We start from the raw sequence: 71,346 nt of genomic DNA, 5'->3' as shown, positions 1-71,346 counted from the left end.
TGTTCCAGGCATGTCTGTAAGGTTATATCTGGAGTAATGTGACCTGTTCTGGTCTCAAATATAAGAGAGAGATAGAGCTACTGGAGAACCTCCAGCAAAGGTCCATGGAGATGGTTAAGAGACTGAAATGCCTGTCATGTGAGGAGCAGCTGAGAGAGCTGAGACTTTTCAGTCTGGAGAAGGGAAGGCTCTTGGGGGGATCTTATCAATGTGTGTAAATAGCTATGGCTGTAGTAAAGAACCAGACTCTCCATAGTGCCCAGTGATAGGACAAGAGGCAATGGGCATACACTGAAACACACAAAATAACATCTGTACACCAGAAAACACTTTTCTTACTGTGAGGGTGGTCAAACACAGGGACAGTCTTCAGAGAGAGGTTGTGGAGTCTCGGTCTGTGGAGGTTTTCAGAATGTAGCTGGACACAGTCTTTGGCAAGCTGCTGAAACTGACCCTGTTTTGGGCAGGGGAAGGTCTCTTCCAGCTGGAATGATTCTTTGATTCTGTCATCAGTGCTGAGCAGAGGAGGGATCAGCTCCCTGGACATGCTGGCAACATCCCTCCTTACGTGTCCCAAGATACTGTTGGCCCTCTGTGCTGCAAGGCCACATTGCTGGCTCATGGTCAACTTGTTACTGACTGAATTACCCACAGCCTTCTCTGCAGCGCTGCTTTCTGGCTGGTCAGTCGGCATGGTGTTCTGTGCGAAGTGATTATTTCTCCCCTGGAGCAGGAGTTTGCATTTCACCTTAGCTGAACTTGAAGAGATTCTTCTCACCCCATTTCTGGAAGTCATTTGAGGTCCCTCTTAATGGCAGCTCAGTCATCTGATACACCAACCACTGCTTCCTGTTTTGTATCCTCTGCAAATGTCCTCTCATTTCACTGCAGGAGATGGGAATGAAGCCACAATTTTGCATTCTCAAAACAGTTACAATGATGGAAGGCATTGAAAACAGATACTCATATTCGTTTGGGTATCAGCAGTAGAAAATGGTGTTTTACCATTTACACTTCATAACCTCCTGTGGATTCCCTTATTTTCACAAGTGACATTGTTTTTGTTTTGTTTGATTTTTTACAGAGTGGCTAAATCAACCAACAAAAATACTTCTGTACATCTGAGGGAGAGAGAATTATGCCAGTAAATTTGTATAATTTTATCATTTTATATCCCTAGAACTTCCCATTTAGGATCTAGAGTTCTCATATTCTAGAATTCAAATAAACTCATCTATGTGCAGCAAATAAGAAACCTTTCAAAGATTCTATCTTTTTGAATAATAGAAGTTCTTGATGGGTTTTAATGAAACAAAAGCTAAAAAACATTGAGGGAGAGGATTCCAAATTATAATTGGTTTTAAATGCAAAATTATTAAAAGGAGGGCATAAAATACTAAGTTTTGATTGTAAAGTCTAAGTGATCATGTGGTGTGGAATTCCTTCAGCCAGAGCTGGAAATTCTGTGTGGGAAGAGAAGCCTTGTTCCCTGCTTGCCTGTTACTTCAGAGCCTCACAAACTTGAACAAGAAAATTCCCAAAGTCTTAGTCCCCATCTTCTGTGACTGAGATTTTCTGGCTCCTGATTATTAAGTAAAACAGAATATTGTGACTTTGCTGTAATGCTGCATTTTATTCTTTGGTTGTTTTTAAACAGAAATTGAAGTCTAATTCTGCAAGTCTCACACCTGAAAGAAACAGTGTTGTTGTACAGGCACATGGGAAAAAGTAGGTGAAAAATGTTCGGGCTTGTTGGACATTGCTGAATTTTTACTTTTTATCAGTAAATAATACTGCTGCTGTTTAATCTGTGTTGACATTTCTTAAGAAAGACACTGACAAAAACAGTCTTTTTAAAGAAAAACAAAGATAAGCAGATAATTTCAAAGACAGGCTAATGTGTTTTCATGTGGTCAAAATAATTTATTATGACTTTATTAATTATTTGAGCTATTGAAAAACATCTTCCTTTGTCTTATGGACATATACATTTGTCAAATGTTACAATATGTAGACCCTTGTATATTGGGCATAGAGAGTGATTTTCATCGTTTTTCTTTGAACACTTTGAAAATGGAAATTTTAAAATTCTGTAGTTTACAAGTATTTGGATGCTTGGCCTATATTTAAAAAATATTTTTCATAAATACCATGCTGTTAAACTAGAATAAATGTTGTACTGCTTTCTCCAATCTGTTTTGCTATAATTTAATATTTTTTTAATTAATCCACGTAGATGCTGTCCAGTGTACCTGGGTGGAAGCCTTTCACCATCTGGGATAGGAACAAATATTTCAAAAAGGTAGGAAACCTGAAAAAAATATGTGCTATTTGCTTTATAATTTTTTTTATTCACAGCTGTGTTTCTGTGGTGGTACAAAATTCCAAGCTGGGCAGGACAGCTTTACAATCATCTAAAGAAGTGGCTGCTTGTAACTGCAGTTGAAATCAGCTGGTCCCTTTCAGTCCTCTGTTGTTGATCACTTGAGCTTTTGTTTGTTTGAAGTATAGAAAGATGCTTGCAAATGAGACATGAAACCAAAAATCAGTAACAAGTAGTTAAGGAAGTTGCTGCTGCATTATTATTTTTCCCTGCCTCTCTTCATCTTTCTATGTGATGTCAAGTACGTGACTTAAATCAGTGGGCTGGTTGACATCATGCCAGAACCTGAACTGAAAATGGTCAGAGTGCTTGGCAATTGCAGCTGAATTTAGCAGGAAAGGTACTTTGACAATTTATCCATAACGTCCTATTAGAACATTACTGCATTCCATGTGGCATTTTTGTAGTAAGTAATTGTGTACTCAACACACGGTGCTGTACCAGTAAGGAGTACTAAAGAGAATATATCAAGTGAATATCAGTTTATTTTATGTGTTCAGTGAGGATAGGAACCTGTAAAAATAATACATGAACTTATAATTAAATCACATACTGTAACTGTGAACAGGCCAGAGATGTAAAAGCATTTAGATTAGGTGACGTTGCTTTTAGTATTTCTGAGTGAGTGCTGTACTTTGACCCATATATGATGGATGAATATTGTATCAGTCAGCTTCTCTGATTGCTCTTCTTTGTCCAGAACGTGTGACCAGCTACGTTGTACTGCTTGTGACTTCCGTGTGTCACTTTTCAATGACTACGTCTGGGATCAGTCCTGTGATTATCTCTTTTTCAGGTGTGTCTGGGGTGGGTATTAGTGTTGTGCTACTGTGCTTTATGACTCAATAAGAATAGGAGAGATGAAAAGCCCTTAGCACTGCTGTGTCACCTGAAAAAAAGCATGCATGCAACCTGTTTGGGATCAGGTGGGACAGTCTGTGGGGAGGGGGAAGCAACATCACCCAAAATCTGTTTTCATCCGTTTCTATCTCTTCTCCCATTACTCTCCCTCTGCTTTTAAAAATAATTCAAGTTTAATGGATCAAAAGGCCAGTTTATTGCTGAAATAAGCAGGTAATACATGTGATGGGTTGGACTCTGTCAACCAGTGCAGGGTATCTATAATTTCAACAATGTGACTGCAGACTATTCAGCATGTGCTTTGCATCTCACCTTCAGTCATAGAGCCTGTGATGGTTTCAAGTCAGATGTTCTTTTTTCCACTATTAGGTGTGCTGTCATGTTCAGTGAAAACCAAATAACTTTATTTCTTAACAGATTTCTTTCTTGGAGCAAGGTTTGTTTAAATGGAGAGGTGGAGAATTAAAAACATCACATATATTGTGATGTTTTTAATTCTTTAAATAGTTTTTGAAGACTTAAAAGTAAGGAGTTCATATTTCCAGGTTCTCTAAAGCTAATGCCAAGACTTAGTGAAAGGTAGTGTAGTATTCATAATAGATATCAAATTTGGATTCCTCTTATTTTAGTATAGTCTCTGTGTGTGCCCATTAACTGATTGAAGAGGTGGATGTGTTCAGAGTATGTGCTTGGACAGTAATGTAACAGTCAGAGAAGAACATTAATGGACATACTTGTTCCTTATCCATTATTTTTCCTGTGTTATATTTTTATTCCTGTATTTTTCTTCCAGTCTCAAAATTTGTATTTCTTATTTCTTATTATTTTTCCCATTATTTAAAGTGGCTTTAAAGTCCTAAGATTTGTTTGGTAGTGGACAAGGTTGAAACAAAGTGGGATTCTTTTATTTACCCAAAGTCAAAATTATTTTGCTTCTCAGATCTTGAAATTAATAAATGAAACGAAAGAAAAAAAAAAACACATGAGCAGCATTAGTATCAGATACTTGTAACATTGATTAAAATTTGTAATCTTTAGCAAGATATTTAGCTGTTTATTTTGACAAGCCTGAATTTCAGAAAGCAAACTTTAAGGTTAAGCATTTTCCTTCCATCAATAGGTGTCTGATCTCTTTGTCTAAAAATCCTTCTCTTAATACTTGTTTTGGGTTTGTTTTTTTTATTTAATTGGGCTTGTTAATGTTGCTTTTGAGCAATTCAGTATACAGTGGCCAGGAGGAGGTCATAAGAGCAGAGATAGATAAAATGCTATATTTTCACTTTATTTTCTTTAATTACTTCTTTTTGTCATAGCATGTTGATTTTTCATTTGTTATGGTTAATGGCTGCACAGGAATTATTTCTGGTTTGATGTACAATCTACCCTCTTATGGCCATTTCATTTCAGTCACTTTAACAATCACCTTGAGTAGTAGTTACTGATGAAAAGTTTAATTCTGTTATTGTATCCATAATGCATAGCAATTTTTACAGTAGATTTGGTAAGATAAATACATTTTTTGGGCAATTTTTTAACACAGGAATTAGCTCTGCTTGGTTTTCTTCCCAGTTCTTTCTCTGGAGGCTGACTGGAAGTCTCTACAAACCTAACAGATAACATTGTTTACAAAATCATCAGTCCGTAGTTGATCTGAGAACACAGAAACTATACACTGAGACTGCTCTCGGGAAAGGATTGTGTTCGAAAGAGAATTCAAATATATCCCTAAATTCATCCATGACAGTGTTACTCAGAATTGTCCTTAAAATGTCTTCTGATTTGAAATGGTCTAATGAATATTTTTTCTTCAAAAAAAAAAACCAAAACAACCCAGCATGATCCTAAGATGAATTCACTTCTTTGGCAGGAACAACATGCCTGAGCTCAGTAAACTAAGAGCAAAGATGATAAAGAGGAAAGGAGCACGTGCATATGCTTGTCAGTGCAGCTGGAGATCCATTGATGAATTAACTGACCTCCAAACAGAGCAGCAGCTTCGGTGGGTTTGTGGTAAACATGGAGAATGAAGTCTTCTTGTGTGGGATACCTACTTGTGTGTAAATGGCTCTTAAAATCAATTTGTTTCCTACCCAGTTTTCCGAGAACAAATGGAAAATTGAATACTTAGATCTAGAAATAGATTAAAACACCCAGTTTTCAACCTGAAAACTTTTTTTTTTTTTTCCTTTTATTTAACTGTCTGCAAGCAGTGTGGACAGTTGGATTATTAGGAGAAATGACCAACTTTGAGGCTTTCTGGAAGCTAAATGAGGTTAAAGTTCACACTCAGCAGTGTTAAAGAAAAGAAGAAATAACAGACTTGGGCATGGGCAAAGCACCTTGAGACTGTTCCTCATGTAATAAGAGCCTTGTGTTCCCATGCCTGCAGAATTTTGGAGTCAAAATGGTGGGTTGGGAAACAGCCATGACACAGTGGCATATGAATTTCTGCACAGAAGTTAATCCTGCTGTGATGGTTTTACACTGATTGATATTTGGTGAAGAAGGAAGAAACCACCCACGGAAATCTGCTTTGTTCATAGTTGCTAATGAGCAAATGGATTTTTATCTCTTAAAAAATTACTATTGGATCAGCTCTCATCTTAAAGGTTTCACCACACCCTTTAAGTTAACTACCAAAACTTTACTTCCTTTTACCCAAAAGCAGCCAAAACTGCAGGTGTTGAAAATTTTCTTCCAGTTCCTACTGCTTTATTCAGAGCACTTTCTGCTGACTAAGGATTTCTACCACAGTGAATTTCTTTAAATTCTCTTCAGCCCTCACTGCACAAGAGATGAAGTTATTGTGCAATTATTAAATAATGCAATTTTAAAGAGATTCTGAACAGTATATTACTCTTTTGTTAATATTTTCGAGGGAAAAAGGCTCAGGCTTTTAAGTGTGAGAAAATATATATATCATCACTCATGTTCAAAATTATTTATTTTTTTTTCAGTTTCATTTAGCTTTCACTTCAGCTTCTCTTTAAAAAAAATTGCATTCAGAAAGTGTAACTGTCCTGTTTCCACACACTTCCTTCCCTCAGTAACATTTTACTTGGTGCATTGTCTTGCTTACACTTCACTACAGTTTATGAGCTTTTTCTTTTCATTATGTGTAAATAACATAGATTTGAGTTTTATGCAGGGGGAGAGGGAGGAAAGAATAACCAGTCCTGACATTTACAACACTGAAAAGTGTGACAATATGGGAACTCAGTGTTTTTGCTGTGCAGTATGTGTATCTGTACAAATAAATTCAGAATTACTTACTTTGGGCAATTCTAGCTATACAGAGCCATTTCCCTTTCTCTGAAGTTTTGCTCATGGTTCTAATCTGTACATTTGTTCCGTTTCTGAGATTCTCCAGAACAATTGTGCGCTCTTAAAGAGGTGATTCCTGTGTCTGTTGCCCTCTGAAAGAGCAGATTTCAGTAGTGATAAGAGGCATCACGCACTCTGCACCCTGCTTACCTTGTCCTTCTGCGAGTGCTTCTTTCAGAACCTGCAGAGACCCAGCAGTGTGCCTGGGAAGTCTGGCAGTGCTTCTTCAGTGCTCCAGGCTGCAGCCTCCAGTGCCCATGCAGCCTGGCTGTAGAGTCAGAGGTGAGTTGGCTTTGGAGAGGTACTACTTGGCACCATGGTATAGACATATTTAGGGTCATCTGTTGTTTCTAGTGAATTTAGTATTTCAGGCTGAAGTTTCAACTGCTAGAGTCCTAAACTGCAGGTTCAGGACCAGAGACCAGTTGACTAATGCTCCTAGAAGATCTCTGCTTGCCTTTCTGTCCTTTGTGAAGATGTAGCCCTGGTCTGGGCTGTACCCAGACCAGTAGTGACTGCTCCTGGGTGTTCTTCAGGTGTCAAGTGACTTTCATGCCTAGAGAGTTCCAGTGGTCAGAATAAGAGAAGAACTCAGCAGTAGGTAACAAGCTCTGGGGAAGAAGAAGTCTGCTTTCCATTCTTCTTGAAGAATACATTTCAAAAAGTGCTGAGTTGCCTTGGCTTTTCTGTTCCAAGGCTGTTTGGAACTCATGACCAAGTAGTTCCACAGGGTGTCTTTTGGCTAGAATGGTACTGCAACTTGTCCTGCAGTGTAGAAACAAGCTGGGCTTGCAGCCTGTGAGCAGGAAGTGGGGAAAATCCTAATTCCCATCTCAGTTCATGAGACTGAGTCTTATGTGACTTGGAAAGAGACCGTGTCTCCTGTACCCTGAACATTCCCCTGAAATAATCAGATTTATTCAAGGGTAGTTAACTTGTTCCTGGCCTTGGTCAGAGTGGTGGGATATTACAGCTTTTTGTCCGAGGGAAATTGTAAACAGGTATAGAAATAATGTTTCTTGTACAGGTTTTCAGAATTTATCATATTTCTAGATTTGAGAATAATTGCTATGACGTAAGATACAATTATTTTGTTGGAAGAAGAAGCAGTATTAAGAGTGGATTTCCTTTCCTTTTCTTTCTTCAGTTATATGTCACAAACCACTCCAAAGTCCTTGGATTAAAAGGAATGTAAAGAAAGATAAAACTAGAGCTTGAATGTTCATTTGATGAAGGTATTGTCAGATTGTACAAGGTTTTCAAGATAAAGCCCAGACCCCAAGTGACATTTCTGAGTCAGTTATATTAGATAGCAGGGATTATGTAGAGAATTCTGTTTAAGAATATGTAAAATTTTCTTTTTTAAGAATGCAATTCAGCTGTTGTCAAATGAAGTACTGAAGAACAGTGTTGCTAAGTATAAACATGACCATTGTTTTCCTCCAGTTTTTTGCTTTGGAATAGTAATACCATTTCCATTTGTGAAATGGGCAAGGTGAAAATTAAAGACTTTTAGTTTGATTACTGATATGCTTGAAAATTTTCTAGCCTGTCCCATTAATCTGCAGCAGAGCCATGAAAGAAACAAAAGCAATGAAGGATGACAAAATTCTATCAATTTTTTATATGCTGCTCTGACTTACCTTTCACTTGTTTTACCTGCAAATTATGGAAGGTGAAAATAGTTCAGAAGAGTCATTATTAAAAATCGACCTGCCATTAAAGTTAACTTACAGAAGCATAATAACATTACATATTGCAAGCTCTGCTCTGAGGAAAAAAAAAAAAAATTCTAAATACCTATTTTGGTTTTGTACTGAAGATATTCTGCAAATGCTGCCACTTGCTGAAAGACTGCCACTTCTCTTGTTTCCTGACATGTGAGTCTTTGGGTCATGTAACCAGCACATGTGGTAGTCACACAATATAAGAAGTGCTATGCTGGGACCTGTCTATGCAAATTTTTCTTCCTGCCAGGCTCTTTTTTCAGAAGACCTGGTGTTCTGTCTGTGGTCTGACACCTGATAACTGCAGGCAGGTGGAGGAAAGGAACATCAGGTGCTGATTGTTTGTGAGGGCCATATCTGATGCCTAGGGTTTGGCATGTATGCTTTGAGAAAGTTTTTCAAATGTCAGCACTTAATAAAACAAAAAGTTGGAACAAATCTGAATTGTGTGTTGTGTGAATTCTATTGTACTGTTCCTATCCAAGAGAAGCCTTATAAAAATGTTGTTTTCTGTCAGAAGGGTTATGACATGTCCTTAGTTCAAAAGCACTGTCCAGCTTATAAGAAGCAATAAGTAGTGTTGTGTGTTTTCTCACATCAGTGGGGATGCAAAAATTAAATAAGCTTTAACATTCCTTACCAGCTAACATGCACATGAGGACAGCACATAAAATTATAGAGAGCTCATAAAGTTGGATTCATTTGCCACATTTCTTGGATGTTTACCAAGGATAAAAGGTGGAGGCAGGTGCTGTGCAGTGTGGCTTGTAGCTAAACAGCTTGCAGAGTGGGATGCTGATTGCCTGGTGTATCAGTCAAGCATTTGCTGTGGCCCACATGCCCTGTAGAAAAACTGTAGAAAAATGTTCTTAGTACGAGGGAGGAGTTGCTCTGCATATGGGAGTTGGAACTGGTTTCTCCACCATCCAGAAATGTCGTGTGACTTATATTAGAGTAACAGACATGAATATGTCCTGTACCTCGTTCTGAATTCGCATTCTAGGCATCAGTGCTATTCAGGCAATAATTTCTCCACCTTAACTGGCAGTGTGGACATGGTGAGGATACTCAGAAACCAGGTGCTGCCTCAGGAATACTCCAGACTTATTTAGGACTTACAGTGTCACAGTGATGTTCATGTGTGCATCATTTGCTTTGATGACTTCTTTTTCTGTTGAGTGAGATGTGCTTTGAAAGTAAGCGATCGGGTTAATATGTGATTATACAATCCAGTCTGCAGAGGGCAGAGCAGAACCACTGAGAGTTACAGTCCAGGCTTCTGCTTCACTTACAGAACCTCATACTCCAATTTTTTTCTGTGATAGTGGTTTACATTCAACAGACCAAGGCTTCTTGCATTTCTCTCCTACGAAGGTCATTATAAGTGGGGTAGACTGATCTGTAGAAATTCCAATTGATTTTTGTATTAATTCATCCAAATGGTCTTCATGTGTTCCTTAACCAATACTGAAGTAGATCAAATTTTTAGCTGTCATGTAAAGAAGCATAAAAAACTCTCCGTGTGTCCATACGTAGGTATATTTGTCTGTGTTTATCCTCTAATAACATCAGTAGAAAACCTGAATTGCCTCACAATTTTTTTCACCCTGCCCAAATTAATTTTCCCTGAAAATGTTAAATAATTTTGGCAAGTAGAGGTTGCATATGTTAGGATCATCTTCCAGTGTTCAATACAAAACTTATATAGCACATCAGCCAGGGTGACAGCTCTTGAAATAGTAAAAGTCCAAAATTTAGAAATGCAAAAAGAGAAAAAGTTGTTCCTGTCTATGTAGGAAAGCAATATAGACCAGAAATGCTGCAGAGCAGTCTGAGATACAGCATGAGAATCATCCAAAGACCTAAATCCTGCAGCTCCTCATCCATGAGCCACGGCTTATGGTTAGTGGTTAGTGAAGTCTTGCTCTCTGAACTCTCGTCTGGTTCTTTGGAAATCCAGAATGTTTGAATGTACAAAGCAGATTTAAAGTGGATGGAAGTAAATATTTCCAATAACCAGTAAAGTTGTGTCTGTTTCTGCAGAAGTGACAAGGTGCTTTTAACTAGAAGCACAAACATATCTAAACCATGAAACTAAAGTTAACTTATTTTACTCATAAAATAGGGAGTATGATCTAAATTTAGCCTAGTTACTCCATAGGTGAGTGATCTCTGTAACACTTCATTCTTTACTAACTTGATTTCTTCTAGTAGGAGAAACAATTTAATTAAAAGTTTAATAGAGCAGAAAGGAACAAGCAGGACTGAGTAGCACACTGTGAGAGGTTTCATATATGTTTTGATAAAACATTTTTTCAGATAAGAAATAAGCCATTGGTTTTTGTTTGCTTCTAAACTAAAGACGCACCTAAGTGAAAGAAAAAAAATACCATGCTGCAGGGAGAACTTCAAATGTCCACCATTTTCCAAAACCAAGGACAAAACTTCACATGGGAGGTGTCCTTTCTAGGAGTCTTTTATTATTGCAATTCCACAGGCTGGCCCAGAAGATGGGGGTGAATCCATCCCCCCCATTCCCTTTTTCAGGGTTTCCTGTCATATTTTGAAACCTGTTTCCTGTTGATAGGTTTTAGAGATAATAATAGCTAACATAGATATTATATTTAGATATAAGAGCTAAGATATTCAGGGCTTGTAAACCCTCTTAGACACTGGTTTCTAACTGTTATTCAAATATAAGCAAAAGATATTGAAGTTTTTTAAGAGAGTTTAGTGAAACTGAAACTCTTTGCAGCTTCAAAACTTTTTGCTAAAGAACTGGGAGGCAGAAAGGAGGAAAGGCGTTTTCACAGCAGTCAGACCAGCACTTAATATTGTAGCTCCTTAGCACCTTAAATTCCTCTGCTTAGAAAATGTGATTGCCTGCAGAGGGGAAAAAAATGTTGACTCTTGAATGGTGATAGGGTATCCAAGTATCCATAGAATTTTTCAATCTCTATTTAAAGGGAAGCCATATGGCCTAAGACATTGCAGTAGATGTGCTAAGAGAGCATACATCTTTCAGCTAAGAGCTTTGGGATAGTCAGCAGTCTGAGTGTGCTCGGAATTCCGTGTGCTGACTGCCCTGATGTAAACAGCATTCACAGGAAGGGGGAAGCAGCTACCAGAGACAGGAAGGTTGAATTTAGCATCAAACTCCTTATCTAGGCAGAGCGGGCTGCTCAGGATGCTGACAAGAAAAAATGTATAAATTGCAACAGCAGCCTGTGATAGCTGCCTGGCCCTTCCTGGGAAGACCATTTTCATCAGTGTTATCAGAGTACAATCTTACACATGCAGATGGGTTTAGGAAGGGATTATATCTGGGGACCGCTTATCCAAAATAATGCTTCGTGTATTATAGTCTCATTCAGTCTGGGTTACTGGCACCTGCAGGAAGAGATTAATCTGCATGCTGAAGTAGGAGGATGTGAGTCTTTAAAAATAAAAACTTTGTCATAGTAAAAGTTATTATTAGTCTTACTAGCCATAAAAGAATATAAGCCTTTCCTGAATCTGAATATGCACAGCAATATCTGGTTTAATTTTTAGATTACAGATTTTGTATCAGTGCTGGCACAGCTCTGGTTTCACCTCTTCAGAGATAAAAGCTGTTGCTGCATTGTCTAATGTGCTTTAGATCAGTGAGATGTCTTGTTTACAAGTGGCAGATACATGGCTTCAAAACACTATTTGCAGTGTAATCAGTTGCTCATTAACATATGATGTCATTTTCCTTTTGATTTTTGTGTGTGTATATTTTGGGAAATCCATCTGCTCTGAGTCTACAGCACAGCAAAGCACCATTCCATCAATATCTGTTCCTCAGTGGCTGAAGTGACACAAAATGCTAGCTTTCTCCACACTGATTTTTCTATGAATGATGACTCTCATTTCTCATGTCTTCCCCAAAGTATACTGAGAAATTATTTTGGCTAAGATTGAGACCTGGAGGCAGTTTAAAGCAGTCTTTTAGTTGCATCTTCTCACATATGTCTGAAACATCTTTCCCTTTCCTTTTCCCTTTCTCTTTCCTTTTTCCTTTTCATTTTCCCCACCCTCTATGTTAAATTTATATTTAGTTCCATTCCAGTGAGGAAGGCTAGAAACAAACTACGAAAAAGGAGAGTGGTATAAAAGAGTCATAAAAGAGTCTACCCATGTCCTGAATAGCAATAAAGCAGTCTGTCCTGGGTCATTACAAAGATAGCATTCTGGATTTGAATGGCTGAAATAATTGGAGTCAAGAGGATAATGGAGTCCACCTGTTCTGCTCGCTGAACATGGGTACCACAAATCTCCTGAACACAGGAGGACAGGCTGACACAGCTGTCAGCAGTCTTAGCACCAGAGTATCCAGCCAGGTGCTCCACACCAGGGTTGCTAGGGTAAGCTAAAATCTTTAGTCATTCTAGTTTTGCAAAAGAGATTTTCCTCTGTGGTATATTGCAAATCCTCTCTAAAACCTGGAGAACATTACGTCTTTTTAAAGTATATGTTTGTAAACTGGATAATTTCCAGGTGCCAAATCATGTGGCAGACCTTGCAATAACAGCTCTCTACTCCAGGGTCTCAACCAGTGCTGGGCATTTGGTTACCTTGGATATTTTCAGGATCCATCATAAGGCAAATGACACCTTTAGAAAGGGGAAAAACAAACAGCCTAATGGGCATCTCTTGGCAGAGAGCACCTCATCAGGTTTGTCCCAACACATTCTCACGTCATTGTTCAATAGGCTAACAAGCCATAAAAGAATAAAGCAGGTACTTTCCTTTTCTGTCAGATGTTGCGAAATACTCATATTTCCTGTCTTGCTATTTCAAGGACTAAGGGCTGAAAATGAGAGTTCATTAACTTGTCTGGAATTAAATATTTTCCTGTTTCTACAGCCCTGCTGAAATGATGATAGTACCATATCTCTCATACCGTGAGACATAACTATCCCTCCAGGAAGCTCAGGCTGAACCTGGGTTTGGGTTGCCACCAGAAATGCTCCTCCAATTTGCAGGGGAGCTGGCTACAGTACACATCAAAGAAAGTGACACCACGTTTTCCATGCCAGCTGCCCAGTGAGTCCCAGGAGGAGTGGAAGGAACATCCTTCTCTCCCTGCAGACTGATGGGTTGGGCTGTGTTTTAGCCAAGAACAGAAATACGTGGGAGAACATAGGAGAAATGCAATAAGATAACATCACAGTTGGCTTTAGGCACTTAGTGGTATTTTTGACAGTCTTACTTTAACTGAGCTTTATTCACACTTCAAACATTTTAAAATAAAACATTGCTTCCCTCACTTTTTTTCTACTCCTGTTGGCTGTTGTTTTCTCTATGGACTTGAGACTATGCTTATTCATCTTCCAGAAAAATCCTTATCTCTGTCTGAATGGCCTGGGAAAAGCTCAGGGCATGCTTGCAATGCAAACGTTGAGGAAGTAAATTTAGTTTCTCAATAAATCTAGCCAATATTCAACTGTCACATTTGACAGCCATCTTTCTAAATTTTGATGGAGACTGAGCTCTTCTCTGGGGCATGCAGTCTAGAGTTGTGGGTCTTTGGGCCTTGGGCCCCAGGAGGTCACAGGCCACATCTAATAGGTTCAAGAAGAGTAACTTAAGAAAAGCAATTCTGTTGTCAGCAACCTTAAATTTTCTGTGCTGGTAACTGTACTGCTGGAGAAAAAATAAAAAGTGTGGGTTTGCAGATTGGAAGAAAGGTCTGAGAGCACAGCCACAAGTGGGACAGCCACAGCTGTTGAGTTTTTCAAAATACAGAGGCAAATTCTTCTTGAAATGCAAACGTTTTCAAGAAAATCTTTCCACTGTTTAGCATATACTGATTCATCACTTGTGTGTAAACTATAGACCATTAGCATATTTGTGTGTACAAACATCATTACATAAATTGCTGCCATCCAAGTAGGCTGAGTGAGCACTGAGGAGCCTGCTCACTGGAAAAGCACACCTGAGGGCTCCCCTCATTATACTAATTTTACTCTAGAGGAGGTTTTAATATATGGCACCAACCCATCCTGCTAACCAAGGAGATCCATTTTTCTTCCATGCACCCTAAATGCAAAGGAAGGGGATCCCAGCAGGAGCTCCACAGTGGTTGCTGCCAAAAAGAGTAGCAGTGAATTAGAAAGGGGAAGGAGATGGAGAATGCTTCCTATGAGATGAAGGCACTTCCACACCTCCTCTCCTAAATCCCACACTGCTAGTAGGGATTTTGGGCTCTGCCATGAAAGAAGGCGTCTGTGAAGCCACAAGTGCAGTGTGCTTGAGGAAGGCTTGCCAGCAGCCAGAAAGCAGAGGAAGATGAGATGGAGGAGGCAGGCTGCACTTTTTTTAGAAATCTGGGGAGTTCAGACAATGAGTTTGCACATGCATCACTTAATTTTTAAAATCTCTCCATAAAGTGCTAGTCATTTAAAAAAATTCACCTCTTAGCAAGGAAAGCAAAAAAAGTAAGAGAATTAGCTACAGCCACAGGCTTATGACAGATTTTTGCACCTCACAGTCTTGAGAAATTGTCTTCCTTTGATTCATAAAATAAATCAACATGATACAAACAGCATCAGAAACTTAATAGTTTTAAGAGGAGTTGATGGTAAACTAGGGTATGCCAGCCCTGAAATGCCTCCAGACTGTGGTTGTGTAATGGGGATAAGTACAGTACTTCTTTGGAGCATTAACCTGAATTAAAGGATGAAACAACTGGGCAGGGATCAGGCACACCCCTGGTCACTGCTGAGGCCTGGACAGAAGGATTAGAGAAATTGCAAGATGGTCTTTTAAATAGGGAAATTCCCACTGGGGAACACAGCACTTTCCTTAGAAGAACCATACTGGCTCTCAGGGCAGGCAGGGCTGTGGAGGACAGCATTCAAGAAGGGATTCAGCACCCACTCTCTCCACGACATCCACAGCCAGTGCTTGAAGGGCACAGCTCCAGACTGGCCCTGCTCACCCCACGGGTTGCAGTGGCTCTCCACAGAGCTAAGCATCACTTTCCAGGGAAGGCAGATGGATGAAGTATTAGGGACTGATGCAAAACCAGTTTATTGTATCTACTATGCAGCTGCGTCAGGAGTTACGCACCTAAATCCCTCCACATCACAGCAAGGGAATGCTCCCCATGCAATGCTGCTTGTCAACAGCAATCCTTTCGACTCACTCCTCAAAATACAGCACACAGCAGTTGCTGCTGTGCCATGGAAAAAAATGTGGTGTGTTCCCAAGTCACGTAGAGCCTGATCTTCAGCTGGGGTCAGGCCATGTAAACCAGGGAGATGCCTGCCACAGCTGGTTCATCCCACTGGAGGCATTCCTTGGCTCATCCCACTGGAGGCATTCCTTGGCTCATCCCACTGGAGGCATTCCTTGGCTCATCCCACTGGAGGCATTCCTTCCTGTGAGAGCACAGGCAAGGCCACACATCAGCAGGAGGATCCACATCAAATATACAGCCCTTCAACTAGATTATTCCAGATTTTCCTTGGGGATCTTGAGTCTGGATTTAGGCTATAGCACGTACCCAAATGCCATTTGTTTGAACTAAATACATTGGTTTGTTTCAGTTTGAGAGATACCTCAAAGGAACCTACATCTCTATGTGCTTCATAACCTGAGAGTAGATTTTGAGATGCTGCTGCCTGCACAGGGCCTGTAATGCACTCTGCCCTTGCAGAGCTGCCTTGTATATGGCACACAGGACAACCTTAACCTTCCCATCTCCATGATAACACACTAGATAGGTTTTCTGCAGGGGAAGCCCACTGGGCTAGTATTAGCCTTCAGTGAAGGGAACACAGGTCCCTTTGTGTGTTATATACTCAAAAGAGGAATGATGCTCAAAGGTCTTGCCCACTAGATGAAGATTTTGAGGCTCCCAAGTGTTGGCACACTCTTTTTCCTTTACTGCACTGCCAGCTTTCCCCTGCTGCTCACATTAATGCAGCTCCATGGTTTTGTTGCCGTGATTTTCACACTTATAACAACTTGATGGGATAAGCCAGGTTGGCACACACATATTCCTTCAGTCATGACCAATGCTTGCTTCTGGGGGATTCTTCTCTCAAAACCAGCTCCCAGAATTGTAACAGAATAAGATCTGAGTCAAATTGCGTACCAGAAAAAGTCTTCCTTTGCCACTGAGTAAAGGCAACGTGAAGATGTTTGGCTGGTGTGATCCCCTCATGATCATGTGTCTGAGCACTAAAACATGCTATAACTAGGCAAGGCAAGCTGGCTCTAGGGCAGCTTCCCACTAAGACTGGTTTAGCATGTGCAGGAGAGCAAGCTGACAGTGCCTTTGCTTGATTTAGACTGTGGTGGTTTACATCAAACCAGCTGAGATGATTTTGCATTGTCCCTTTCAGCACTGTCTAGAGTTAGAAAGAACAGTCAGCCAGACTTTGATACTCTCCTAAGAAAACTAGTTTAAGAGTCATACCTCAGGAGCTTATCTAAATGTAGGATTGCATTAATTCAACAGGAACAATTAAACTAATTGAAGCTTTTGTGAAACACTGTGCACTTGCATTTTAACCAAGTGTCTTTCATACCTGCCTCCACCACTGCTTGTTTCAGTGGTTTTTGGTGCGTGCTTCCTCCACATTCATACACGTCACAAAAAACAGCTGAGAAAAGCAGATTGGCAACAGGTTTGAATTCCCCTTGGATAAGCACTGGAAAGTGTCTGGGAAAAGGACAAATTTTAAAAGATAAAAACACTACTGGCTTCTTTAGTGAGCTAAATAAGCATATAGCTAAAGCCTGGGGATGGAACCCACCTTTCTCTCAGACGATGCCTTGGGAGTGACCTGACTGACTGTCCTGCAGCATGGAGCAGAGCTGCTATGGCAGGGCCCTCAGGCGTGTAGCTGCAAAGTGGGATCCCATCCCACCAATTATTTTCTCCATGCCACAGGCTTCAAAAATAAATTTAAAAAAAATAAAAAATAAAAAAATAAAATCACAGCCCCTCACCACCTCGCCTCTGCCAAATCCAGGTGCTCAGGTCTGCTGTGATTTCCAGAGTATCACTGTCCAGCTGCAAACCTGGGTGACCAACCCCCAGCACACACAAGGCACCCATGGCACTGCCCTTCCCACTGTCCCCTGTCAACAGATGTGGTCCTACACAGGGATGTCCCCACATGGCTGAGGTTTGGCTTTACAAAAAACCCTCAGCCTTGCTGGCAGGTGGGAGTTGAAGCCAGCAGGCTCCTTAGGGAAAATTCTGCCTGTGTGATTTCTAGTTCAGTACTTCCCACAGCTAAAATACAAAGCATTGAGGCTGAAGAGTTTAAAATCTGTGTCCATACTAAAATACACTGATTATTTTATATATATATTATTCATTGTTACTGTATGAAAATATGTGCTTCAGATCAGAAGCAAATGCTGGGGTAGTGACACATGGTGGGAAGGAGAAAGGCTCGCAGAGGTTTCACCCCTTTTCGTCCTTTAAACCGCATTTTTAAATTATAGTAATCACAGTGTCTGATCATATTCCAGACTGGCAGAACCATTCCCAACAGAGCTGTCCTCAAAGTGTTTAACCTTTAAATGTAAATAGATTTATTTTAGGTAACTTCTATAATTACAGATAACTTTTGCCCACTGAAATGTCTGTTCATTTCCTGTACACTCACCATTTTTTCAATTGGGCTTTTTTTTAAGGAACTGTTTTTGCAGAAGTAAGAAAGCAGCATCAAGTATAACTTCATTGTCTTTACCTGCTTTTAAATTGGTGATCTAACAACATGTTAAACAACCATCACTCCAAATAATTGTTATTGCTGAATCAATCGACCTGCTTAATTACAGCTAAGAAATATGGGAAATATAGAAAGAAAAATCTATCAAGAAAGAGATACTTTGGAAAGCTTGTGTACATATATGTCCTTTTCCAAACAGTATTTAGCTATCTCATAAAAGATTGAACCAGGAGCAAGGAGCTCAGCTATTCCTGCAGTTCTTTTATGTTCATTTAAAGCATCGTGAACTTAAAATGGAAGAGGATCACCTCTGTAATAGCAGATATCAGTGTGCAGATGTTTCCTCTGGACTTTGAGAGTGCCTGAAGCTCACAAACCTTTCTCTCAGGCATTAAAGGAGATGAGAGACTGTTTATTTAACAAAGAAATAATCTGTGAGATGTTGTGCTGTCACTGCCACTCCCTTTCAACCACAGGCACTTGGTGGGGGCAACTGAGAGATGCTGCGATGAGGAAAGGCAACACTGCAGACCACAGGGCATGACTAGCAGTGAGCACTCAACAGGAGGTTGAATATAATTGGTGAAGGAGCTGGAGGAAGCAGCACATAGCAGAGAAGAAGAGGTTAAATGTGTTTGGGAAGTGCAGGACCCATTCATATTTTTAGAGGAAACACAGGGAGTGATGGGGACAGGTGTTTGTGCCAAGGAACCCACAATGGACTGTGACAGATACAGCATGGCAAAGGGTGACATTAATGCCCTTGGAAGAGACTGCTATGCCAACAGCACTGGCCAGAGAGGAGCTGCTTCCTGTGCACAGCAGCAGCTTGGAGAGGTGTGTGGAACGCTGAAGTGCTTGGGGTGAGCAAGGGCTGTCGGTCCCACAGCACCTCCTCACCACACTGAGGTGCCTCAGCCCTCCTTCCATCCTAGGCAGGGCTCTCCATTTGTAGGGGGAGGCTTTGAGCCTCTTATTCCCCTTCCTGTCATTTTTTAACTACTACACTATATGACATCAGCAGTAAGATACGGAGGATTATCCAGCCCTCACTCAGGAGGGAAGAGACAAAAGCTCATGCTGTTTCCTCCTGCATTAGTTGTATATTTCTATCTCAGTGGCTATCAGAAACTGGGAAGGGGATGGGCAACTAGTGGCATGGTTGCTGTTCTCCAGCTCCAGAAAGAACTTAGGTACAGGCCAGGAAATCAGGCAAAATAAGGCACCTGTTTCCACTGTCCTCCTTGGCACTCCCTTCCCTCACTCCAGCAGCTGGAGACACACTGCAAGCAAACAGCATTACCCCAGCATATGCAGGGTTATGCTGTACCAGAGCACTGCACAAATCCAGATGTGCCTCTATTCCATATCCCAGACATCAAGAAACTTCAGCTATCTCCATTTGCTTGTGGAGCTGCAGAAGGGCAATGCACAAGCTCTTTCTGTCCCACCAAACAGGGTAAAAAAGATACTTTTAAACACTGCAATTTTAAAATCATTAAAGTTTGAAAACTTTCAAACTTGTGAAAAAAGTATGAATGTATTTTTGCTGGCTGAGTGCCAGCTAGGTACCACCCTTGTTCTCTTCTCCTCTCTGTGGCCCCAGAGGTGATGCTGGTCCCTTTGGCACTTGTATGTACTCTCCTGCGTTTGGTCTTTGGCTCAAAGGCTGTTTCCAAACAGTGAATCTTCCATGAACCCTGTAGCCATATGGCCTGCACAGAGGGGCCCTTACTAAATTTTGCAGTAAGCAAAAAGGCACTCAAAGGCAAAAGCCTCTTTAGGGCACAGTAGGATGAGTAGCCCTTGGAATGTTCTGCCCACCACCCCTTGCTTAGATGTGGACACTGCAGCAACTTTACAAACATGCTAGATGAATTATGGACAGGTTTGAGCTATTTCTGGTTCCCACTAGGAAGACTCAGCTTGCAGAGGAAATGGCAAAAACCCTGAGAAGCTATGGATCATAGACTCATCGAATCATAGATCATAGAATATGCTGAGTTGGAAGGGACCCACAAGGATCATTGAGTCCAACTCCTGGCCCTGCACAGGACACCCCAAGATTTACACCATGTGCCTGGGAACATTGTCCAAATGCTTCTTGAACTCTGTCAGGCTGGTGTTGTGACTACGTCCTCAGGAAGCTGTTCCAGTGCCCAACCACCCTCTGGGTGAAAAACCTTTTATTTCACTTTTTTTTTTTTTTTTTTTAATTGATTCAAAACCAAAGCTCTGTTCTGAGACATCAGCCTTCTGAAAAAACACCCTGAAGTCCCACAGAGAGTTCACAACCAGGCAGGTGGGTGTAAAATGACACTGTGGGGGCCTGAAGTGCCCTGCCCTGGTAGATGCTGCCAGTCTCGCCAGACCAAAATCCACCATGGACGAGGTGTCATGGAACTGGGGAAAACCACCTGCTGGGCTGGATAAGATCCCATTTGTGGTTGGGGCTGTTCATCAATGCCTCCTTCAGAGTAGCAAGTTTAGCAGGAGACACCTGAGCAAACATCCCCACATTCCCAGCCTATTTTCATATCCCTGGGTTCCAGATGTTATTCCTGTGCCTCTGTGGATGCCTCCAGGCCGGCAGCTTCCCCTTGTGCAGCCCGCAGTAGGAGGACCCACATCTTAACTCAAACCTACGTGCTTTAGAGTGGTTTTGAAGCAGGTTCAGCCCCACAGGTACTGACTGTGCCTTGACATTTCAGCTGCTCTGATCAGAGACACAAGCACTGCTTTTATTCATCAGGGAAATGGTTGTAGCAAAAGAAAAAATTAGTATTTATTTGGTTTTCTTCTCTCAGGAAGACTTTCAAAAAGCACCATTTCTGTGGCTTCAGCCTCAAACCTATCTGAGGTGGCTTATGGCCTCAGCTTCTTCAGTGTTTTGCTTGAACCACAGGCACGTGGCATGGTGGAGTTGGATGCAAGAGGAATGAAAGGTGCTGTATTTAGAGTCCCATTTGCTGGGTAAGTAAAGACCTGATGAACAAGGGACATTCCTCTGAGCTTGCAGAACCTGCCCTTCATCCCCACCAGTGGCCACTCACCACTAATCCACTGCCCCAATGCCTTTATAAAGTTTGTGCCTTTGCTGGTGTGGGGCATTGCCAGTGTAAATATTAAAAGAGCCACTTTGGCAGGCTCAGAAGCTCTGCAAAGCATCTGTAGAGGGGTGCTGCCACAGGTGAGCCGCCCTTTGAGAGCTACAGAACTGATTTCTGTTGTGCTAATGTGACTTGGAGGGGCTAAGACTGGGGAGCAAAGTCTGCATGGTTGGAAACAAAGATAAAATTAGATGAGCCTTTGGAATTTGTCCGAAGTGAATTCAGCCCAGAGAAGTCTGAGCATCCATACAGACCAAGGTGGGGAACCTTATTTCCCTCATTAAAGGCAATCTCTCACCCCAAAGTACTTAGAGAAGGTTGGTGTGGGCTGGCCCTCTGGCAAAGAGCTACTGCCCAGGCAGCCCCAGCTCTCAGCCCCTGTGCCACACACACCTGGCCTGATGGCTGTGATATTTCAAATTACCACTTCCTCCATGCTGAGGCCACAGGACATGCCCTGGCGTCCAGGGGCATCCCCTGCATGAAGCCATGGAGCCTTGCCAATTACAGCTAATCAGTATTTACTCCCTGTTTACTCCCTGCACTCCTTCCTGCCTGCCCACTTGCGGCAAGTTAAAATAAATGAATAATATTTAAATGAATAGTGCATTTGTGATTCCATGTAATTTCCCTTGAAGTAGTTATGATGAGCTCATTAACTGCTACTAATTCAGCATGCTGCTTGTAATCTGGCCAGGATTCAGATGGGAGAACCAGTTTTTACAGTAGCTAATAAAAGGTGGTTTATTGCTGCCCTACCAGGTGTCCTGGAGCTCCAGCCACCTTCCCAGCACAGCAGCCATAAGCATCTGCTTCTCTTGGCACAGGTTTCTGGTTAGAGACATGACAATTTACAAATAGGCCAGGCTGGTTATGACTCAGCCCTAATCACCACAGTCCTTTTGTTTCATCAAAGGAAAACCAGATGGAGCAAATATCTGCTGAACACTGTGCAGCTCAGGTGCATTATACAGCACCTGAAGCCCAGGGATGTGTTTACAGACCTTGCCCTAAAACACAGTGCAGGCTCAGGAAACCAAATTACAGCATGACCTTGCTTATGCATCATGCTTAGAGCTGTTCCAGCTCACACAGGCACCCCGTGTTTCTGGGGTTCCCATGAGGCCAGACCTGCAGCAGGGACTGGCACAGGAGCATCAAGGACTCCAACCCAGATGTTGATTTCAAAAGGGGAAGCTGAGGAAAAGGGGTGCAAGAGGTTGGCATGATCCCCTGGTCAGAAAACACTGACAGTTGAGCTCTGAGCTTACTCCCCATCTCCAAGGCAGGAATTAAGTTAAAACCTGGCTTACAAAGGCCGTGTTGACTCTGCTGACTCACTCCAGGATGTCAGTGGAGGGAGCTTGCCTTGTTAGCCAGAGAAATGGCAAGGCTGGGAGAGGAAGCCAGGGCTGAGATATCCATCCCATTTTTGCCAGCACACCTAAATCCTGTAAGGCAACACACTCATCCAGTGACCCAGTGGAAATTTCTCACAGCAAAAGGGAAAGAATTTGTTTGTCAATGAGACCCTCTAATTTGAAAGTGTTTATCCCAGTGAGGGCAAGGACAGAGGGCACTTGCCCTTAGGGGATGCAAAAGAGCTTGCCAAATACCTCCTTATGGCTAAAGATGATAAGCTTCGCTAAACCCATCAGTTAATAATAGCTAATAGCTAACAAGAAAAGAAAGAGATTTGGGTTTTGGGGTCCCGGTCAAGGCCATACCTGACCCATGGTGGCCCCTAAGCCAGCAATGTCATGCAGTATTGCTAGTAGCATCAGAGGTCTGCCTGTGTCACTGCATGGCAGCACTGTCCCTGCCCCGCTACATGCTGGAGCATCTCTGTCCCACCCCTCCTCTCTCAGCAGCCAGCTGCACTTCAGTCCTCCATATCGAGCTACCAGGCTGGGGGCAACAAGCTCAGCCAGGAGCAGGAGGCATTGCAGGGTCCTTTGGTTAGGTCTGCCTCTCCTCATTATGGTCAAATGCTTCTGGCTGTCCTAAGAGAGAAGAAAGTCCTGCTCCAACTGCTTTTACTCACTGCTGATGATGTACCTGTGGAGCAATGGTGCAACTTGTGGGTGTCCAGCCACGGATGCAAAATTTAAAAAGAAGCCTCACAACTGCATGGCCACAGCAGAGAGCCTGACCCTCCCCATGTTCAGTCTGATGAGGTGCCACCTCTACCCAGAGGCAGCATGTGGGGACTGTCCCCAAGGAGCTGCTATTTGCAGCAGTCCACTGCTCTCCAGCATTTTGAAAGATGTGCTGTGAGAGGTGATACCTTTTGGAACCAGATCCCTGGTTTTATGCACTCAATACTCCTTGTAACTTCGGGAAGATTGCAATCAGGCAGAGGACTGCTAGGGCATGATAACACACATGTAGCTTTGCCTTGTTGAAGGACAGTTGCTTTGTGGCCTCAAGCAGTTATTCTGCTTCTTACCTCCCTACTCAAAACCTGGACAAACAGCTGTGCAAAACAGGCTGTAGACACTCAGGGGTGCTCTAAGGTTATTGGGTACTTAGCCATGCGCCAGCTTGCCCTTCATTAGTGATCAGTCCTGTGAGAATTAGGCTAAGTCAGGCCTAGATGTGAAAAATCACATTTTGATTCCCTACACTCTGCCACACCACTAGAAACCAAGTCTTAATTTAAAAAAACAAAACCAAAACTCAAAAGCAAACTACAAATACAACCGGTAGTTTTAAAGTGGGTGGGGTATTTTATCACCCACTAATGCAGACTCAGATTCTTTCTCCAAGCTAATTTCACATTCATTATGCTTGGGCATCTCCCCCCCCACCCCACCCCCCCCTCCCAGGTGCAGATCTCATCTAAAGCCAAATTTTTCTCTGTTGGCAGTGCAAGACTAGGGCTGGCCTTATGCTGAGAGGTGAATAGGTGATTTTATAGTGTGAAAGGCTACAAAAAACAAAACCTTTAAGCATTTCTACCACATTATCCTGATATTCTGTTGTAAATTCTGGAGATAACTCACCCCTGCAACCTCTTCTCTGAGCCAAGTTTCTGCAGCAGATTACTTGCCTGGCCAAAGGACTCACTGGCACTTTATCCCACAGATGATGGCATGAAGGCAATCTTGGCTCTCTCGAAGGGGTGGGCAGTGCTTTCTCCTCTCTCCTGTACTTTTCATCCCTAGGGTCTGGGCTGTGCCCATCAGTAAATCCATGTGCACTCTAGACCCATCATAAACTACCCCCTCTCTGTCATCACCTCATCAGCAAAGGGCTGGTTGTGAGCAGCAGCTCCTGGCCCAAGGTTGGCCAGACACTGTCACGTACCTCACAAAAAAAAAAATGTCCAGAAGGACAAGAGTCATCCCAGACCAGCCCAACCACATCTCAAATCCTGATCCTTCTTTTTCCTAATCCATTTTACTTTATTGTTTTCTGATCTAACTTTCTCTCTTCCTTCTTGTCTTACTTCCAGGCCTTTCTCTCCCTGCTTTTCCTTTGCAGCCCCTTCCCTAGGGGCCTTCCCCTCCCTTCTTGCAGCATTGCAGGTTAAACCATCACCCCTAGACACGGCTACCAGTACTCAGCAGTGCAGAGGGCCTTGTGAGCCCTCCTGTAACCCTTGCCTTTCGTGCTCAGTTGCCATATCACAGGCGATGGCTCTCCCTGTTTCCATCCAAGCAGACAGCAGTTAACACTTTTCTGGACCTTGGCAGGAGCCCAGGCAGTGCCTCCAGCAGCAATCACACCAGCAGCCACCTGGAAGGGAGAGGCTGGGTTTGCCTGGGCTAGCCCCAGCTCTTCACTGACAGAGCTTTGGCCATGAAAGATGCTTCTAAATTTGTAAGAAGAGTGAGCTACCTTGCTTAAAGCGTTTGTACTTTTAGGCCATTGTACTATTTGCTATGGAGGCCAAGGGTGAGGAATTGATCCAGGGAGAACCAAGGGGTAGAGAGTGGAGATGAACCCAAGGCAGCGTTATCAGCCCTTGGAAAGCACATCAAAGCCACTACGCCATTAAACTACACCACGGCTTAACCAGGAAATGCACCGAAGCTGCCAAAGAAAAGATGAAAAGCAGGAGCAGTGTAGCAGTTTGCACGGAATTGCCAACTCTCAAGAATGTAAAGGTCAGAATTCAATTCTTAAAAAGCAAGAATTTACATATAATGCACTTGGCTTCTCCTTCAGATTGGGAGCCTTTAGGGTTGTTTCAGTATTCCTCTAACTAGTTTGCTAACTTGCAGTTAGCAAACCACTAACTGCAAAATGAAACATGACATTTTGATGTACTTCATATTACTCTGGGAAGGCGGAGCTTTAACAAAAACACCAAATACATCAAGAGGCAACAGCACCTTTTTCATGGCCCTCTGCAGCCATTCTAATAGCCAGCAAAAGGGTTACTCTTCTGTGAGCTGCCGGAGCAAATTAACCATCCTGACTTCTCTGCTGAAGAGGAATGCTGTGTAGCCTTACCAATCCAAAAAACAATTACAGCAAAACATGAGAGAGGCAGAATCTGGCTGAGAAGAAAATTAATAAACAACCACATCATTAACCCTTCACTGCTTTTTGGGAGGCATTGCTGAAGCAGCCCTGGGTAAATACAGTACCGCCCTGCCCACCTGCAGACAGGCATCCAGCCCCCTCTGTGTCAGGAAAACAGCACTCTATTGGTACCCCAAAATTAATTCACACTGCTGTTGGGGGTCTCCCCATGCATAGCTTCCAGCCAAATTCTTGCCTTCTCTAAGAGCTCTGCTCATTTTTGATTTCTTATCCAGTTTGTGTTGCAAGACTCAGAATTACAATTTCAGCCAGGTCTTCTGAGGAAAGCAGTTCTTCTCTCCTGTTTAATATGCTTAAACAGGTTTTGAATCTGCCTACCATATTTTAATATAATAAGAGAAAAAAAAATTAGAATCCTTGAAGCCTGCAGAAGTCTTGTAAAGATAGAAATAATAAATAAAAATCTTGCCATCACTCTCATGGCAGAATAGGTTGATAAAAGAAACCAGTTTGCAGCAGGCATCAGGGAATCCCACAACAGAACCCCATCTCCCTGGCTCACACAGCTGCCCATCTACAGGGCTTCTGTAAAGCTCCTACTTTGGGAAGTTACAGCACTTCAGAAACACACGGAACATTTCTCTTTTCCTGCGTGGCCGCAGCTTCACACAGCAAACAGGCTCTGACACTGCCCAGCTGCTCTCGGTACCCGCAGCCTGGAGGGCTCCATGCAGGAAGGCCCTGGAGGACACAGTGACTGCACCAGGATCTGCCCTTTGCACCACGGAAAGCCTGACATAGGCGAGCTTATGGCAACAAGCAGTTTCTCTGCATGTGGCACAGTCTCCTTGTGACGTTCTCCATGTCTGGGTGCCTCCTGGGTTTGAACCATGAGCCTCCTGTCTGATCTGCTCCCACGATAAGACTTTCAATAGCTAACTTCATGTACAATAAGGTAAATATTCAACCAACTCAGAGCTAGATTGCAGATCAAATATCTTTAAATCTTTCTTCTCCCCCTGTTAAAAGCAAAAGCCCACACATGCAGCCTGCAGGGGAAAAGATTGCTCTCTTAGCACTTCCCTCAGCTCATGAGATAAATAAGCAGCTACCAGTTTTGCACTTTACAAAAAACAGGCGCGGCAGCTGCACCACTGCATACCATGGTAATGTGCTGGGAAGGAGCCAGATGCCTGCTGAGGTCTGGCTCCTCTTCTGCACTTGCTCTTTAGTTCTGCCCTCCAACCCAGCTCATTGGCATGGCAGCATGGGCTGCCTCAGCTGTCTCTGGCCAGGAGAAGAGGTGGATGCCATCTCCTGTCCTTCCCCACCAAATGAAAGGGCCACATTCTTACAGAATCAGACTAAAGAAAATATATAGAAAGACTGTGGCTGAAAAGCCCAGGCTTAAAACAGAGAGAGAAAAGAAGGAATATGGGATACATCCTCTTTCCTGGTTGTGGATTCTGCAAAAGTGAGTGCCAGCCTTAGGGTAAGATGTCACCATGAGGACCACCCAGAAGCCAATGTCCAACTGTTTTTGCATACCACCCTGGGTTTGCTGGGAGCCCCTTCTGCAGGGCAAGGCATGGCTCTTGGTAGGGGGAGGCAAACACTTCCCCCACCGCTGGCATCATTTCACCAGAGGAAGGACAGAGTACATCATGTAAAACATCTGCATGCAAAACAGCAGAGAAGGTTTGTGTCCAACCCTCAGCCTGACATTCAAAAAGTCATAACTTCATTGATGTCCCCATCCTGTGCAAAATAATAGCCAGCACACTCTTCAAAATGCTTTGGGACTGCTGGAAAGTTACTTGACTTTTCTCCAGGTGTGGAAACTTTTACTTAACAAGAGTGAGAAACGCAGACCTGTGAATGGCACATGTTTGTGCCTGAGCAGTGCTGTTCTGTTTGGAGCAGTCCTTTGTTGCAAGCAGCAAATCCAGAACACAAATGACATCTCAAAGCTCCTTGTCTGTGAAGAGTTGAAACTTGAGAGACAAAAACCAAAAAGTAACCACATGCTGCTTAAGCACAGGCTTGGCTGCACACCAAGTATTAGAGACCACAGTGACTACTCTGGTGGAGAAACACAGCCCAGAACAAGTCCCACTAACAGCTTGGCATCTCCCCTGGTATCACCAGGTCACCAGCAACTTCCCCATGAACAGATAACAACTGACAGTCACTTACCCCAAGCATCTTATCAGGTGGGAGCTCATATTCATGAGTTTCATAGAATCATTAACGTTGTAAGACCTCTAAGATTCCTAGTGAATTGTGCATCCGTGTTCACATTAGTTTGCTGATGGACTCAAAAGGATAATGGTTCCCTGAAACGGTTCCCTTTGATTGTTACTTGTACTAACACCTGAAAACTGAAGTTTTCCTCTTTGTCCTCAGTTTACAGGCAAACAGAAACTGGCTGCCTTTTCCTTCCCCTCCATACCTTTTCTGCTTTCCACCACAGTATGCTAGGGAGAGGGAAAAGAGCAGCTGATTTTCTTTCACAGGGTCTCCACTGTGAACACCTTGGGAAGAAGCCTCCATCTTTGTATCAGATTCAAGTGCTCCCTAACCTGTGGTTGTTCGTGGGTTGGAAGAGCTGCCCTCCCTCACAGTTACAAGGAGTTTCATGCCTTCTCCTCAGTGGAGCGCATCAAAGCAGCTCTGCACAGCCCCTGCCTCAGCACAGGACAGAAAATGGCTGTGGTGCTATTGCCAGGGAGCTCCCCCCTTCACAGGGGCTGACCAGAGCAGCTCTTGCAGCACCCCTTACCCCATCTTGCTCTTGAATTAAGCTGCACTGGAAATCTACCAAGCAGAGCTCGAGTTATTGACAGTGCCAAGTAAAGGCACAGGGAACTTCAGCGTGTGCGAGGGGAGAGGGATGTCAGTGGTCTTCGACAGATGAATGAATTTCAGAAGAGCAGGGGACTCCAAGATTTGGGGGAAGCTTTCTGAATCGCTTCCTTGAAGGCTGCACTGCACACTGCAGTGTGATCTAGGCTCCACTGAACCCCAGTCACACCACAGGGAACGGCCCATGCCCGACCCGGTGACACGGCCACGGCTGAGCAGGCGGCTGAGCCGGGCAGATGCTGTCTGGAGACAGGCAGGCTCTGACGCAGTAGGGATTTAGCCCAGTTAGAGCTTTGCAGAGCATAAGCTGCACCCTTACATCCACCTGCTAAAAAAGCCCTGGCAGCCGCTAGCTGCAAGGCAGGCACAGCATGGGAAATGCTCTCCTTCCCACCATGGCCTCTGCAATTCCCAGCACAAGCAGTTACACAAATTCTAAGAGGAAAATCCGATCTGCAGCATTACTTTATTATTTAACCTTGGTTCAGCTCCCCTCCTGCTCCTACATGAAAACCTTGCCTGTACTTCTGCTTTGACTTTTCCATGCATAAAGACAGCCCTGGTTGCTTGGTCACCAACAGATACCCACTGCCTCCTCCCCACATCCCAATACCCACAAAATACAGCTCCTAACATCCAGATAGCATCATCACATGGTCATGCACTCTGTGCAGTGAAGGACTGGGACAAAGGAGTCTGGTGCAACCTTCCTGGAGCCACAGCAGTGTTGAGGGTGCTCCCAGTGCACAAGTATGCTATGGGTGAGATGGATTTCCACCCAGACCCCAGCACTGTCCTACGTCCCCTTTAGAGAGCTGAGAGTGCTGCTTCTGTGGGAAATGTGTAAATGTGTGTAAATTGATTACCAAATCTCTGATTGAAGAGAAGAAAAAATGGCACACAGCAGAGAAAGCAAGTCAAAGAGAAAGAGGAAAACAGCAAGGCAGTCTCCAAACCCTGCCCTGAGCTTCTCTCAAATTGCCCTGAACCAGTTGTTTCTCTGTGACTCATGTTCCTTTTCTCCTTTATTTGCCCTTTTTTCTTCCAAACCTGTTAGGGAAGGCAGGTTTAGGCATTCCTACGAAGTGAAGTAACAAAGGAGCCCTTATCTCAGTAGGGATGCAGGGCTGTTTCTGTAACAGCCGGGGTGGGGTGTTGCCTCGAAGAGGCAGAGAAGCACCGCTCCTGCTCCCCACCTCCTGTCCCTGCTCTCACCTCCCCGTCCCTGCTCCCCACCTCCCTGTCCACAAACTGGGTGACACCTGCACCAGGACATGCTTCTTCTCCAGGGCAGGCACGAGCGTTTAACGCCAAGGCAGATTCCCATCCCACTTTGCTCCGTGGTTTCATGCTGTAAGCACCACATCCTCTCCCCACCATGGCTGGAAGTGCAGCGGCTCCCATATCTCTGCCTGCACTAAGCTGCTTTGGGCATTGAGGACAAACACACGGAGGTGAGGGAAGCCCTGTTCCTACTACCACAGGCTGTCATGGAACCAACACCCACAGATGTGCTATTTCAGTCACAGGCAGGCGGCCCACAGGTGCGGCAGCGGCCATGCGTCATCTGGGATGTAACCTTCCCAAACACAGACAAGATTTTTGGCATGGAAACCCCTGGCTGGAACAAATCAAATCCTCACACTATGTTGGGATGGCCAAATCAAAGCAGTGTCAGCTCTTCTGCTAGAAAACAGAAGTATTCAAGAGGCTGGGTAATAATTCACCTAGAAAGAAACACAGTATGAGTGAGAATGCATGGCAGAGCAAAGGGATGGCAACAGGATAAACATCCTTGTGTGAAAAATCTGGGTACAAATAAATTACCAGCAACTTCTAAAATCTCTTCCTTCCTCTTTCAAAACACATAAAAATATAACTTTTTTTTTTTTTGGGGGGGGGTGGTGGGGGTGGATTGTAGAGGGAGAAGGAACACAACTACACAGGTGGGACAAACAAACCTGAAATAAAAAATCAAGTTCGCAGAAGTTTATAGATGTGCCCAGATATGCCCTTGCAGCAAAGGCAGCAAACAGTACCTTCAGCTGCATGAGGGAAAAATTGCCAGCAAATGGAGAGGGGTGATTCCTCCCCTCTACTTGGCACTTGTGAGGCCACACCTGAATTCAGTCCAGCTGGGGGCTCTCTAGTAGAAAAGACATACCAGAGAGAATCCAATGAAGGGCCACAAGGATCATTAAAGGACTTGAGCATCTCTCCTATGAAGAAAGGCTCAGTGAGCTGGAAAAGTTCAGCCTGGAGAAGAGCAGGCTCAAGGAGAACCTTATCAATATGTACAAATACCTGAAGGGAAGGTACAATGAAGAGGGAGCCAGGCTCTTTCCAGTGGTACCCAGCAACAGTACCACAGGCAATGGGCACACCCAAAACACAGGAGGTTCTCTCTGAAGGTCAGGAAACATTTTTTTCAAGGTGAGGGCAACTGAGCACTGGACTACATTGCCCAGAGATGGTGTAGTCTCCATCCTTGGGGATATTAAAAAGCCACCTGGACACATTCCTAGGCAACCAGCTCTAGGTGGCCCTGCTTGAGCAGGGGGTTGGTTCAGACAACCTCCAGAGGTCATACCAGTCTCAGCTGTTCCATGACTTCCCACAGGAAGCAGCAGACAGACACCCTTTTCCTTCTCCTCCCAGTTTACACAGGTACAAGAAGACCAAGAGAATAGGTGACAGATATTTCTTCAGCCAAGGAGTTGAGTCAGTCCCAGCCTGACATCACTGGTCTGACAGCACACAGGACCGAGGAGCAGAAGGGACTTGCAGTGGCACTGCTGGTCCCTTGCTCCTGCCAGCAGCCGTGTTACATTCATTCTGTGGATCAACAAGCTTCCTTTTAACCCCATTTAGGTTGCCACCGTGAGCTGTGGTGAACAGCAGCAGCCAGAAACACGGCAGGGACAGAAGCTGGCCTCGGGCATTAGTCACCTGTACACCAGCACTGACGCTTGCACAAGTGGGACAACTGCCTGCATGCCTGACGCTCTTCTGACAACCAAAACAGCCTCTTAACACGGGTACCAACAAAGAACACCAGATCCAAGACAGAAACTGCAGATAAAGCTTCTCAGGCAGCAGCCCCGGTGCCAGGTATTCATTGCTGAGCCCCACCCACCTGACAGAGCCGAGCGACAGGCACAAGACATGCCGACGCTTGTGCTGGAAGCAGATTGCAGTCTCTGCACTTGCTCTGCTAGCAACGCCAAACTTCACCAAACCCATCTGCATCCTGGGGTGATCCTCCCCGCACCCCCATACCAGCTCCGAGCTACCCAGCCCGCTCAGCTAAGGACTGCAGGAGCACAGCAGGGCAGCAAGAGCTCACCGCATTTTTGGAGAGCTACCCAACAGTGCTGGGCACCCTCTTCCAGGGCAGACAGGCACGGGACACTTCAGATGAGGGACACTCCTCCTTCCCCATGTGTGCTTTTGGGACAGCATGGCAGGAATTTAGTTCTCTTCAAAACTACATCAAAGGATCCTCAGGCATTTGCAGCCACTAAGAATCACAAACTGAGCTTGCCAGCATTAATTTTGACAGGCTGACCAGCAACGGCAATATTCTTTTCCTTCCTGAATTATTCCTGTTCCCTTGGAAAATGATCACAGGGAGGGTCCGTGTTAACAATGTACTCACGTGCCGTTCAAGACCTGCTGTCATCACCTGTAAACCTGAAGCCACGGGTATGCAGCACATCAAGAGTACTTTGTTTAAGGAATGAGCAGAAAGGCACTGTGCTCCCTTGATTTGCATTAAATATTCACTACAACAAGTCAGGTTAGTTTATTCACAGAAAGATAAGATTTTCTTGGACTTATAATATTTAACTTCCATCAAGGGAAGTAACAAACCCTTTTATCATGTGAACTAGGAAGTACCTCAACAGAAGGTAAATTTCCTCTGCTTCCAGTTTGTCTCATGTGAGACAAACTATATGCATCACTAAAAACCAAAGTGAACAATATTCAAAATAAACTTTTTCATGTGCTCCTCCTCTCATATGTTGTTTCAATGCTGTTAAGAACATTACATAATGCTCTTGTTTAAAAGCCGGGTTGATCTTTCCAACCTTTAAGCCCATCTATTCAAAAAGTCAAGTTTTTATAAATAACTTTCAGGTCAGATGCACATGAGTAATACTTTCACAGACCTATTACAGACTTTTTTTTACTTTTAATAGTAACTTTAGCTTCCAGACTACAAACCCTCCAAAGCCCACTCCCACTGAAGCTGGTTGCCTTTCCTTCTGCATCTGGCAGTAAGCGTCACAGCATTTTGCATGCTCTCCGCTGAGAGGCCAGCTCTTTCCTTACAGAGAATGTCCGTTTTCCTAGTGTAGCACTTAGGTCTGTTGTCTTCCTCATTCCCAGCACAGTGTACATATTCCACAACCTGCTGCAACACCACAGGAGTGCTCACATCATCCCGGTCACACCAGAGAGGCAGGCTCAGCCCTCAGTTATTTATCTTCCAGAGCAATACCCTGATAAAGCAAGTATGCAGCAAGACAGGTGGGGAAGGAAGGAAATTACCAATATATTTACACAGGTGGAAGCAGATATCCCAACTCATTTTGGAGTTGTCATTCTGGAGAAAGCACAAGCCTGGAGTGGGGTAAACAGGTACCAGAAGGAACGGACTGCTATTTCCAACAGACAAAGCACATCCCCTTCCTTTGCTGCTGGACACATTTCTCAGAGACTGCTGATGTTATGCAAACCTGATACAAGCCCAGGGGTTAGAAGTGCTCAACAGCATCACCAGGCTCTATAAATAAAATAGCCAGCAAGCCCTAACTCTTATTACAACACAGCCTATGATCTAATTTGCATAAAGGCAACAGCTTTTGGAGACAAAAATCTAAATAGCAAGTCTACCAGCCAGATGCTAAAATGAATCAGCAGCAAGACACTCACACCTGTAATGGAGCTGAGTGCATTTCCTTTTCATCAGCAAAAAAGACTACCTAAGAAAGGTCAAGAGATGCTCTTGAAGGTCTGACTGTTGAAAGATTTAAATCCTTGAACTCCTAAGCATTATGCCTCAGAATATCTGAATAAAATCAGCTCTTGCTTTCTGCCTGAACACTTATTTAGTCTGGGGGTATCATCTTGTTTAAAAGGATTTGTAAAGGAGGTTTCTTTTAGAGAAGTTCTTACCATTTAATCCAGTTACCTTCTGTGTAACTGAGAATGACCCTGAACAGGGCGGGGGGGGAGGCTGTGAGTGCAATCAGGCCTCTTGGCATCACCTTGGCCTTTGCTGCTGTTGCCGTCATGTGTTAGCCTTCTATGCTTACAGAAATTAACCTGAGATGGAGTTTTAAAAAATACTAGGTACAAGTAACTGCGAGTTTCATAAATGTAAAACTTCATCTTAAGGGACAGATTTGTTCACTTAGATAGGACCAGTTAGATGCACTAAGTGACCATGAAATGCCTTCTACTCCTTAGCATATTATTTCACTGTCAACTCAACTGATTCACTCTGTTAGTTCTTATTCTAAAGGTGTCCAAAGTGCAGTTGAAGCATTTTGACTTTTACTCCAGGCACATGTAGTATTTCACAGACAATTAAAAATTTACATAGCAATCTCTATTCCGAAGACGAAGGTTCAAATTTCTTACTGGTGAATCAGTTTCAGAGAACGTTCAGGTCCGTGCAGTACAGCAGACTCATGGTCACTGTGCTGCGCTCCTGAGCAGCTCCCAGCTCCATCACAGCAAGGGAACAGAGCAGAGATTCTTCCCACCGAGAGCGCTGGGAGAGCCGATGAGTCATGGGAGCCAGCTCTGGCAAGAGATCGGCTGCAGGCACAAACAAGTAGCTCAGATTTCATCAAATGAAAGGCAATAGAGAGCCAAAAGACTCTCTAATATTTACTACAATAATTTGCTATTGGAGGGGAAAGGGGGGGACATCAATACTCTTTTCTGACTGTATCTGCTAACAGAACCAGGCATGGTTCTCTCAGTTCAGGCCTTACAGGAAAATACAAAAATCACAATACAATCCATGATCTGCTTCCACACAAACATTAAACAGCAACTAGGACAACCACAGTTTCATTTGCATTAAGAGATTAGCTACAGCGTATCCCCTGGGGGGAAAGCCTCACAATAAATACAAGGTTTCTGAATGTGATTTTCATAATCTTCCTGTTAGAGACAGGACCTTAAAAACCCCACTGCAAATTCAGTACTCCTTAATCCACTTGCCCACTTTGTTAAACTTTGTTTCAACTGAGTAGCAGTGCTTGACCCTCAGATTACAACTACAGCAAATTTAACTGCATCAAATCTGAAAGGAGAACAGCTGAATTTATCTTAATGGCAGTTTAGGTGCAAAAGTTGAACTGAGTCGTGTTCAATTAAAATCTTGAAAAGAAAGACTTCTCCCTTTCCTTTAATATTTCCAGCAAATGAACTATGGTAAAGAGTGTGCAAAATGTGAACTCAGCTAAAGCAAGCATGTATTTATTTTTCCAGTAAACTCTTCAACAAAGCAGAAACTGACTGCAGAGCCTTACAAGGCATGCATGCTGTTGTTTTTATTTGATTGAATTTGGAGAAAGAAAAAGAAAAAAAAAGAAAAAAAAAAGGCTAAATCTACCATAATGTACAGAAAATACAAAGATTTCCCATACATAACCACTATTTTATGACCAGAAGAATGCAGAAATTTTGGGAAAAGTACCAACTTCCTCTCCTGTTTGATACTCCAAGAAGTCTTGTCCCCAGGAGTGGTCTGACAGGTCCAAGAACAGAGACCTGTATTGTTGGAGCTGGGCTACTCCAAATGCAGGGCTCTCCAGCCACTTCCAGTGACTGGAACTGTCAGTTCCAGCAACTAACACCAGTCCAACAAAACACAAACTTTGCATTGTGCTTGGTCATACTTCTTTAAAAATATTCCTTAAGTGCATAACTGGCTTCTAAATCCATAACCACACTTATTTCAAAATTAGTCTTAAAACTCCTTTTGCACGTTTATGCTCCCAGTTTATTTGTATCTCCTGACAGTGAATAAACCTGCTGCTAAACTACTTGTCAATATAAAAAACAGCTGCCATGTTTTCTCTCACCTCTGAAGGCCCACAGTTAAAGAAAATTAAACACAGGCTTGAAGCTATACCATGTATTTGTAAATAAAGTAACTCGACAGAACAAGATTACAAAGTACGAAATGAGCCCTTTCAGAAAGTTTTAACTACAAGAGAAGTCAATGTTCAGTCCATTTTCAGATGAAAAATTCCACACGCACACATTGGTTTGGTTACAGCTTCAGGGGTCAGTGCAGCACAGTGCAAGTTTCCTTCACAGATAAAAACATATATGAAGTAGGTACAAGTACATTCTCAAAGTACAGGATGTGATCTAACTCTAAGAGACCCTTTTCCCACCACCAAAAGGTGCTGAAAAGCAAAACCTATGGAAACCAAGGGGAAAGTACACAAGGAGATGGACTCTTTAATAAGACAAGTTAAAATTTGACAGCTTAAGAATGAGGAAACAACTGGATAAGGAAGAAAACTATTGTTAGTCATTGGAAGGTAATTACAAGGGAGGTTTATACTTCGATTCTAGAGAAAAACTGAAGCTAGCAAGTCTCCACTTCTGAAACAGAAATTCCAAGAGGTACAAAAAGCACTATTAACTCAAAGTGCCTTCTCAGAACAGCCCATTTTCCCTGCTGCAGAGTCACCACTCCATCTTTCAAGGAAAAAGTATATACAACTATTTCCACTAGTCCTTCAATATATACAATCTGACAATTTTACAGAATCTTCCTGGTCCCAAATCTGCATCAAAGTGTTTTTCCCTTTGTGTATTTATTTCCAAATAGAACAAATACTCCTCAGTGCTTCTAAAGAAAGACTTATTTTTAGAAATTGTCTAAGCTAGAAATACTGATGCAATTTTCACCTGAAGCAATGTCTTGCAAAGTATGAATGTAGCATGCCTCTCTATAGATGCTAAGTGCATCTTCAGCTACCAGAAATCTCATGGAGGGATACAGCTCTGAAGTACTCTGCTAATCTTTATAAAAAAATATGACTGACAGTTTCAGCATACAGAATGGGAGACTAGTGCAACATGCAGCATTGATTGTTTATTCAATAAATACTTAACCCAATTATTGCCAACCAAGGCAAACAGTGCAGAAATTGTCATTCAGAGATACAAAAGTTTAACATTTTTTGTATAAAGTCAGTTGCTACTATATTCATACAACTATTTCGAAGAGGTTTTTCTGCTTCAAAATTGAGGTTATCATTATAAAAATACAGAAACATATATTTGGGGGTTTAACATGTCTTTGCAAGTGTAATTTTTGCACTTATATGGGAACATGACACTTCTGTATTCAAGAAATTAAAATGAACACTATGATACTGACATTTTCTGCACTGACGATTTCATGATAGTCCTTAAATACATTTTTCTTGGTCCTGGGTATACATTTAAAATGAAATAACTTGCATCTTACATTTATCCTGAGGTCAGCTGTGTAAAAAGGAAAGCCCGTTTTATAAGGATACTTGCAGGCTTCTAGTTCAAAATCTGAGGTTATTTTTAAACAAGCCAATAAAACTCCTCGGGGAAGAAAAAACCCAAGACTCTCACCAGTGTTTTAAGAAAAAGAATTTGTGACATTTTTGGGAATTACTTCCAAAAATGTGTAGGCTAGCACACCCAAATGCTGTGTCACCCAAGTAAAATTTCAGTACGCATTTGCCAAATTTGAAACTTAGAAACTGTTCTGAAAAGAAACTATATAAATCCCCATGAAGAATCTCCCTAAGCTTCTCATCTCAAGATCCCAACCCACAGCACAACTTCTGCAAGGAGAAAGCTGCTGAAGCCTGTGGGAATCTGAAGTCTTCAGTCTGCCTGCATAGGTGAGGATATGCCATTTGGGTCTCCAACATCCACCATGGGGTGCAGTTATGACCTTGTCAAAGCTCCACTTTGAACACAGCAGTTATTTTCAATAGCACCAACAATCTCTCAGACACCAGCATTTAGGCAAATACAAACACAAAATACGTTTGTTTCTTCCTGAATCAGCACAATTGGTACAAGGCACTGCTTGGCATAGGAAATCATAACTAACTGCAAAACGAGAGTTCCCATGTTTTGTGACATTTAGGTTTGTAAATTGGATGACCCTGTAATTCATTATATACCATGTCTAGAAAAATAAGATGGTCTACAGGATTAACAAAAACATCATCATCCCATGCATGCTTACAGTCTTCCTCCCCAGATCTGAAAAAAACCCCGCATAACATACCAATGTGAAACATTAGAAAGTATGGGTTGTTAAATTAAGAAAGTACATTTCATTCTCCAATCTTCCACAAGACCTAGACACAACTCAAGTAAATGAAGTTGGAAAATATTCTGATAACATTTGCACCAGTCTATCCCTGCAGAGGAGAAAAAAACAACTATTGTCTAGAGAATTCATAGATTGAGGCACATTGCAGTTGAATATATTCAGGCATATTTCATGGCTAGAACAGGATTTCTCTGAGGAACCTCACTACAGACTTCCCCAAAAGCAGCTCCATATGGTTTGAAACACAACCTGCAGCACATGGAAAAAACATTTGGTCCTTAATCGCTACTGTCTTCATCATCATCATCATCAGACACATCATTTAGAGATGACTTAGGTGACTGGCTGTAGGAGTCTGACCTAGAGGACTGACAAGCAGTCATCTCCCCAGTAGAAAGAAGATCATAGCAGAAGTCGCAGATTCTCACTGGCTTGGAAGACTGGCTTGGGAGCAGAAACCTCTTTTCCGAGCAGGGCCCGCACACAACAAAGCCGCACTTGCGGCAGTGGTGACGACGGTTGACAGGCGTAAACTTGGCTTTCTGACAGCGCATGCACACAGTGGCTTCCGAGTCCGGTACCCACACAGCTGCGTGTTCATTGCTAGGGGTCTTCCCACTTTTGGAAAGCAAATCAGAAACACACTTATTTATGTGGTTCATCCACTCCGACTTCTCTGTAGCAGTGGCAGCATAAACCGCAAAAGACTTTGTTGGTGTCTTGATAAGCCACCCATTCCGTAAGTCTCCCTCATCCTGGATGGAATCAATAGTGACGTTTTCCAGTGGGATTATGTGCTGCTTATTGTATTTCTTCTTCTGGATGACAATGTTACCATAAACAAGAATGTCATTGAACAGGAAGAACTGTCGTGCTTTGGGCTTCTTCCTACACAGTTTTGTTAGGACTCCCTCTCCAATCAGAACACGGCCAGGAATAGTCAGGGGTTGACCAGCTGCTCCAAAGCAGTTTTCCACTATACTTATTCTTCTAGTATTTGCCTCACTGTTTGCCAAGCGATCCACCATCTTTCACAAGTATCCTAAAATTAGAAAAAAAAGTTTGTTATTAGAACAGGACTGATTCAACAGCAAGCAGCCTTCCCCAAGGAAGGTACCAACCCCGCATTTCTTAAAATATCTAACAGGACCTGCTGGCTGAGAGGCATTGACTTGGGCTAGATTTAAATAAGTATTAATACCTAAGAATTTTTAGCAACCGATTAGTCTTTTTTCCAAAATCAAAAATGTTCTGTGCAGCTGACAGCTATCTTTATCACACAGACAGCACCTACAGCACCGCATTTGAGAGCCTCTGGCAACAAACTAGTTCCTCTCTAGTAAGACTACTGCAGGCTGGTTTAATGCTCCTATTTCTCTGTATATCCTCCTGCACCTACTCCAGATAGCAGCAGGATGTATCACCCATCATTTCAAATTCTAATGCTAAAAAAACATCAACTTAACTGAGCAGCCTGGAGACCCACATTAGTTTTAACACAACAAACAAATTATATAATTGCTGTTCACATAGGAAACCACACCACCCAAGCTAGCTCACTACTGCTCTTTTTTTCCCAGTATGTAAACCTCAAGTCATGGGCCAAAACCATGAATTTACCTGCTGGAAACATTTTGTACAGGCCACAGCTTGCACCTCCCACTACATCTGCTTTCATGGCACTTTTTTCAACTCTTGAGCCAGGAACAAGGAGTGAGTCATGGGTGGTGGCTCATCACCTGCTTGCTGCTGCCTTCATTTTGCAGGAGTTCCACAATCCCTCCCTCCTCACCTACATGAACCACATCTGCATCCATCACATTCAGGCGAGCTACACTGACAGACCGGCACAGAGGACAAACCACAAAGCTCACAATTGCTCCTGAGAAATACTAAGTGACCTGCACCAGCTCGTAGTTTAAAAAAGACTACTTTATATTTCAGGAAGTGCTAATGAACTGTATGCTTCAATTCCAGACTAAAGCCCATCTTGTTGTTCCCCAAATAGCAAATAAGATTTTTTTCTTGTGTGAGATAGCTAAGGCATCCAACAGGGAACTAAAATTAAGAAGTCACTATAGTGATTCATACCTTAGCAAACCACTCTTTAGCCTCTTTCGCCCTAAGGTTTCCCACGCCAAAGTCTGGCAAAGGCAAATCTTCCCAGTACAATCCAGACCTGCTCCCTTCAAATCCCTTGTGAGTACAGCCATCAACCTGAACTGTTGTGCTTGATGGAGCAGTGAGACATCTGGCAGAGGCAAGTACTATGGACAGACCTTTTCTCAGCATGCAGAAGACATTCCCCCATGCCTTGCAGAGGGCTGATGCACAACACCCTTTGCTACAGCTACAGCTTTGAACAGCAAAGAAGAGAAGAGCACCAAATACTCCAGTGCCTTCTACCTGTGCTTTACAACACGATCCCAGGTTGGGAAGTCCTCTACATCACCTGCGTTTTCTTTAATCTGCACTGTCTCCGATCAATACAGCATCAGCCTACAACCAGGAGGAAGCTGGGCTGGACAAGGCTCAGACTTGATGCTGCTCATCAAGTCTCCATCGCTTTGCTGTGACCTGATCCAGGCAATCTTCCTCCTATGAATCAAAGCACAGATGCTTCCTTGCAAAATAGAGATGAAACATCTCATCAGGCCTCATCTAAATAAGTATGTTACCTGTGATTACACATATCCACATGCCCAATGTTAAGTATTATTATTGTAAGTTACTGCTTTGAAAGTGTAATTAGTTTCACACTAAAGTAGCTTGACAAGTAAGCTTGCACAGATATAACTACCTTTTTTAAGCTCTGCAGACATTATCTTGTATCAAAGTGTGACACAGAAGAACCTCTAAAAGTTATTTCTCAGCGCTGTTTTTGAATTTTCTTTACATGCCTCATAGCATTAGTTACAATACATAAGTATTACGTTAACTGGTTTTATAGTTAGGAGAATTACAAAGCCACCAAATCCAAAACTATTCTGATCTGCAGAAGGTGAAGACAAAATACAAACTGCCAAGTAAAAAGTAGAAAGAAGGGAATGGAAAAGAAATTAGGAGCTTTTTTATGTGTATTTGCTGATGTCCTAGGCTCCAAAATTGAATTCAGGTGCCTGACTGCTGAAGCCCAGGATCTGGAAGACAGTTAATTGCCATTAACTGCCAAATAACCATTCTCATTTAACAACATATGAGAAATATACAGCCTTTGCAAGCACCAAAACTGAACCAATAGCCCTTCGAACTTAAAAAGCAAGGCCTCAGTCACAGGGTCAGTCTAAAGTTATTTAGTAATCCCATGTTCTCCATGAAGTGGGAGAGGACATCAGTCATCAGAATGCAAAGGGGACAGCCAAGAAAATACACTTTTCTGCCAGTACAAATCAATATGTACCACTTATGAACTTACATTTTTATTTAAATTATCTACAAGTTACAGCAAGTTAAATGCTTTTGGTAGCCCACAAGGGGGAACACTACTCCCACACCACCCCCACAAATACAAACATACTGATGGGTCACAGTGAAGCAAGCTCTTGGTGTGAAGCCACCTGTAGGAAGCAGTTGCTGCTCCACAGCTCCAACTTGGCCACTGCACTCCCTGCAAATAAACCGCAAACCCAGTTCAAGGCCACTGCAAAAGCTTTCAAAATACAAGTCACTGGGAGAAGAAAACAAGGGGAGAAAAAGCTAAAGGCCTTAATTAACTGTTCCCTAGGACAATTTAAGAGAAAACAGCTCTAACCAGGAACATTTAATAATCATCATGGCTTGAAACCAAGACACACGACTCCAGAACTCGTGCTGAAGACTGTATTTTGAGCTTGTGAAAATAATCACTAACTGGACCTTAAGCAAGAATAGTGGGAAAGTTAAGGACTATTAAGAAAGACAATATAAAATACATTTCTTCTAGATTTAAACTTTTTTCTGTAATGGATAACAATCCCACATGACGCTCTCAAGGCTGTAAATGCCAGAGATTGCTGCTGCCAATTCCACCTCTCCAATGCATTAATTGTATTTTCCCACACTAACAGATTAGACTTTTTAGAATAAGCACTCAGATATTTTTCTCATCAGTTTTTAAAGAACTAAAAATTAAAAATCCATCTGAAATCCTATGCACACTAGTGCTCATATATCTTCACTCGCCTTTTCTGAGAAAGGAATTAAGTTCAGAAATGGGTGGGAAACTACCCAAAACACATCCTGATTACAAATAATCATGAAACATGACAAAATAAACCAGAAATACAAGAGAAGACATCCCTAACTGACAGGAGCTAAAGTTACAAGAAATACACCTCTTCCTCTCATGAGCACACTGACCAAGGAGATTTAAATTACAATATTGTCTGGACACATCGATGAATTTTTAACTCCAAGATGTCACAGTCCAAAAGCAAAGTTATCAATTACCAGTCTTTAAAAATGACAATCCTGTTTTAAAGCATATTCAAGTCTATTGTAAGAGATAGCAGATCACTGTACCCTGAAACTGGGTAACAATATCCTTCTCTCTTCCAGCTAAACTTTATTCTGAAGCTTCTACTGTTGGCCACTATGAGAAGCAGATACTGGATTACTGTCCTGAAGATGCAGAATCTCAAGACCTGATCAATCAAAGCAATTCCTCATGGATGGCAAATTGCTGAAAATGTGCCCAAATCCTTCCCCAACCAACTGAAGGATAAACCAGAACTACAGGCTTCAAAATTAAAGGTTAGACAGCCTCACTTAAGGGGAGAGTATCTTGTATATAGTCTCAGTTTATGGATGCTGTGAAATCGAAAACCTCAAATCTATTATTCAGACTTTATCATATGTGAATAATTGCACACTTCTGGCACACAAACTCCCAAAAGTCCAGAAGCCCTCATGCAAGGGGGACTCCATTCGTGATGGACTGATGGTCCTCACAGACATCAGATTCATTTGCTGCGTCCAGACAGCAACACAATACTAGCTGCTAGTCAAAACATTACAAAAAAACCAAAAACCCAATAAAACTCAAAACAAACCAAAGGAACACAAACAGATCACTTTGTAAAAAAAGGAGCTACAAAGAGCTACTTCATAAGCCTTTCTAAATAAATAAATCTCAACTCTCAAAATGTTGCAATACCTTCAGTTTGTCCCTCTCATACACACACTCCTAGTAAGTACCTTTCATGATGAAAATGCTGGGCAAAGGCTTTCATTTCCATGGTATAATATGCTATTTAAAGGTGACAAAAATATTTCATGACACAGAAAGCCCCAACACTTCTACAATTTAAAGAACTGTCTTTGATACTTAAGTTATTTCCACTTTTAGTCACATGAAGCCTCTAGAGAAATAACAATTGTTATCAAGATCTTCTTGCTATCCTATTTCAGTCCAGTTTTACATTTGTATCCTGTTGGTGAGAACAACTATCTTGAATGTGATCAAACACACTGAAATTTTTAAAGACCTAACAAGTTACCCACTTACCTAAAACATAATCCATGTTGAGAAAGTCATGTACTTAGTACAGTTATTAACATTCCAAACTATTGCAGCCGGAAAATAATTCTATTAGGGTTGCTGTGCACTGACAAGTCACTTTACACATAATTTTTAATTTTTGCCACTGTATCCTGGAGACCAAACCAATGATCTCCCAGGACTCAGCACTTCTACAGGCCTTATTTAAAAATAAAATGTTTCTTTTATATGCTAGCTGTGCTTGTGATAGTGGCCAGACTAAATTGTGATAGTGGCCAGCACAGAATTGCTGCAGCTGAGGACGGACATAAGGAATCAACTAAAAAGAATGCAACCCTGACTGACATAGTCACACCCAATTCAGTACTGACAGAAAACTTTTCTACTACTACATTAGCACTGTAGGAATTAGCATTAACACCATAAGCAGAACCACAAATAACAAAGGTGCTGGAGGGAAGAAATGAGATTACAAAAAGCTGTTATGGCACAGTGATGCAGGCTGCATACAGCTCAGCACAAAAACATTTCCTCACCCCAGCTCAGTGCGTAATACCATCACAACCTGCACTCCCTTCAGGCTGTAGGACAGGCACAAAGGGTGTGCAAGAGAGAGACAACCCAAATTCCCAAGTTTCTTCAGCAAGACAGCAGAACTGGCAGTGTTCCATTACTTCTGGCTTGGGCAAGAACAAATCAAGTCCAGCATACAGTCCTTGCTAACAAATGTTAATTAATAAGCTTCTAATTTTTAGCATTATTTTTCTTCAACACTCCTTCAAGGAAGAAAAATACTACTGGTTATAATTGTCAGTTCATCTATCATCATCTTTGCAATTAGCTATTAGGCTGCTAACAAGCACATTTAACCCATTGCATTAATACAAACCAGGCAGTCTGTATTTCTCAGAGCCACAGTATCAGGACACAAGCAGCTTATCCATTTCTATGAATATTCATAGTTAAGGTGACAGCTTTAAAGAACAAAAAAAGCATATTTAAGCTGCTGCAAAAAGCACAAGAGCTCAGAACTAATTGCAAAGAGGCCCATCCAGTCCTAAAGCTGCAACAGGATCCTGGATGTTTCAAAGCCAGGTACTTGTGTCAGTAACACAAGTCCAAGAAAAAAAGTGTCACTAACCACACCATCAGAATTGAAGAAGCGAGATCTAGATATGAGTGCACTGAATCAAATGTAGGGAATAGAAAAGAGTCAGAAATGGAGGAGTACAAAAAGGAATAAAGACAGAAAAGGTAGAAACAGCAGATCTAAACCCAAGCACGTTATACCTTGCCACCCAATACACGTCTAAATAATTATCCAGTTGTCATAGAGAGCCCTTGTTCTCACACCTGCACGTACAACATCAGCAACTATGCCACACCACATACATTCAAATTATCCAATTCTCCTTCTTATCTAAAGCTTCATAAAAGTTTAAAGTCATTCAAGCAGGCAAAAGTTAAAGGTTTTATCATGTTTGGCTCCACAACTTGAAGGTTCTGAATAAAGCAGAAATTTCAAACAGAAATTTATTTTGCTTCATTATACTTAAATCACGCAAATTAAACATATATGAAAGGTACAGAAGATCAAAAAAATTTTTTGCAAGACAGAAACAAGTAAATTTTAAACCAAAGACAGACAAGAACTATCTGCAACCAGATATGTAATGTGCATTAATTGACTGGTTTGTAAGATGATTCATTATTTGGATCTACCAAGGCAAATATCACACTCTTCCTAAAAAGTGTTAATCAGGTAGAATTGGTCACTTAGTTCTGTGTGAGAGATTTTTAGTAACAGCTTTCAAATAACTGACACATTTCGTATTATCACGTCAGACTCATAGGGTTTTCCTCTTGCACTTTGACTATGCAAGGGACAGGTTAATTTGAGTTACAGTTGCATAAACACCAACAATTAAGTTACCCAGAACCCTCATAAATCCCTCACTTCAAACTCTGTCCAAAACAGTAATATCACTACTTTTTGTGGACAAACTTCCAGCTATAAAGGCATCTCAGTACTGTAATACAGTATGCTGACCTCTATCGATATTATATATATTGCTCTTAAGAGCAACATTTGACATTCTGCACTACTGCCAAGTAAAATACAAGCATAAATTTCTGAAGTGCAACCTGTTTAAGGAAACTTACCCATTTAACATGCTGAAAACAGCTTTAGTGTGGAAAATTGCTGAACTAAAAATATGCACAGCAGATCTGATACAAGTGAGAAGACAAATCAGCATGTTTTAAATTTTACTTCAGCCTCACTAGTTACACCTCCTACCCTGCATCCTTCAGTACATCCAGAAGGATGACACCAATGCTTGTCCTGGTTGGCAAAATTACATTTTCTATGAACTTAGGTATCATCAGCTGTAATCAGAATCTAAGCATTCATGCACAAGCCACCTTTATGGTCTTTGACAGGTAGTGCAAATAACAACAGCTGGATTAAACATAATATAGAAAGAGGCATTTAATTAAACATTATTCCTATAATTCAACATGTAAAATAAAATACTGAGGAAAATTAAGTGCTAAATATCCATCAACCCATTTTTTAATCTATTAGTATGTCATTCAATTCTCTACAGTTAATTAAATATGTCTATAACAAGTAACTGATAGCATTTTCAGTGTTGGTTATATATTTGCATTATTCACCAGTTCCTTTTTATTAAATAGTAAAAAGACCAATTTGAGCATAAAGTTAAGTGAAATAAAAAAAAGTTCACCCACAAAAATATGATGTTGATAGGAGATATGGGTATGACAAATGTTTTCTAAAGGTCTTTATCACTGCTAAAAGCTGACACAACAGCAACAACAAATACTTGTCCTGTGCTGGAGCTAGCTGGATGCTATTTAAAACATAAGACAACAACTGTCACTTAAAGAGAAATACAGCCTTCTAAAAAGCAGTTCTCTTAATGATTCCCTTCAAAAAAGTATTCCCCAAACTGCTGCATTTAACAAATTGTCTTGCTATCACTATCATAACCAGGGGTAAGGATATAGATATAGAGAATAACTCTGATAATACATCAAAGATGTATCAAGCACAACAAAAAGCTTCATCACAATACTGGTAAGAAAAAAGAGCAGAGATATTAGAGATTTTATCAAGGTAGAGATGATAGCAGGAAATGAGTCAGTAAGATCTCCCTGACCTTCAGCATAGTCTTTATCCAGATAATCACTTTTGACTAACCTAGTTAATGGCTGCAGTGTCCAGAAAGGTACTGATAGTGGGACAGAAACTTTGACTTGATTTACAGACAGAAAAAAAGCCCTAACAACCTTTTCCTTATGGCAATGCAAGCTGTTCAATCTTTAAACCATTTCCCACGCCATTAATAAATATTGGCATTTAATAAAGTCAGAAAAAGCTGCAAGATAAAAACACTAGAAAAGATGATGGCAACACCAAGGCTGCTTCAGATTACAGATGCAAAGATGCTTGCAACATTTTCATCGGAACACTATAAAGAAACAGTGTAAACAGTAATCAGTAGCACGCCGGCAGGAAAGAGGGTTTAACTGTGGACCTCTCCCAAGTCTCATTTTATGATTCCCATGATTTTTAGGATTTTCTACATAAATGCATTTTTTTTCTTCCCCCCATGAAGACATCTTCCTGCATTGTGCAAGCCTGTGAAGCACTGGCTTCAGGGTGGGGAAACACAGATTAACTAACTCACCCCCTTACTGGTATATCCAGTATGACCCAGCAGTCTTAACCCTTCATTTGTCTTAACCTGTTGGCCAATGCTGTGGCATCAACCACAGAAACCACACCAGAAATATGGTAACAGCAACCACATTACTTCATACTGTGCAGCCTTTGAATACTCTGCCTTGACAAAACCTTAGAAATAATCTGAAGGCTTCTGAGTCCAGCAGATAGTCATGTCCAACTACATCATGAAAGTCATGAAAACAAATCCATGCATTTGTCTGGTTGGATGTCATCATAAACCTGTAATTACTATAATGAACCATATGATAGTTCATATAAACTATAATGAACTGTTTTGTTTTTAACTGCTGCACACGACTGTCACAAGTCAAATCTCACTAAAATTCTTCTTGAAAGTATAGTGTAGAAATTTTTGTTTTAACTGGCTGACATCTTACAACTGAGTAATTCTTTCTATAAATTACAGTTAATTTTTGTGAAATCTAATTTCTATCTTACAAGCAAGGACTGCTCTTTTACTTTAGTTAACCAGTTGTGTATTGCTTGTATAATGTAAATAATTCTAAATGCATAACCACAAAATACCTCACTTTATTAATAAACCTGCACAACAAGTGCATTGATTTTCAAATTTGCATTATCCAAATGATTTAGGAATCCTGAGTTAGGATTGCCTAGAAAGGTCAATTGTATCCTCAGGATGGAGATCATTTCTAGGTAGATCTTTCAAGATGTATGACCTTATATTCACTAACCCACTCAGAAGTTCATTTGGGCAGAGAAAGCCATTTTTAGCAAAAGACAATTTATTTTGCCAAGCAGCATATGTATTAGCACAGCAAGAGCAGAGCAGTGCTGTTTTACTATCCAGGCTACTCTGCTGAACAATTACCACACTCCCTGAGCTGCTGTATGCAGGCAAAAACCATCTAAGTTCTGCACATCAGCTTCTCACAAGGTCTGGTATTTAACACCATAAACCTCAGCTGGAAATAGAACGCCAGCTTAACCTGCTTATAAACAGAAAGGGTGCAGAAGAGTTATAATGCCAAGTAATCACAGAGGAGACACAAAGCAAATAAAGGCATGAGGAAGAGGGCTGTCCCATCAGACATGTCTGGCCTGTTTTAAACCTGCCCTGCATGAAGGATGAGAGGAACCACCTTGGCCATAAGGCCACGTGGAGGAATGACAGCAGCCTTGCTCCAAGCAAGAAACATGTGGTACCCATGAAAGAGAGAAACCCAGAACTGCTGGGTTCAAAGCTGCTCCCACTATCTTCTCCTGCTTGGCAGTAACAGAAAACATGAAAGATGGAAACACAAGCAGTACTAAAGAGTTTGTACCACAGGCAAGTACATGACCGGGAAGCCTCAGTGCATTCCTAGACCAATTGGAAAGGGTTGCATTTCCTTTCTGTCCCCTGCTGCACTGGAAGTCATCCCTGAATGCCTCTTAGGGGAGAAGATACCTCACAGCAGAAGTCCAGGAGGAGCATTCTTGTAAGAGGTCCAACTTCTTAATGAAGTCAGCTGCTTATTACCACTGTCAGGCTTCTATTTACAATAAACCATGGCAGCCGGTATTGTTTTTGTCTTCTGGCATGATAGAGACTGAGCTGCTGCTGGGAATAAACACATAATCCTCCATCCTCCACCTGATAGTCAGGGGTTGGAGCAAACACAGCAACTATCTAAACTAACTTCTCTGTGTCCTTACCCATCTCTTGATAAGCTGAGCATTTTCCAAGCACCTGCACAGGCTTACATGACTTTGAGCAGCACTTCTGGAGCTGAGGTGCTGCCACATTTAGATGTGGAAATTTGTAACACTGTTCAGGATGTGAAAGAAGAAGTTGCCAGCATGAGCATGTGGAATGGCTAGAATTAAAGGAATTATTAAAAAAGCAACCAAACAAAACATACACAAAAAAACCCCCAAACCATAGCACATAGCCAAAAACCCTGAAAGCTTGAATTCTGCAGAGATAACAGGCAGGCCTGATCCACCATGAATAGTGTTCAACTGTGACAAACTCATCTCTCAAAGCACAGAAAGCAAGATAAAGGCAACTACAGGCACAGCAAATACTTGCAGCTGTCAGCACACTAAAACAGGGACAAGTAAAAAGGCTGGTATTTTATATATCTAAAAATTATGTATTCATAGACTACGTAACACAAGTGTGCCCTTTAAAATTAATTAACAAACAACTGACTAAAAAAGCCCAGTATTCAGATGAAATTTTTGTTTTCATGGGAAAACACCTTAGTACTTTGACTTGCTATTTTTATGAATTTAGGAGCACTATCGGTGCTTTAGCTTAACTTCTGGTGCTAGCAAACTGCATCTTTCATCTTAACCAAAGCACTGGGGACATATACCAGAATATGGTTTCAAAACAAATTTCCACAAATCTGAAGTCCAAAACAGCTCAAGGTCCTTTTGAAGTTTTCCATAATTCTGAGTAGATAAAAGACATCAGAAGAAACACAGACAACAGATAAACACCTTCAAAATGTATCTGAAGAGTCAAGGGCAGAGGACAGCAGCCTGGAATCCTGCTCCAGCTCAAGAAGCTCCAGGAGACACAAACTCCATCGGCTGGGTCAGTGCCTAAAAGATCACTTGACTGGGCAGCAATACCACATACTGGGATGTATTTCTCCGTTTACAATTTCATGTTTCCCTACTCCAACTGTTTTGCTGTTTGGAGAGTCTCTCCAGCAAATGTTACTCTCCAGTTTGGCAGCAGGGACTTACCCCTCCCTTCCAGGCCTGGATAGGCGTGGGTGTACCCCTCCCATCTCATACACTGCTTTTTAAGGAACAGCTTAACTGGTGGTAGCCCACTTCGGCAGCACTGGGCCACACATCTGGACTAGCAAATTACCTGACATATATACACACTTAACATTAAATAGACATTGGATAAGAGACATGGGGGGGGGGAGGGGGGTGGTGTGCGGGAATCAGCCAAAAGGACCCGACAAATTTCTGAGCAAGCTAGATTCTGCTTCAGCTTTGTCAACCCAGCATAACAAAGAGAACCCACTGCATCAACATTTTAAATTTTAGAAAAGACCTATTTAAATTCTTTTGAGGAGGGGACACAGCATCATTAGTATAGAAAAACACAGATGCAGCTGTTCTACAAAAACTATTGCCAAATCCAATTTGCAAGCAATTTTCCAAAACCAGATTGGCTGTGTGGTTTCTTATTTTTATGGATTATTACAGCACTCATGGAGGCAACTTGTTAATGGCTACCCAGACCACCTCAATATGAAAGAAAGGATTTGGTTCCCAGTGACTGAAATAAATGGTGTTTGTCAGCATGCTTCTTGCAGTAACTTTAACCGACAAGAACAGAACATTTACAGAAAGATCTCTAAGCATCTGTAAGACACAAGTATACATTAAAAACAGCACCTCCTGGATTCTCAGGGCACCTCCTTGTTTTAGTAATTGAGAGCTAACAGACCAGCTATATGTTCCAAAGAGCTTCATCAAGTTCACAGAATGTGTTTTTCCTTTTTTTCTTTACACAAACACAAACCTGTGACACACCAGCCTGTTCACTGGCTCATGTATTTTTATTATGCACAGGTACTTAAACAAGACACTGTGAAATGTAAAAAAAAACCAAAAAACCCTGTTTTAAGTTTTCTTCGGTTCGCTTTTATTAGCATTATCAGAGAAGTTACTGACTTCACTACCAGTCTAACAAGGACTAGAGGACAGGTAATAATTCACAGCATGACCAAACTAGAGACAGTTACCAAGTAGTCAGAGCCTGGCAAGAGCCATTAATTTTCTACAAAGTACTAGAACACAAAAGGACTTTCACTTCTAGCAAGCCATGTTTTAAAAGAGCAAAGTTTTCCCATGGAGTCTCACAATTTACAAGCACAGCAATATCACATCATTGCTATTTCATTTTTACGATATCAGTTTTTTTCACCTGCATGTGTTCTTTGAATCCTGTTACAGGAAAATAAGCTGTACAACAAATTTCTTTTACTAGCTCAGTAATTTTCAGCATTTGCACAAAACTGAACAAGACAAGCCAAGTAACAACACTCAATCTTCCCTTCTCTGAGCAGGTGCAATCACCTCAACCTTCTTGCTCCTGACCCACCTAAGCTAGTTTCTACTGCAAGAGGTAACCCTAATAATATATCACACTTTCAGGAGGCCAGGCAGCTGATCACCACCTAACAGGATCAGACAAAACACTGCTGGAGCACATTTTCAGTATTACAGTAGGAAAAACAGAATACACAGACATACTGAACTCTTTCAAATTCTTCACTCTTTAATTTAAAAAGGCTCTAAGTAACTTCTACCACTAGTTCACCAGCAAGAACGGACTAAGTACAAGTATGACTGGTTGCAGGGAATCCTTTTCCTATTATTTAAAACCACTGAAAGAAGTTACCAAAATAGGTACCAAAAATGGCTCTCACCCCACAAACCATATGCAGGGCTGGCATCAGGAGATCCCAGGGGCACAGGCAGCCGAAACACAGCTTAGGGCTTAGAATCAAACTACATGTGATTTTCAGGAAGCTTGACAACACTGAAGTGCTGCAATCATGGACCTGTCACTGCTGATCCCCAGCAATAATTAAAATATATTTATCCAGCATTATTTAAAAACATGTAAGCCAATATGCCAAGGGTTGAATTCTCTTTCTGAGCAAGGGATATAAGACCTTTCTTACATCAAACACTACTACCTGGTGACACATGGATGAATGGTGAAGGTCTAGAAAACCAATATCTGACAGTTATTAATAAAAGCCAAAAGGAAAGCTTTAACAATGACACCATAAATAAAATTTGTCAATCTTCAATGTAACCAGCTTTTCAAACACAACCTGTGTGTTAAAAGGGCTGTTCACTTGCCTCCATGCTGTTAACCTAGACCAGAGAGGGGGATGGAGGGGGAATTAATCAGTCACACACAGCTTTCAGAACAGAAGTACTCTGAAAATCACTCTCAGAAGTTTTACATTACCAACTCATGACAGCTAAGGCAGGAGAAATTTAAAGCAGGAGAAGGGTAAAAACAAGGAGTTATTTCCTGAAAGAACCCCTTAATCACAGCAGCTTACTGTAGGTGGTGGCCTTCCTGGGAAAGGCATACACTGGCCCTTTTCCCTTTCACTGCTTGTCAGATATGTTTGATTTATTTTAGTTATATGGAGAGCAGCTGGAGTACAGACTATCTAGAGGACAACTGGAAAACTGTACAGAGTTTTGTACTGAAGTTAACCTGCCCAAGGAAGATGCTGACAACCTGAACGGCTGTATGGCAGACTGTTAATTTGGTTAGCAAATTATGTGTACACTGTAGAAATGCAGATGTCAAAGAACATGCTGCAACTTTTCCTTTTTCAGAAGGCATACTAAGTACTTAAAAGCAAAACAGTTACCTCTAGACATGCTGGAGGCACAAGAAACATTTAAAGAAAGCTAAAGCTGCTGATACAAAAATCACATTTCTCACTATTTAGCAGCCCCCTGTGTCTGTTTGAATCAGTACAATTTCTCAAGAGATTGCCTCTCAACAGAGTAACTAACTGCTTGTATGTCATCTTACTACATTCACCCACATTCTTACAAGCCCCATTACACTGGGGGTTGGAGGACAGGGCGATGGAGCAAGAACATTCCTGTATTTGAAATCCTTAACTTCCAACCAGTTTTTTTATTTCTTTTACAGTCTGACAAATGCCAAAAATCCTGCTACATTACACAAACAATATGCTTAACACTGTTTTACTGTAAAACAAAATAATGCAAAGAGAAAAAATAGAAAGTCACTCCCTTCCACTTTATTTTTAAAATACTTAAATTATTTACAATCACTAATAAGCTAAAAAAACCTAACCAAATGAACAAAAAATTAAAACAAGATCATGTCCAGAGAAGCAGTACTCTTACCTATTTATGCAACTAAAGTCAACATGTGTGCATTTTTTGACTGTGTAGCATTAAAGACACAGGTTGAAAAATATGCAATATTCTTCTGTTCAGTAACACTTCTGCACAGTAATATTTACTTTCATAAAAAGAGAATCTTTGTCCTACAACTTTCAATCACGCCAATTCTCATGTATACAGACTAATTTATTTCAGCCAGACTACTCTAGCAGCACTGAATCTGCAGGACTCTACTTCCTAACATCATCATATCTTACAGTTCACTACAACAATAAAATAATCTTTAGTAAACATTCTACCACACCTACCTATAGAGAAGTTTTTCACTCCCCTCAACTACAAAAACAAGTCTTCCAATGAATCATGAAGACAAAAGTTATCCTACAATAGAAAACTTGGCACTTGCCACATTAGGGTGAAAATTTTAAATATGTGTTTCTAGTTCAGAAATCTGTATTTGCCTGTATGTATTCTCTTTTGGAACAATCTCCACATTACCACGCTTTCATCCAAACATTGAATTAATTCATGAAAGTAGTAAAACATACACATATAAGCATGATTTATGACTTAAAAAAAATAAAAAAATTAAAAGGAAAAGTAACCTTGAACATTAACAGAGCTTGAAATAAGGCACAAACATACCTTTACAGTTTGAGTCTGTACAGAATAAGGTTTAATTTCCTAATAGAAATTCAAGAATTTAAATTCCTTTCCTGCCATCATCTAAGAATTGTATCAGTTGTTAATACTGGGATTTCTTTATTTGACATCACCCATTAATAAGTGCACTTTAAGAACAAAAACTAGCATGCCACTTGTTTGCTAGGACACCACTTCCAACATTTTATCTAACATACATTTTCAGAAAATCAGGTCTGCAAGTACTAAAAAGTTCAACTCTGCCTTATCTATGTGCCATGCCTTGACCCTAAGCTCTCACTTAAACACCTCTAGCCCTCTTTGGTGAAGACCAGCCACTAAAAACACCGTAAGTGTATGAAACCAATGTTTCTGCTTTGCTATAATTGCTCTCATGGGGTTTTTGGCAATGCAATGTCATATCATGCCTCACCTGAAATTGCAGTTCCATCTCTTTACTGCTCTGAAACTACCCTGCATCCACCAACCACAACGATGAACCTTAAAAGCCACCATACTCTTTGAATATAGCAAACATTTTGCCAATGATAACTTTTGTAAACAAAAGGGCTTTAGGATACTATGGATAGATCCTTCTCTCACTCTGGGCACATGCCTAATTACTACGGTTAAAGCTCAGCCTTTCATTTAATGGAAACAGAACAAAGCTCTAGCTGAAAAATTATTTCATTGCTGCACCTAATGAAAACTTGCTTCTAGGTGAAAAGATGCTACTCACTTTCTACACAACACAACATATGAAACTGAACCAGCTTCTTCAGCCAGAAGTTCCTACACACCAGTTTTCATTTAGCACTTAAGACACTTCCTCTATGTGGGCTCCTATGTAGAGCAAAACTCAGACACACTAAACGACACAGCTGATTTGCATTCAGAAGCAAGAATTTGGGACTCAGGCACACAACACTTCACTTTAACTGTTGTTTTCAACAAAACTGGTGGCACTAAAATTCTTGGGAAAGTATTATTTAAGAAACTGAGTTGATATGAAAGACATTTAACAACGCTGGGATTCCTTTTACACACTGGGATTTGTCAACAGTATTTAGATTAGAGGCTAAAAGCCAGAGCACTGCCTTCTGAGCTAAAGAACCGATTCTATTCTGCATGCTGATGACTGCACACAAAGCAATTAATCTGCAGGATCTCAGCACCGATTACACTGCTGTCTTTAAATACTTGCCTTCTTTCAGGCAGGCATCCCTAAAATAATTCAATATAAGAGTATCAGAACTGGAGATCTGAATACTTAAGTTCTCCTTATTTCAGGAGAGAAAGAGGAATTTGCAGTCTCAGTTCTGAAGCAGATTCCTGTGTTGTGGGTCTGGTTTTAGAGCCACTTTGCCAACTGTATTAACCTCATCTGACCTTAAGCTGTTAGGCACAGGGAAGCTTCAGATATAATGTTTCTCAAACAAGCATCAATCCTTTCAGTAACCCTTAGCACAGCCTGAGGACAGCCTGAATTAGAACTTAATGATGTTTCTGGAATCATTTGCATCAATTCAGCCAAAAGACAACGCCAAAGATCTCTAGTTAAGGATATAAAATGTCCTTTTGGTTATCAACAACCATTGTACTGACGCTTCATGTCACAACTCGAGTTACAGCTATTTCCCTTAGTAGGGACAAAGCCGATGCCAGGACGTGCTGCTCAGCAGACTCATCCTTCGCTTTCTTGCCGTGATGAGCAGTTTTGCCATTTATAAACATCGGTGCCTATGAACATAAGTATTTCGAATGAGGCGAGAGGTAAAACATGCGGCTGTCCTTTCTCGAGCTACTTTCAGAAAACAGCTTATAAGCCATACGTATCTCTGGCAGACCAGTTACATTCCCCTTAAAACAGGCAAATTTCACAGACAAAAAAAAAAAAATAGCACCTTATGCTCGCAGCCGCACGACTCGCGGTTCCGCTGGTTTTTCACCCCAGCGTCAACGCTTTTCAGGCGACTCGCTCCGAGAACGACACGGAGTTTCACCGGGCAGGCGAAGGGTCGGGGGGAGCGCGGCCCCGCCAGGGCAGGAAGCGCCCTCCGCCCGCCCGTCCCGCCGCCTCACGGCGCCTCGCCGGAGTCACGAGTCGAGGAGTTTCGGGCACTTACGTAACGCCACGGAGCCGCCACCGTTGTTGTTTCTCCTCTTTCCCGAAGACGAACTCGTTTCTGAAACCCCCCAACTCCCTCAGTGCCCTGGGACAAGCCAGCGCCCGCCAGCGCCGCTTCCTTTCCCGGGTCCTTCCCGCCCTGCTGCCTCCCTCCCTGCCGGCGGGACGCGGCGCTGCCCCAGCCCCACGGCGGGACAGCGGAGCCCAGCGCCGCCTCCCGCCGGGGAGCTCCTTTCCCCCCTCTCCCAGGCAGCCCCCAGTTCCCAACATGGCCGCGGGGGAGCGGCCGGAGTCCCGCTGGAGAAGGGCTCCTCGAGGAAAGTTTCCCTCTCACTCCCCGACCGAAGCCAAGGCGAGCCAATCCGATCCGCGGCCGCCCAGAACGCGGCCGGACGGCACCACTCACCCGGTACACCCCGCTCCGGCCGCCGCCTGCCCTGTTCGCCGCACGGCCGCGGTCATACACCCCGCGCCGGGGGACGGGCTCCGGGACACCGCCCGGCGGGGCGGGGCCGCCGCCATCTTGGGCGGGAAGGAATAGCGCCTCAGCCCCGAGCCGCCCAGAGAGCCGCCCTGAGCGGGGGGGGAGGGAGGGCAGGCAGGGGGCGGCTCGGCCGATCCCGGCCCACGAGTGGCACCTCGTGGAAGAGGGATACTCCAGGCACGAGACCTGCCTCGTGAGGTTTTTTAAAGACACAGAATAGTTCTATTCTTTGTGTACGATCGCGAGTTTGTGCTCGCGCCCGTGGCTCTAAGTATGCTTGCCCATACGTAATTCAGAATGGGTACGTTTTTAACCATTTCTCTCTACACAGCACGTGGAAGAGAATTAGTAACATGTTTCAGCCAGAAGAGTTGCTGGTCAGCCTGGAGAAACTGTGGCAGGTTAGCTAGAAAGGCTCCCACCAGAAGCACGGTCAACTCAAGGAGCCCCTTCCACCTCCCGTGTCAGAATTTTTTGTGTGTACATATCGAGTCATCCACAGCAGTATTTTCCAAATCTAGCCGGCCGGTCACTTGATCCTTTACGATTTCCAGCCGTTGATTGATGCTGTCAGAGGGGAAGGCTGGCTGGGAAGGTTGTGAAGAGCTGTGGAGCAAGGAGGGGTGAGAGGGTACAGCACCATTAACTTCTGTGGCGTTGCTGTGATGCCAAAGTCTATGCTGGAAAACAGCCCAATGGGCTGCTTTTTTTTTTTTTTTTTTTTTTCTTAGAAAATTTCACTTACATGTAATATGACAGTTTCATTTTTCAAATTTCACATTATTGAGCAATAATGTGGTTGGCTTTTCTGGGTATTAAAAATAGGTAGTGGAGCTTTCCAGTAGTAATCATGAACCTCCTGAACTTTCTGATTTTCAACTGAATTTTCTATCCCAGCTCAGACACGGACACAGATAGGCAAGAGCCACATCACTGAGCTGTGTTTCTCCTGCTCTGGAAGAGAGACACAGGAAAGGGAGTGGGACATGGAGGTCTGAGCACCCTACAGCATGACAATGTGGTCTTCCACCTCTCCCTCAAATCTATCCAGTGTGTCAGCCTGAGCTGTCATGTAATTATTCTTAATGTCCTGATTTATATAAGGTGTGGGCCAAGCTGTTTAACACGAGTTTTTTGAAAGCAGGTGCTTGCTTGTGGCTGTTTAAGCCACAAATCTGAGTGTGTCGAGCAGTGTGTATTTGGCAGGTGCTTCATATGTAAAGAATTCAGGCACAGACAATATTTAAATTGGCCACAAGCGCCTTCATTTTGTGATTGCCAGTTGCAGAGAGATCTTCACACCAGAGGATCTTTTATGTATGGCTAGGCTGGTTCTTGTGAACGAAAAAGATCCATTTGTGTTATAAACTTCTGTAGATTTAACTTGTTCTCTAAATTTTCTTGGCATCAGAAGGAGCTTCATGGTTAATTAAATTTTCTTTCATGCAACAAATAATTTTATAATTAGTCAAGATGCAGCAGAAAGTTGGATGGATACAGGCAAAGTGAAGCAGTCCTAGTGTTTTTGTCTGTGTGTCTGTGTTTTAATTCTCATCATGAAGCACAAAGTGACATTGTTTTCTGAAAGGTTTGCAAGGTGTAATTAACAGCAGTGAGATACTTTTTCTACAATGTCATGGAAAATCAGCCTAAGATTTGAAGTCTGGTTAAGAGAACAATAAGTAACCTGTTGCCTGAGGAAAGCTAGGAACCAAAAATGACTTAATGTTATCATGTAAAACAACATTAGTTCTATGAAAGCCTGCCATATTTTTTTTTTATGTTACCTTCCTGTATCATCAGAATTGGTTTTTTTTGTACTGAATAGGGTATTTTTTTACTCTATTCAGCAAGAAGGGAAAATAAAACTGAAAACAGTCTGTTTGCAAACCCTCAAACACTTGTTCCTAAGTCTCTCTTAAAAAAAGTAAACATTTGGCCTAATTTTTAAGTAGTGTTGAAAAACTTGGCTAAATGCCAGTGGTTCTTGCTTTGTATTCACTATATCGAAATGTCATACTGGTCATGTGTGCCCGTTTCAATGGGTTTTTTTGTATTTATCTACTTTGCTCTTACATGTCAACTTTGTATCTTAGGACTGAAGAAGCAATCTTGCAAAAACTTGCTGTTCAGAGAAGATGCATAGAAGGCAAAGGATGGGAGATCATGGGGTGTTCTACTGGAAGAAGCTGACACTAATTTATTTTACTATTTCACATGGAGTGATTATTTATTTGTAATTTTAATTTAGCTGAAAAGAACTTCTTCCAAAGCATATTGTAGTCTAAAGTGATGTTTATTTTTGCTCCCTAATTACAATCTTACTGCCAATTATGTCAGAGCTGTGCTTTAAGGTGGAGGAAATATCTTCCCCAGAAAATATGAAATAGCAGTGATATGCTGCAATATGTCTTACACTGTGCTTCCTGAATTGCCTTATGATTTTTGAATGGACACTGTTTACATACAGCTGTTTCAGGGCTTGCATTTTCACTTTAAATCTTCACAGGGATCACATGAAAATTGAAACAAATCTTTTTGGTGTCAAGCCAATGCAAACAGTTGTTTCAGTAAGGATTTTTACTTCATCATGTCAGTGAGACATTTGCACTATTTATGAAAGCTTCCAGTAATGGGCTGTCTACAACTCCCTTGGCTTACAGGTTTCTCTCAAGCAATTTTAAAAATTGCTGTGAATCTTTCCTTTGTGCTGACATTGAATTTCTGATGGAACCTTATTAAGGTTGCAGCTTTCTTTAACATAAAAAATGCTCCAAAATTTTCAGCAGTTGAATGGGGTTCTTGAATGTGTTTTTTTATGGAATAGTAAAAAGTAATTTTAATAAAATTTAAAATTAATATTTAAAAAATTGATAGAGACCAGCATATATGTAGGTTCAGAGATTTACTGTGAGGTGAGATTATCCTTTAAACCTGTCTTGCCTTTAAAAGCTGGAGCTGGAGATTTTTTCCTTTAGAATAGAACATAGAATAACATAGAATGAGTTACCTACTGGTATTCAGCTGTAGTTTGCTTCATGGAAGTCCACTTGTTTCTCCTGCAAACTCTTTTTTCTTCAGATGCTCAAGCATTAGTTTTACAATTGATAGAACTTGCAACTAGAACCTTGCAGTATTTGTTGTGCTTGGGCTAAAATAAGCATCTGTCCACTTCTTACACAGCTGACTTCTGTGTTACAAAATGAAATTATTAGAGAATTAATTGTTAACATTATATACTCTTGACTAGCAAAATTCAGTCCTGGTATAATAAAATGGGACTTTAAATGCTTTGCTTTCAGCAACTTTAAAAAGTATTACAAACAATGAAAAGAAAATATTTCTGTCTTTTGCTTCTTTATTGAATGAAATTCATTTTGAAGCAGCAGCATCTTGGTTTTTCTAGCTGATGGAAATGCAGAAATACAGAATACCTTCCCAGCTTTAGATTACTCCTTCTTTATCACCCAAAAAGGGAAACCAAACCCAGTAATTTAAAGCTTTTAAAGGGGAAACTAAATGCTTTACTCTCAAATCTTTTCTTTTGTGAAAACAAGAATGAATATGCAGAACGGGTGATTTCTAAGTTATCCTGGTCTCAGATTCTGCACTGGAAGTTTGTTTGGCTCCACTGTGTTGTAACCACCCCTGCTGATTTGTCAGAGCTTTTGGATGTGTCCTTCTGGTATGTTACTATCTTTTCTCAATGTTTTGTACATACACATTATCCTCTTTACTAATTTCATTTGCTGCCTTGTTGAATTGTGTAGGAAACCTTTTGACTTTTTTCACACTTCAGCTGTTACTGCTGTCTTATCCATGAAGTGTTTTGCTGAGAGCAGAGCTGTGTGTTTTAGAAATGGGGGTTATGATAGGACCTTTTCCATTATGATTCTTTTCTTATGGATTTTTTTTTTTTTTTAATTGCAGAGATTTCCTATTCTATGGTACACCAGGGACTGGAGAGACACTGGTAGCTTGTGCACTTGCTAATGAATGTAGCCAGGGTGATGGGGGAGTAATCTTTTTTTATGAGAAATGGTGTCAAATGCCTGAGTGAATGGGTAGGTGTAGTGGTTTTAAAACACTAGAAAACTGACTTATTTCTTGCTGTGAGATATGGATTAGGGGAAGAGCAAAACAGGCTTAAAACTTAAAAGTAAGAAAGCAAGTTTGTTAACAAAATTACAAGAATAAGAAACCAGAATAAAACCTCCAGAAACTCTTCTTCCCCACCACCCAACCTGAATATGAATGACAGTTTTGTTTATTACTTGAGCAGGTAAGATTGAAATGTGCCACATGTTCTGTCCGAGTTGTAACTAGCTTTCTGTGGTCGAGAAGAAATTCTTTTTCATGTTTTGTCAGGTTCTTCCATTGAAATGGGACTGTCAGTGTTTCCTTTTCCAGTGGCGTTTTGGGTGGCTGGAAATCTTGGGATGTATTGGGAAATATTAATAATATTTATAATTAATTAATTATTTAAAAGTAATTATTATTATTTAAATTATTAATCGCATCATTGTTTACTAATTTATTATTTATATTACTAATGTTAATAATGCAAACAAGAAAATTTTGCAAAGCACCACCATCCCCCTCAAAGAACCCCCAAACTAACCAGATCCAGTACTCTTGTAACCATAATGTTATTCATGTATTTTCTCTTTTAAATAGTGCTGTTTTCCTGATGTCAATATTCCTGAGTTTTCTTTGTCGGCCTACCAGATGCGACCTTCAATTATTTTCCTGGATGAGATCAATGCCCTTGCTCCTATAGGCACCAGTAAACAAGACCAGGTTCATAGGTGGGACGTGTCTTGTATCTTGTGTAGAAGGTGCTTGGTCTTTGTGAAAAGAAGACCTATTTAACTTGATGTGACACCTTCATTTAACCTGAAAAGTAGTAATTTAGTGCTGCTGAATTTCAGATGATTTTTAAATGAGAGTTGAAAACAATTCACTAAGCTTGAAATCAGCCCAAGGTCTGTGTTATCTTATTTATTATTCAATGTCTTAAAATGAGTCTTTTGCAAATCAGCATCTCGTCATTAAAAGCATGTTGTTTTGGGGGTATCAGTGGAGACAGTTACGTGGAACTGAAGAAAATTTGCTAAATCAGTGAATGAAAATTGTATTTTCCCGTTAGCTCTGTTGTAGGAACACTTCTGGCGCTAATGGAAGGCTTCACTGGCGGAAAGGTTGTGGGAATCAGAGCCATCAGCAGACTGAAATCTGTAGATCCTGCTTTATGGATCCTCCTGGAAACTTTGTCCAAGAATTCCACTTCAACTTGCCAAACAAAGAGGTCAGAACTTCAACTCAGACTTAGTGCTTATGAGGCAAAGTGCATTTTTATAACAAACCCCTGTAAGAAGGCAGCATCACAGAGCAGTGCAAGTCTCCATCAGCAGTGTCCAGCTTGGACACCAGAGACCTGTCTGGAGACTGCATTTACTGTGGAGGCCAGACCTGTTCCTGGGTATGCATGACTAAGATGATCTCAGCAGGTAGTTAATTCTATGATCATTTTTGGTTTCACTTTGACCACTGATGGAAATGGGATGCTGCCACACACCAAAATGTTTAAAAAAGAATGAGTACATGAATTAAATATAAAGCACAGCTGTAGCATCTTGAAGGTGAAAGAAATGGTATGCACACAAGAATTCCTTTTGGAAACCAAAGCTTTGATCAAGGTGGGTGCTGGAGCAAATCAAGTGTGTTAAGAATTTGACATTCTTAACTTGTACTTACTAACAGAGACTTGGACTAAGATGTAAAGTAAGCAAGGCTTGGGGACCTTCTAGCTCATTGGCAACAACTAAGCCAAAAAATGGCTATGTAGGAACCAAAAAACTTTGGGATGGAGGTGGTTTATGGGGGACATAGTGTGCAAAACTGGAGCCCTGGTTTTGTAGTTTTTCTCTCACTATCACTGACACTTCTTAGCACTTTTTGGAAAAAAAGGATGAAAGGCTTATTAGATTGAAGGCTAGTAAAAGTGCACTAAACAGCACATTTAGCACAAACATTTTCCTCCAGTTTTTATCTGCTTCCAGGAACAGAAGATGAGGTGCCATGAAACAGATCTAATACACAATTCCCTACTGTGGAAGAATTCTAAGAATCTGCCATAATTAATCAGGAAATAATTCAAAGAAACTCTTGTGAAGATCAGAGATAAGGATAAGTGACATTTGACATTTTCTGGATAAGTGACAGTAGTATAAGTTACACCTATTTTCTTGGTAGTACCTGTAGAATTTGGAATGGAGTGCTAGGACTGTTTTCCTTGAATGAACTGGCAGATAAGCAAATTTAATGAACCAAGACTGTCACCAGGAAATTTTGCTAAATTGCAGAGAATTTGATGAAAAATCTAAGTTTTCAGATAAGGATTTTACTACAAATTTTTCCTTACGGTCTTAGATCTCAGTTATGAAAACTCACTTTTGATGGAAGGTACACATGCCTTTTATTTCACTGCAACCCATAGCAAGTGTTTAATGTAACAAGTTGAGAACTGTTAACTTTCCCACTTGAAGACATGAGTATATTAATAACTGACCTTTTTAAATGCTTAGAAGTATAGCAGATAAGTATTTGCATTGGAGTAAGGGCTTTGCGGGGGGTGGGGGTTGTGGTTTTTTTAAGAGAAAACTTAGGGCAAACTTAAGTGCAATCATCTTGTTTTCAGGCAAGAAAAGGGATTTTCAAAAGTCACACAGGATGGGACCCTGAAACCATGGGACAACTTTCTTGAAAAGCTGGCTGTGCTATAAAGAACTGTGCTGGTGAAATTAGTTAACAAAAACTTTCAAGGAAGTAAAAAAGCCAAACACCAAATGATCCCACATTTAAACAACAGGTGCATAAAGTTCCAGACAGGATTTTCAGATGCACTTCAGGAGCCACAGGAAGCAAGAAATGATCTTCCCTGGGAGTCAGAATGTTGCACATGACAGCAAGCCAACACATTTGCTGCACTACACTGAACCCGCTCTGAAGGCTTTCCAGGGGGAAACGAGGAGCTGTTCCCAAAGTCATTGTTGGTTTTCCATCCTTCTGAGCTGCCCAAGAGATGTAGAATGCGGAGCAGGAAGGACTCTCAAGACTGTGTTGGTATGACAGCAGGTGTTTGGCCAAGAACATGCTATAAGTCAGGTACTGTGGAACGAAATTGATGAAACAAGTGTTGCCGGGGTCAACATCCCTCTTTTCCTTCCAGTTCATGGAACTCTTCTGTGGAATAAGATCCCATTCTGGCAGAGCCATTTCAAGATGGAGGAGGACACTCATGGAGGAGCACCACCATTGCAATGGTTGCAATGACTTGGTTTTGGGTCCATTCTTTCTTGCATGGTCAAACTCTCTGCAGAAATCAGAAGCAATTTAATTGTCCCACACCCCTCAGGGCCTCTTGCTGCACACCCTATTCCTGCAGCAGTGCTGCACAGGACTTCCTGCCAAGCCTCATCTTTGTGTCTTCCTGGAGCTCACCTCCAAATTTTAACTTTAACTTCTGGATTTCTCATTCCCACAATATCTTCCATAAAGGTATGCACTCAACCCAGTTTTCCTACACCAGCACTCTGGGTCTCGGGACTCAGCACCTGCTCCAGGGGGCAAGCCTGGAGTAACAAGGGTGGTCTGAGTCAGGGGTGTCCCTGCAGCCTCCTTGTGGCTCCAGTCCCATCCTCTCGTGTTCAGGCAGCACATGAGAGGACACAGCAAAGACTGAAACCAGCACTAGAAGCTGGAAATTAGATCAAGGTGCTCCAGCCCTGGCTGTCCCTGGACAGGGACAATTCCTGTCCTTCCTGTCCAGAAGAAGAGACAGTGCATGGCATTAAAAAGCCACTAGGGAATGGGCCTGGAGTGACTGGGAGAGACTGAAGGCTACCATGGACACACAAGGTGACAAAGGAGCTTCTCCAAGGATGTTGATTCCAACCCAGGGGCCCCAGCATAAGTGTGACCTCAACCCCAGGGACCCCAATGGCCTGTGCCTGGAATCCCATGCTACATCCCCACCTACTGCCATGCCCCCCCATAGCAGGGACCCCTTTAGGGGCCATACCCTGGCAAGCTCATCCCAGCACCCTGTGCCTGCTAAGCCAGCGTTCCTGAGACCCCCCCCCCCCCCCCCCACTCAACCAGCACTGTTCCACCACTGTGTCCCTGTGCTGATAAGTAAATGCTGGACTGATGCCCAGAGGGTTGCGTGTTTCCTAGGTGTCCCCATGTTTTATGTTACTGTGACAGAAATGCAGATTTAAACTGAAAGATTGCAGCTCCAGGTTAGCACTGGCCCTGAATGAGTCTTCAGAGAAGAAAGGAGAGATGCCAATCAGACACCGAGGAAAAGAAAGTAAATAAACAAGGGAGGAAAAAAAGGCAGAAGAGATGCCTGTGCTTTGATATGGATGGCATGAGTAGGAAAAGAAGAATTGCTTTCAAAGATTTTCTTATTTCATACAGTATAATGAGGTTTCTATCCCAGGAAAATCAGAAAGCCATGACTTCAGCAAAGTCTTGTGCAGGTATGACCAAGTTCAGTTCTCATGTCAAAGCCCAGATAACAGTTGCATTCACTACCTAATGATATTATTAAATTTTTCCCCTCTCTTCCCTCAGATACACCTTACCTTGCCTATACCAAAGGTATAGGTATAGGTATAGGTACCAACTTCCATGATGGAATCATCCATGGAAGCAATTCTAGAAGACTATTTTCTGCAGCAACAGACAGTACTGTAGCACATTATGAATGCAAATGGATGGCAACTGCCTGTGAGAAATAAAAGCTAACTGCAGTATATGTTCAGATGCATGTAAAAACAGTTTAATCACCAACCCCTTCACTTCCTGCACACCCCATCCCAAGTTTCTCTGCACCTCCAGTGTCAAATCCAACCTGGGGCCCACAGGCATGTAGGGAAGTGACAGAGAGTGATGATTCTCAACAGATTCCTAAAATACCGGTGTGAGGTATCAGTACTATCAAGCTATATTAAACTATTTTATGGTACAGTACAGTAATAAACAGTCTTAGACAGTGTCCAGTAAAACACTGTATGTTGCCAGAGGAAGATTGCTTGGAAAAGAAGGAAGAACATAGTTCCCTTCTTTCAGCTCAGTAGGCTGGGTACCCTGAGGGTTGCTGGTCTTACTGTTAAAGACTGTGCATTAAGTACCTCTGCTTTTTCCTCATCACGTGTTATAGATGGGCTTTTGGAGGCTGGTCACAAAACTAATTTTGAAATAAGGGTTGTTTTTTTTGTTTTTTCATGAAACACTAAGCTTTTATGAAAGGCTTTGCCACAGTAACTTTTTCAAAGGCTATTGAGCTCAAGTTGTCCATAAGAAAAGAGTGTGGGAGGGGAGCTTTAGCTGTGAAAGCTGTAATTTGTAATTTTTTTGGATTTTTTTTTTCCTGAGAACTACTTCTTGGTGTAGAAGTGGTTCAGTACCTGCTGTTAGCTGAGTCAGGAGTACTAGCTATAGAGTAAACTTGCCTCAACAAGTCAGTTTCCTTCTTAGCTCTATAAAAGTGGTTCAGATACCTGTGTTCTTCCTTCTTTTCTCAGGAAAGTTCAGTTTGCATCTTCCCAGTATATTCCTGTGACAGAACATTAAAATGTCAAAGACAACTGAAAATGGGTCAAAAAATGAGAGAGTGATCCTTGTGGCTAAGTCTCTTTCTGTAAATAAGAGTATCACATCTCCTAAACAGTCACACCTAAGCAAGGATAGTGAAATGTTGGATTGCCAAAGAGCTCAAACTTTTGAACATGCAGGTTGAAATAGCAAGTGAAAGTCAAACTGGACCTTCAGCTCTTTTTTTTTCTTCCCAAGGATGGTTACAGTATTATTATTATTAGGTTTTAGCTTTCTTGAATCCATTGTTACTTCTGTTGTGTCTCTCCCAAATCAGCATAGTTTCTTGCATAATGCTGCTGCCCCTCTAGTTACACTGGCCAAACTCGTGTTTTTCAGCAGTTGCTGATTTCTTGATTTGGTTTGATTTCTTGTAGTTTGGTTTTCAAACAGTACCTAATTGAAAAATGAAAATCTTGGCTTTAATTTCTTCTACTAGTAGCTTTCCAGTAATAAACAGTGTAAGGTAAAAAATCTGGACTTCGAGTGTGGACCCAGAATCACATGTGAAATAGAATAATTATGTCCTAAGGTTTGCAATGCTAGATGTTTTTCTTAACCTAAATTACTTGGGAGTTCTACTGTACAGTGCTGTAAAGGCAACACAATATTTTTCCCTAGTGCTTTTTTTTTATATCCAAGATTCTCATTTCTATGGAGCTGTGACTTTGGCCAGAAAGTAAAAGTCAAGCATTTCCTAGTGAAAAAATGGTAACACTTCTCTCTGTCATTGCAGAGACATACCTATTCTAGGTATGGGATACTTCATGGATACTGTATTCCAAATAAATAGAAATTCTGACTTAAAGGCATTTGTGTCACTGCAGATTTGCAGCTACACCCTATGGCTCATGCAAGATATTCTCAGGTGGACCGAGAATCACAAGTATGTGATAAGAAAGCAAAAATTTACACATGGGGAGTATTTTTGGATTACCCTGAGCTCAGAGTAAGTCTGATTTCAATTTTGTAATACTAAAGTGGGACATTTTCTTGATACTTGTACAGTTACAAATTCAGTTGGTTGTTAACCAATGCCAATTCAAACAATTATGGGAGGGATATTTAGCTTGTGAAATAATTCAACCTGTAACGGACTATGACTTGTTTCCACAGCTGGTATAGACTGTTCCTCTTACTTTTAGTCAACTAAATTTTAGGAGACTGGTTTATCTTCCTAATTTTTAATGTAAAAGGGCTTTCTACATGTCAAAATAGCCCACTGACAACCCCCTAGTAATGTTGGTTCTTAATGTCTTAACAGTTTTTATGATGGATTGGGGTGGAGTTGTTTTAGTTTGCTGTTTGCATACTTTTATTTAATAGGAACCAGAAAATGACTGATTTTCAGCAGTGATGACTTTAAATCTGAAGTTCATCCTGGACAAAATACTTGCTTTTCTCAAATTCTTTCAAAATTCAGTGTTAGAATTGTGCATACAAGTACTTGCAGCGTTGTAAGGTTATCCAGTTCCCTATAGGAAAGAAGCTGCCATCCTAGGCTACAGTTGGGGAAAGGGTCAAGAATGAGCCTAGCTACAGCTTTGCATGGACTGGAGAAGGTTGAAGGACCCGCCCTTCAGACGACACTGCTACAAGGAAAATTTGGGAAATTGCTAGATTGAAGAGCTAGAAGATGGTCAAGGCAGAGGAGGCTGCTGTTTACCTGCCATGAAGAGAAAGGAAGTATTACAGAACCACAGAATCATTTAGGTTGGAAAAGACCTAAGACTGAGTCAAACCTTTGACTGATCTCCACCTTTATAAACTAAACCATAGCACTAAGTGCCACATCCAGTCATTTCTTGAACACTTCCAGATATGGTGATGCTACCACTTCCCTGGGCAGCCTGTTCCAATGTTTAACAACCCTTTCCCAAAGAAATTCCTCACGATGTCCAGCCTAAACCTCCCCTGGCATAGCTTGAGGCTGTGTCCTCTTATCTTCTTGTCACTAGTTGCCTGGGAGAATACTTTATAGGAGAGTGATTCCTTTTGAGAGGACAGGTCTGCCTCAACTGTCCTGACTCAGCACATTTGGAATAAAACATGACCAAGTGCAGAAAGAGGCATTTGTAATGCTTGCTCCAGATGACAAAATAAACAGAGCAAATGTGCAGCTGGCCTGGTAGCAGCAACAGAGCCTAAGCCTTTGCTCTGCATTTGGCACAAAGAGCTGCAGTGCCTGCATAGGAATTAAACATTTTCTTTTCACTAGACTTCTTTGCCATGTTCAGAAACACCAGTGATACGATACTGCAGCTGATCTGGAAAGTAGACAGAGCCTGTAAAAATTTCACATTAAGAAAACAGTCAGTATGCACCCAATCCAGTACATACTGATTCTCCTTGGTTTGTATCACCTTGATTACTCCACCTTTAGTAATACAGAAAGCAGGATCCTGAGCTGAACAAATTCTAAGAGAAATGTCTTATTCAGTAATAAAAAACTGCAGATTAACCAAGATCTATATCACAAACCAACTTCAAAAATGTAAAGCAAAATCACCAAATGAAGAACTTAATGTTGGGTTCCTAAGATTTCTACCATGCTGACAGTTTGTGATAAAAAAAGCCACAAATCTTGTTCGGAGAAATTCATTATGTAGCATTTTACACAAAAATACAGGATGTTGTTATACAGCCAAGCATCTGGGGTGATTAGCCCTGATTTAAGAAAAAAAAAAAAATCTCCAGGAAAAGCAGCTATTAACAAGAACAAGAATGAGGGCAGAACAAACTACTGGATTTGTACAATTGAATCAAGCTAAATGTTAGGAAGCATTATTTTACCATATAACAAATCAAACAGAAATACTCACCTTGATCCTAAGAGATGCTGAGTACAAAGCTACTAGTAATTTCCCACAAAAAAACACAGAGCAATATCTTTAGAGAGAGAGGGAGAAGACTAAAATTACCTGAAATGTTCAGGAATATGTTTTCACAGGACCAAAAGAAAGGAATTCAGGGAAGCTACGTAGGAGTGTGTCCTGAGAGACATGCTGAATACTGAACAAACGGGCAGTCGAACACACAGTGCAATAACAGCAGTGGACAACAACAGAGATGAGGCCAGGAAGATACAGCCAAACCAAGAGCAGAGTGAAAACGCCAGAGATAAAAAATGTACTTTGTGTTATCCATGCTAATCCATACATAGTAACATACAGGCTCTCTTCCTTGATCGCAAACCTATCCTCCCACTGCCTATAGTCACTTCAATGCTCAATCTCAACACACAGTTAAATAATTTCTGCTAAAGCTTTTCCTGACAGTTTTCTTGCATTCAAATACACATGCTCATTCTTCCAACTTTGAAGCATCATCACTACTTGCAGGAAGCCTGCTCCTTGCACTATATAGAACTACTGAGCTGATTTATAGGACATTCACTGTAACTGCTTTTGGGCACAAACAAAGCAGTCTTTTTTCTTTTTCCTTTTCTCAGCAAAGAATCAGAACTGTCAGAAGTATCCATTACAGTGTTTGTCCAAGAATTCTGTCATACTGCTGTTATTACAAGAAAGACAAGAAAAGCAATCTCAGACAAGGACATATGACTTGGCAGACAAGTGAAAAAGAGATATCAGCCTAATATCCCAAGAAGAAATTTAGCTACTGCCAGCAAGCTGACAGCTACATTTCATGTGCATCTGCTGTTTCCCTGGAACTGCATTTTGCAGAAGTGTGAAGTCAAACGCTTCACAATTCTAGCAAGTTAAGACATTGAAGAAAAAACTCAGCACTCTGAATCCATATTAAAATAACCAAACAAACTTTAATATGTTTTTTTCCAAGATCTAATATACAAATGCAATGGTAATAATGTACTCTTCTTTTGCAAGCTTGGATGAAATACATTGAAGTCCACTTTTCGCATGTTAAATAAATAATCATCTAAAGCAACCTAGAAAAGAAGAAAAAAGCTTAATATGTATGGTGCACACATGTAATTAGGCATTAAGTTTAAAAAGTAATATAAGAAACCAAATGCGAAACTGCAAAAAAGGCTTGACAGTTTGCCTGTGCTATTAAATGGTAATCATCACATTCCAAGCATATAAAAAAGTAAAGTTTTGTGAAGAGATGCATTATCTTTTAGTAGACCAAACACCAAATTATGAAAATAGACAGGATTTGGGGCTCTTGCATCAGAACAGCAGTTTATGCATAAAGACACATCTTGTGTGGAATGATGTAGTTAAAACAGAAGAGTTAGAAGTCTTGATCAAACTGTAAGGTTCTACAGTCAGGCACACCTTATGATTTCTATTAGTTTAGGTATTACATCCTCCCAAAATAGACACGTGAAGTAGTAGTTAACCATGCTTAATCTGATAATCTTCACAAATGTATCAGCAGTAATAAATTCATCATTTAAAGAGTGCATATATCATACCCACCGTACAGAAAAAAGCAGGATATGCCTTCACAGGAACTTTCTTACTGAAAGATCTAGCCTAAAAGTAAATGGGGTGGGAGGGAAAAAACAAAACACAAAAAAAAGTACTTATCAGAAGAATTTAACATTTCCAATTAAATATCAAGTACTATATATAACGCTTAGAGGCAACAAACTGTATTACCAGTGTTATCCCTTTTATTTTGACATCCTGAAACTAATTTTTCATTCCACAAAAGCTGTGTACAAAAGCAATTACACAAAAGTACGTAATACTGGGAGAGGCTTACTAAAATACTTCCATGATTTGGCAGACCTCAAGATTACATACTATTAACCAAGGTAAATTAGCATGCCTTGTTCCAACAAAGTCCCAAGCTGCATCTGGTTTAGTAAATACAGTTTAATTTTTTTATTTCTTTTTTTTCAATAGACAGAAATAATGGAAGACCAGAAATGCATTTTTCTTTGTGCATCTTTTTGGTTCAATGTTGCCATCAGTCCCAGGAGTCCAGCTGTAAATGCTCTGGTTACATTTCTGAGACATCAAAATGAACTCAGCTCCACAGTGTCTATATATAAAAATCTAAAGCATGGCTGCATCAAATCTGCAATTTAAACTCATATTCAAGTCAGTACATCTAAAAGAGCTGAACAAGTCTTCCTGTAATGCCTTTCTCTAAAAACAAAATCCCTCCTTGCTTTGTCTTTTCTTACAGGCTGAAACAAACTAACTCACTATAAATACTGGTAAGAATGTGTGAGGTTGTTTAGTTTTTCATGGACCTTTCCAGACAAGTGAGAAAATGAGCCTGAAACTTAAGGAGGAAAAAATTATCTATCTTTTCAGAAGACAAATTATTTTAAAATTTTGAGATATAATAACAACTGTCTGTTTGTGTGTATCTATTTCTAAAATAGAAAAATATTCTTCCCTGATCTAATCCTCTGCCCTTCCATTATTAATTGCAAGACGAAAAACTGAAGTAGTCTTGCTTGATCTTCTCAACCCAGAATGCGTCATA

The 71,346-nt window shown here is 41.4% G+C and overlaps 4 protein-coding genes across 11 annotated transcripts in view; 2 read left to right on the top strand and 2 right to left on the bottom strand.

Annotated features, from left to right (window-relative positions):
* Positions 1 to 8,739, top strand: part of CFAP418 (cilia and flagella associated protein 418) — an 11,608-nt gene extending 2,869 nt beyond the window's left edge. Inside the window, exons 3-6 of the mRNA XM_058833454.1 lie at positions 1,658 to 1,728; positions 2,237 to 2,302; positions 3,084 to 3,179; positions 5,112 to 8,739. Of these exons, the coding sequence (XP_058689437.1) occupies positions 1,658 to 1,728; positions 2,237 to 2,302; positions 3,084 to 3,179; positions 5,112 to 5,271 (393 nt within the window). The 3' untranslated portion in view covers positions 5,272 to 8,739. The remainder of the gene's footprint in view (positions 1 to 1,657; positions 1,729 to 2,236; positions 2,303 to 3,083; positions 3,180 to 5,111) is intronic.
* Positions 8,740 to 35,630: 26,891 nt separating this feature from the next.
* Positions 35,631 to 56,296, bottom strand: PLEKHF2 (pleckstrin homology and FYVE domain containing 2). Of its 6 annotated transcripts, XM_058832809.1 has the most exons (3): positions 56,176 to 56,245; positions 55,331 to 55,381; positions 35,631 to 38,896 (listed from the first exon to the last, which is right to left on the bottom strand). In XM_058832809.1, exon 3 carries the CDS (start codon positions 38,879 to 38,881, stop codon positions 38,132 to 38,134), a length of 750 nt encoding a protein of 249 aa, XP_058688792.1. In that variant the 5' UTR covers positions 38,882 to 38,896; positions 55,331 to 55,381; positions 56,176 to 56,245; the 3' UTR covers positions 35,631 to 38,131. The 6 variants fall into 6 exon arrangements, with proteins under 6 accessions (XP_058688792.1, XP_058688789.1, XP_058688794.1 ...); XM_058832806.1 differs by lacking the exon at positions 55,331 to 55,381 and having other exon boundaries at positions 35,631 to 38,895; positions 56,176 to 56,296; XM_058832811.1 differs by lacking the exons at positions 55,331 to 55,381; positions 56,176 to 56,245 and adding an exon at positions 56,112 to 56,130 and having other exon boundaries at positions 35,631 to 38,895.
* Positions 56,297 to 60,863: 4,567 nt separating this feature from the next.
* LOC131576229 (ATPase family AAA domain-containing protein 2-like) lies at positions 60,864 to 63,784 on the top strand. Its single transcript, XM_058832687.1, has 3 exons — positions 60,864 to 61,061; positions 61,403 to 61,561; positions 62,954 to 63,784. The coding sequence occupies exons 1-3, from the start codon at positions 60,982 to 60,984 to the stop codon at positions 63,036 to 63,038; spliced, it is 324 nt and encodes a 107-aa protein (XP_058688670.1). The 5' UTR covers positions 60,864 to 60,981; the 3' UTR covers positions 63,039 to 63,784.
* Positions 63,785 to 69,671: 5,887 nt separating this feature from the next.
* The window catches only part of NDUFAF6 (NADH:ubiquinone oxidoreductase complex assembly factor 6), a 17,728-nt gene continuing 16,053 nt past the window's right edge, over positions 69,672 to 71,346 (bottom strand). For 2 of the 3 annotated variants that reach the window (XM_058832889.1, XM_058832890.1), the window contains exons 8-9: positions 70,323 to 70,379; positions 69,672 to 69,826 (exon numbers count right to left, since the gene is read on the bottom strand). In XM_058832889.1, the coding sequence (XP_058688872.1) occupies positions 69,698 to 69,826; positions 70,323 to 70,379 (186 nt within the window). In that variant the 3' untranslated portion in view covers positions 69,672 to 69,697. The remainder of the gene's footprint in view (positions 69,827 to 70,322; positions 70,380 to 71,346) is intronic. The other variant, XR_009276956.1, reaches the window with a different exon arrangement.

The sequence above is a fragment of the Poecile atricapillus genome, chromosome 2, assembly GCF_030490865.1.
Source record: "Poecile atricapillus isolate bPoeAtr1 chromosome 2, bPoeAtr1.hap1, whole genome shotgun sequence".
In the NCBI taxonomy this organism is placed as follows: Eukaryota; Metazoa; Chordata; class Aves; order Passeriformes; family Paridae; genus Poecile; species Poecile atricapillus.
The sequence above is the reverse complement of the archived record's forward strand: the minus strand, read 5'-3'. Positions and strand labels throughout refer to the sequence as shown.

What these genes read in the sequence shown, in the direction of transcription:
- LOC131576229 (XM_058832687.1), top strand. Translation starts at nt 60,982, where the DNA reads ATGCGACCTTCAATTATTTTCCTGGATGAGATCAATGCCCTTGCTCCT. An exon ending in AAACAAGACCAGGTTCATAG is followed by an intron (nt 61,062 to 61,402) that starts GTGGGACGTGTC and finishes TTTTCCCGTTAG; the next exon opens with CTCTGTTGTAGGAACACTTC. An exon ending in TCAACTTGCCAAACAAAGAG is followed by an intron (nt 61,562 to 62,953) that starts GTCAGAACTTCA and finishes TCTTGTTTTCAG; the next exon opens with GCAAGAAAAGGGATTTTCAA.
- PLEKHF2 (XM_058832806.1), bottom strand. Translation starts at nt 38,881, where the DNA reads ATGGTGGATCGCTTGGCAAACAGTGAGGCAAATACTAGAAGAATAAGT.